The sequence below is a fragment of the Copadichromis virginalis genome, linkage group LG20, assembly GCF_057382275.1.
Source record: "Copadichromis virginalis isolate Kocher_CV1m ecotype Utaka linkage group LG20, C_Virginalis_male_GT1.1, whole genome shotgun sequence".
Classification (NCBI taxonomy): Eukaryota; Metazoa; Chordata; class Actinopteri; order Cichliformes; family Cichlidae; genus Copadichromis; species Copadichromis virginalis.
In genome coordinates, this window is record NC_140637.1 from 16,858,724 (window position 1) to 16,919,671 (window position 60,948).

Consider the following 60,948-nt stretch of genomic DNA (forward strand, 5'->3'; position numbering starts at 1 on the left):
CTGTTGCAGGGTCAGGACCTCTGTAAAGACATTTCTTCTTCCCTTCATAAATTCCCTGACAGTTTCTTGTGCTTTCACTGCCTGTTTGTTAAGCCTTGAGTGTTTTGCACAGGACCACAGTTGCTCTGTGTTTCAGATCGCGTAAAGGCCCACGACAGACTTTAATGCTCTCAACATTTTATCTGTTTTGAAAGGACAAAGGATGCAAACATGCACGGTGTAGTTATGTAGTTTAACAGGCTGCTTTTCCACTCTGTAGCCTTGTAAGACGACAGCAGGTGGCAGGTGTAGGAGGAGGAGAAAGTAAACGTGTTCCCCCTCTTCAGTCTTTCTGAACAGTTGAATTTGACTAAAGGATTAAGTGTCCAACATTAATCGTGGGCTAATCTTGTAGATTCAGGCAAGTGGTTTCTGAAAGTCAGTGCAGCTATAATTTAATCAGATAATGTCATCACAGTTTATAGAGCAAAATGGAAGGTTTACAGACAGTTTGCTTTCAGTTGATCACCTCCACACACACACACCGGGCTTTGTTTTTATGCTGAAATAAATCTTTTTCAATACAAAAGAAGAACCAAATGTTGCATTTGAAAGAAACTAAGTAAGTGCCTGATGGGCTATAAACTGTACACAGGATGTTTACGTGTTAAAGTCTGAGCTTATATAAATGCTGTGTTATTAGTTAAATGTCAGCGACGCATACTTTACATCCACTCTGCGTGTTCGCCTAAACATAAAAATGTCCCATTTGTACTATGAGTTGGTTTAATAATCTTCATCATTTTATTATCTTAGTGAAATATGCCACATAAAAAATTGCTTTTGCTCTCACTGTAACTACAGCCCTACTTCATAGTCGTAGTTAGTAGTTTGTGGGACAAAAGTATAAATATTTCATAGCAAGTAAATAATTTAACACCTGTGTATTCCTCTGTGATTCGCTACCAGCTCTGATCCAGTCTCTTCAAGACATCTTTTGTGGATGGAGAGCCCCTTAGCCTAAATGACACTTGGCCAAATAGCACTTAAGTACATACTCAATATTTTAACAGGGCCATGCAAGGAAGCTGTGGAGTGGTTGAGCAGTTTAAAGCAGAACAGGTGGATTGTTCTTGGTGTGGAGGCTCAAGCATGAAGCTCTTATTAGTGTCTGAAGAGCTTTCTGCTCAGATCTAGATCAGTTCACTCACAAGTGCTGTGAAACAAGTAGACAATTATTGTTATATGATTAGAATCTGTATGAAGAAGTATGCAGGTTTATGTATTTTAAAGAATGATGCAAATCCATGAATAGAGTAACAACAAAATAGCACTGACCCAGTATTTAATGTAAGAACCTTTTTAATTTGAAGTGCAATGAATGGCTTAAATACATTTGGGACTATCAGTAGTTTTCCTGAATTTATTTATGTTATGCTGTTTTCAAAGAGCACCAAATACTTTTATTTTGTCAAGAAAATGACGTTGACCTCCTTTGCCATCTCTGGTGTGGTGCACTGGGTTATTGCAATAGTGAAACAGATCTTTTCCTCTCACCTCATCTCAAACGTTAAGGATTTCTTGACATAACATTTGAATGCATTCAGTCAGTTATTATACCATGATCTTTTCTAAAGTCTAATCAAGTAATTTTTGTCATCTAAACTGCAGCAAGTGAAAGTAAAAAGTGAACAAAAAAGAGCAAATAAAGTCCAAGTAGTAAAATAAACTAAATAAAAGCCTCCAAACTGCACAAAGATACTCTACCACGATAATCCCTAACATTCTAATATAGACTTTATCACTGTTTAAGCGAAGTTATCTTGTGGTAGCTAATAATGCTGCATTCAGTGCATCAAGGCACTGATGTCAAACAACACCTTTTGTATGTCTTTGCAATGCTGGGAGCATCTGACAGGATGGCAAGATTTGACACCCCCAGGATGATGTTCATCAATGTGTATTGTTAATTTGCTTTTCTTTAATGCTGTGGTACTTATTGCACATGAATACCTCGTTAAATAGGCCAAAATTGGCTGTGGGCCAGTGGCACCCGTTGGTAACATTTTGTCTGGCCCAAAAGTGCGACAAGGACAAATGAAGCATCAGCAGTTCATGTCATATTTTAAATAAGGCCGGACAAAACTAGACTAAGGAGACATTTCTCTTCAGTTTCCATTTTCCATTTTAGCATACTAGCAGACTGAGCCTTCCTAACATTGAAAATGACAGTTACCAACAAAATCCATTGTTCTTTGAACACAACACTAAAAGCACTAACTTAATGTGTTTGAGTGCATTTTTCTTCTGTGGCCTTCAATCATACGCTAGCTGCCAAAATTGCCATTCATTATAAGTTTGAAAAACACGCCGCTATAAGTTAAACCTTCATGAATGTTAAAATGTTCAGTTTGTTGTTGTTTTTTGTGTTTGTGTTGATTCAGCTTGAAGAAACTGTATCAGTAGAAACACTCTTCAGCTGAAAAGGTCTGTGGTGCAAAGAAAGAAACTATTACTCAGACAATACTTGTAGGATTTGTTGACACTATGAAAATATTTCTAGATATATCCCAGCAAACAGGTTGGCAGATTGTTTTTTTTTATTATTATAGTTATTATTATAGTAAAGCTCCCGTCAGCTTTATTTTTTCTGCTCCAGTTCTAGTAATCAAATTTACCAAACGGTAACCTGAGCTCCGCCAGAATCAGCATTGAAATGGTCATTGAAAAAGCTCTGATTAATGCTCTGTTGATGAGAAAATTAACTTATATACACTTCATTATAAACCCGGCAGACCTCGAGGACCCAGACTTTTATGAAGCTGGGACCAGATGTCATCCAGCCACAGCCCCAATTAATCTTTGGGCCTTGTAACACGCCCCAAGAAACAAACAAAAAAAAAAAATACCCTGATTGGGTGTGGAGGGCAGAGACAGTGAGTAGAAAGCGAGGGTGAGAGATGCTATCCGGAGAGCAGCCGGCCCTGGCGAGTCTGCAGAGGGTGAGATAAGAGGTGGGCGGCTGCGGCAGAGCCTGGGTCTCAGAGTGGAGGCTGAGGTTATTCATTGCTCTGCCGTGAAAGCTTGAGAAGATTACCCAGAGCCTGGTTGGCAGTGATACAAGGGGGGACAGGCAGAGGGGGCCCCCCTCTCACCCCTTTGTTCCCCATCCATCTGCTTGAATCTCACAATGGCTCATCAGGACCAAGTAGGGTGGAGGGGTGGAGCAGCGGAGGCTTGCAGAATGGGAGGAAGTGAGCGGGTGGGGTGGGGCTGAAAGGAGGAGGGGGCAACCTGCAAGACATTGGGAGGTAATGCGAGGCGGCGTGAGGGAGAGTGCGGGTGAAAGGAGGGAGAGATAGCGCAGGACGAGGAATGAATCCTGGTGCTTGTTGAGATTGAATGAATGGTGCTGCAGCTGACAAGCTCTGACAGACTACATAGGGAAGGGCCGGGGAGGCGGGTGTTCATATTGTTATTTCCTGGGAGGTAATGGGCTGGCAGCTCCTCTTCACTCTGAATAATCAGTACTTTGGTTGGACTCAGACACCACTTCAAACCATGATAAATACACCTCTCAAAACCCTCGTCACCAAGAGGATAGCATTTGTCTCTAAATGCCTTGACCACCGTATTTATCTTGTTGAGGAATGATCAGATGATGAAGGGGGCTTTCTTCCATTACGCAGGTAATTATAGGTGTTTTTACAGAAGAAAAACATCAGCTCCACCTTTCTTTTACAGCAGGGGGCTTTACAGTTCATTGCACTGATGGTGGTGAGGAATGGTTTTAAGGCTGAAATAGATCCCGTTTAGGCTTTATTGTGGTCTGCGACTGCCAAGGAAATGTTTATGCACAAATACATGAACATGCGCTCAGCTGTTTGGTACTTTAAAATAGTTATTTGTTCAACATGGTAACAGTTTGCTATAATCTGCCACTGCACTTGATGATTCACTGCATGCATTTGAGAGAGCAGGACTGCTGCAGGCCTTTCTCAGGGAAAGGAGGGCAGTTTTTTTTTTTCATTCGAAGTGCAGCAGGATCTATTAATGGCTGTTCATCATGATGTAAGACTCACTGACTTGCTGAGATCCGGCACTCTTTTTCAGCCTTCATAACTAGCACAGTCTAACAGCATTTCTCCACCACAGAGACTATAAATCTCCTGCTAAATGCTGCAGATTTGGAGCTTGTGAATAATGTTTGACGAATTCAGTCTTAAAATAATTTATCTTTTCATACATCCCATCAAACCAGGTTAGATTTTCTCAACATGTTGTCCCAGTACCCCTCATGAAGGTCTGACGCTTGGGTCAACCCATCTTTTGATTGTCCTCAGTGTAACTAGTTCATGTGTGACTGTATGAATAGCTAGAGGCTATTACACTGCTGAATATGAATAGCAGACCAATTACTCTGGCCCAGATGGAGCTGCGTCCTCCTCGGAGAATGCTCTATCCTTGGCTAACACCCATGCACATGCACACACAAGTCCCCAGACCCTGCACTCTCTTGGTACTGAATTTAAAGGGACCTAAAAAAAAGGCTAATGAGGCACATAAATATGATTTTTAAACTTATATCAGTGTTGAAAACATTGTGGACCAAAAGTGTTTCTATTAATCAGTTAGCAGTGACAGATACACTCAACAAAATAGCCATTTTAATACATGCAAACCTCAGAGGAGAAAAGTACACAGTTTAAGCATTTCAGCTGACCAAAATTGAGTGAACGGATGTTGTAGATGAATCTCTCACCATCCCAGAGGAGCTTTTACTGGGACGCTCCCAAAAGAATCCAATCTCAAACCAAGCCAGTGTAGCTGGCGCTCGCACACACAGTGGACATATGGCCAATCTCCCATCGTCTGCTGTGCTATTTACGGCTCAGTAGTCTGTCATTTGTTTTGCCTTTTAGAAACCAGTATGACACCTGTTTGAATTCTCAATAAAAGGCTTTTTTATGTCTGGGAGAAGGCTGTTGTCACTTAATCTTTCTCTCTACATCACTGATGATTGGCACTGTGGTTTTCTCATGAGATTGACAGTAATGTGTTTGTTTTTGTTGATGGAAATTTGTGCTCACAATGACTGTCAAACCAGCCATCAAAACTTGAAGAATCAGAGAATTGTTGAAGCATCCATGTGCATCTGGACATGAATGAAAGGAGCACTTAATTTTCTCTTTACACACAAACAGCACATGTTCAGCGGCGCTATAAAGAACTGCTGACTGGCTGGAATAATCACCACTGCGTGGTCCATTATCTCATCTTTGTTCTATACTACACAATTAATGTTTAAAACCTGGGCTGGGTGAAGGGAATGGAAACTATAAATAACGGGAAGACCTAAACTACTTAAAATGAAAGGCACACATTTAATCAATAGTAGCACTATTAAGTTTAAACTGGACCTATTCTGCTCTATAATCGTTATGTATCTTATACTAGGCCTTTGTGCAGCTCTGCACACTGTCCACTGTCACTGAAACAAGGTGTTTCAGATCCCCTACCTTTAAGCCAATTTTCTTTTGATTGGCTTAGCTTCACAAACAGAAGGTCTGAGCAGGCAGAAGGTTGCTGTATCTCCTGTACTCACAGCCAGGGCTATGTGCCTCAGGTGACCAAATTAGTAATGTCCCCTCTCACTGACATCATACCAAGAGTATGAGTCCAAAAAACTGTTTGAGCTTTTGGCTCACAGGGATTATTTGTATTTACTCTGACCTCATTATTTTTAAACAGCCATGTTTAATAAGTGTATCCACTTCTATAACGTCATGTATATGACAGACAATAAACAAAAATTAAAGTTTACAGTGCTTATAGCTTCCTCAATGTCGAATAACCTCCACCTACCTCCAGCTTGACAGTTGCATCAGCAGATAGGGAGCAAGGCATGATCCAAAGTTTCATCAGAAAACATGCCTGGTTTAAATTTGGCTGACATTCCCTTCAAGATAGCTGAGAAATAATGACCACAACAAGGAAAATTTATTTTTAAAATCTTTTGGTGTCAAAAAATGACAAGCCTGCTCCTGATCTGATGCACCTTCTTCAGACTTGGACACAGTGGGCACTACCAATGAAGATTGATGGTGGTCTCTGGTTTGTCTCACCATTTTATTTCATCTCATCATCCTCAGTATGAACTCTGGGGTTTCTGAGGCCCGTACATTGTGCTCCTCTCAAGTTTAGACACATGAATGATGACTACACAGCTGCAAGTGGCTTTAATACATCTGCAAGTGTTGATCCCACTTGGCACCTGTTGCATGACAATGATGCACTTTATATGTGTGCAACGTGAACAGTCTAAGCTTTTTAATCAGCTAATTAATGAGAATGCACACTTTGGAGCCGCCTGTTAGTGGCAACAGCATGTTTCTTCTGCAGCTTTTATATGATGACAGCAGGTTGGTAAATGTGATTTAATATGTTTATTTCCAGGATGGTGCAGCGACAAATAATTAAATACACTGATAACAAACTTATGTTAAATATCTAATTATACTATTACAAGAACAGAAATGAAAGGTCTTTTAATAAACACATTTTAATATAAATGTATTTAACTGAACTTTTCTTGTGGGAAACTAAAAATGTAATTTGTATTTTTATTGCCACTGAGACATTAAGCTGTGTTGTGTTAGTGTTTTACTCCCAAAAGTGAAGCATTTTATTATACACAGATTCTAAACACACTACAACAGGTCTTAATTAGTACATTATTAATATGTACAACAGACAGCATTTTATATAAATAATTACAGTTGCTGTTCAGTCACTCTACATACTTAGGGCAATAGCCATTACTGCTCTGCCTTTTGTGTGTGTGTGTGTAGGTGTGTGTGTGTGTGTGTGTGTGTGTGTGTGTGTGTGTGTGTGTGTGTGTGTGTGTGTGTGTGTGTGTGTGTGTGTGTGTAAATATAATAAATAGCCACCTGTGGGGAATTTTAGCTCAGGTCAAAAACCTACAGGTTTTGTGCTAATTTGTGTTTTTTAGACTCAGCATATTTTAATCCCTGGAACCACGGAGGATTTAAACCTCCGTGTAGGGAAATAAAACATTTATTTTACGAGCCACTGAGTTCCTTGTTTTCCTTGAAGGTTTACCAACAGGAACAATATAAATCAGTACTGCTTAATGGGAAAATTTTAATTTTCACCAAGTTTATGAGCAGTTGTTTGTATCCTTGGAAGTGACTTATTTAAATAAAACATGAAGAAAATATAATTTAACAGTTTAAATGGATAAATAAAAGAAAGAGATGCTGTCATAGGAGGAGCTCTGCACACAATCTTTATGCTGACAGTCAGACAGTAAGTATTTGATTCACAGAGGACTGTGCTGTGTAATATTATCTCTGTAGCACTCACTGGGTTTGAGCAGAGGCTGAAGAAATGAATCATGTTTAACCTTACGCTTGCACACCCAATCAATAACAACAGTTTCACTTTTCTGTTTTTAATGATGCTTCCGTTCATTAATTTGTCAGAAAGTCTTCATTCTGGGATCAAAGGTTGTTTCTACAGGATAACAGATGTTTGCTTTGAGGTCTCTGGACCATAGGAGGCAAATGCACAAGGCCCAAGGGGGATTGTGTGTCCTGGTTGTGGAGTCATCTTTTGTAAATGTGCTGAAATGTCTTCCTCTTCCACTAGCTGTAAATGCAGGAGAGCAGGCGTGCTGCACCAAATGGAAGAAAGGAAAAGCAGTAAGGACAAAATTAACGATTTTTGTTAGGAGTAAGAACGGAAACATTAGTTTGAGCTAAAGAGTTATGTGGAAAAAATGTTGTATCTTGACTAGTAGCTAGATTGTGTATGTTTTGATCACTGTAACTACAAAGATTTGAGAGTTAACAGTGGTTATGCAAGACAGCACTGCACTTGTATGATCGCACTGACAATGGAAACATACGGATTTTTCAGGTTAGTGTCTAACCCAGGGGTGGGCAATCTCAGTCCACGAGGGCCGGTGTCCCTGCAGGTTTTAGATGTGTCCTCAAACCAACACAGCTGATTTAAATGGCTAAATTAGCTCCTCAACATGTCCTGAAATTCTCCAGAGGCCTGGTAACGAACTAATCATGTGATTCAGGTGTGTTGACCCAAAGTGAGATCTAAAACCTGCAGGGACACCGGCCCTCGTGGACTAAGATTGCCCACCCCTGGTCTAACCAGTTTACCAAAAAGGTTAAGCCAATTAGTACTACAGACAAATTACAAGCGAGGCTACTGAAAATAGAAATGCACGCTAAAACATTACATCTGAGGATTTTCTAATCTGACACCTTCATCAATTTAAAAAAAAGCTGTGTCTCAAAATGTCCATACTTACACGTTTTTGAGTGGGTAATGACATCTCCACTATCAAGTGCAGTTACATGACGTTCTCTGTGAGCACCTAGATAGTTTAGTTTAGTTTATTACGATCGCCATTAGCTGCAGTCAGAAGGTCGTGTGGAGCACTGCTTCTCACTCAGTGGTCACTATCTTGCACTATGTAGCGATCAGTTGCCATTGCTAGCTCTCTTGGATTTTGGTTGTCTATAGGTTCAAGTCATTTCCTGTTTTATTTTGCAATGCTTTGTACTTTCACTTCCTGTTACTGTTGGTTTTCCTTGCTTTTTGCCTAGTTTGTCGCACCTGTTTGCAATTACCCAGTCATTTATTTTACTGTTGTCTGCAAATAGCACTGCTTATTGTCATCTTATTTGTATGGTGGTGTATCTGTATTTCACACAGTACTTCACAATCCATTTAAGATGTACACTTTTGATACAACAGCTAGTCTCTGACATTGGTTAGAGCAATTCAGTTCACACCAAATGAGGCTAGTAGCAGCAGATACCAACAACATACTAATATCATTAATACCATCTTTGCAGACATGTAACATCCCTGATCCAAACTGACAGAGATATTCAGCTGATATCTAACTATCCGTATTTTAAAACAAATAGCATCCAACCATTTTTGCTCCACTGCCTTTACTGTGTTTAGCAGCAATATCTATGAACTTATTTCACACACTGATTATTATCCTGCAAAGTACACGAACAACTGCATGCTCCAAGTGCATACAAGTATATGCACTGACATATTTCATGGTTTCAGCATCTGACACTTGAAAGTTTGGAAAATAATGACAAATGACAATTACAGTTAGTTTCATCAGCTACAAGAAAAGTCCTGCATCTTTACAGTGTTTTTATAGTTGGTGTATTAGGTAAATTAACTTGCAATCAGTTTTCATTTAACATTAACCAGTACACCACAGCTAAAGCCACACTGTAAAGCTAAACCTAAAACAACAGAAACTAATGTGATCTGCAGAACTTTTATGGAGCCTGATAATGAGTAGAAAGATGCGTGCTGAGAAGAGCTTCCTGTCCTCCTCTGCATTTGGATGATCGTATGGCCACCAGCGCAGGAGACATACTGTAGCACTACAACCTGTTATGAAGGGCACCGGATGCAAAGCTCAGGTTTAGTGTCACCCTCAGGCCACAGAGTGCTGAGTCAGTCGCCAGTGACAAGGTCTCTTCGCCCTGCTTTCACCCTGACAGCTGAATTATTCATTAAAGGAAAGGAAAACACAGGGGACCCTGCTAATTTCTCAATGGAATTGTTGGCCGTCCTCACAGTAGGCTGTCCAATGAAAAGATGAGCTCTCAGGGCCAGTTCAAAATGATCTGTGACTATTTTACTCAATATATTTATGAAATGGACATCGCCGGCTATCCACACAATTAAAAGTGCTCTCAGTGACTCATTGACTTGTGGCAGAGCGGATGGATCTTGTGTTTGCTGAACTGATATGGCATTAGCTGCTTTCAAGGACACTGAATGGTGACGTGTGGGAGTCTGAACCAGCCCCTCGCAGATTTATTGAGTGCACTCACACCATGGGATACATCCAGCATCGGCTCCATTTTTTTTAAAGGTTGGGGACTTTGCCAGTTGTCGTCATCCAAGAGAGTGTGTCTATGTTGGTGTCCTTTCATAACTGGCGGTGAGCCACTGAGGCACGCAGAGGTTAACTTAGCATATGACATTCTCCCCAGCACTGAATCCCTATAATGAACAAAATCACATTAAAGTGGGAGCGTACAGAGAGGGGGCACCAGTATACATACGACAAATTACTGTTTTTCCATCTCTAACTATTCCACTTACACAGCAGCAGTGTAGGCAAAAGAAGGATCAATAATCTGCATGATATAATGAAGTAAATCATTAAACCCTCATTATTTGCAACAAAATGAGTAACACGTCCTTTGATACCAGTTAAAAGGCAATAATTTTATACACAATATGTTATATTTAATCAAATCTTACATTTTGCTTTGTCACAGCAGAGAGATAAAAGTGGGAAACCATACAGATCAAGGCAACAGCACAACACATGCTTCCTTTCTGGTATCAATCAATTATTCATAATTTTCTTATATATTATGTACATTAAATATGAACAGACCCAACCCAGAGCAACCCTGGATCAGGTTATGTATCTGAAAGGTTCGATATTTGCAAGGTCAGTGGTATCAAAAATCATGTTCCTGTGAGCTCTTTGGAGGCCGATGTTATTCAGTGTAATGCCTCTCAGAGTCACCCAGTAAAGAGAAGCTTTCAGGTCAGCGGTTTGCACATGGTGTGATTTCATATAGTCAGATGTGCAGTTGCACATGCACTTAATCAGAAGAGTTTAACATGTGCAGAAGAGATGAATATGTCCTGCATTCATCTTCCTCAAAAGCTACCTCGTCTCCTTCACGTGTCTGATCAGCTTCCAAAGATGGATATCTATGTATCTATAGATCTATATCTATGTTATTTTGTGCGCTTTATACCAAGAGTTTGCATTAAAAAAAATTAAATAAAAACTGTTCTGCAGATGCCCAGCTCAGCTTCAATGCTGCAATGCTTTTGGAAAAACCAGACACATACGTCCACATATATTAACATCAAGTAAGGTGGAGCAGTGTGAATGTAAAGAACAAAACCAGGCTGAATTGTTTATACAATGTAACTTTCTTTTGAAGGTTTAATCCCCCCTCTGAAAACCTGTTAAAATTTCTGTTTATTCTCATTCTTATTAGATGGAGCATTTTTATTCTGCGTTTATTTTTAATATCAGTCAATACCGAATATCAGAATCCATGCAGACTTTTAGCTTGTGTATTAATATTTATATTTTTATATTAATATTTTTTTAAATTAAACATTACTCCAAATGGCACTATAACACTTTCTAACGCTTTGGGTATTTTTAAATACTTTTTAAAATACAGTTTTAACAATGAAAACACTGGTGTGGGTGTTGCAAGGGAACTGGAATTCTTCAAATGTTGATGACCGAAGATGTGTTTACTCCAAACATGTCTGAGGTTACTTTCATAAATACAGCTTCTATGGAAAGGCTGCTTGCTTCCAATGCACATCCAAAATCTGGAAACACATAGTGCCACAGGTGAAATTTTTATGTTTGTAAAGTGTCTGTTTTGAGAATAGCGGCTCATCTTGGTAAATCTAATTTTTATTTAAACCATTGTTGAGGTGTGGATGTTATATTCTTTATCACCAAACATTATGATTGTTTAGCTGACTCAAACCAAGGACCTTTTGCACTGCTGTATCACAGTATAACGTCAAGTGTGGATGAATGAAATACAGATCATACATTTTTTCCATGTCAACTTCCTGGACTGCAAAAAAGATGTTACAAGTGCCATGGGATGCAAGAGCCCTGGCCTCAGAGAGATGCTCAGTGGGATTTCCAGAGTGGATATGAGTTGAAAACTCCTGCAGAGTTGTAAAATATAAGTTATGGGTGCTTGTTTTACCTTTCTAATATAGAAAACAACCATTCAAAATGTCACATATTTAAGGATAGCACAACTTTCTGTCATGATCATTTGTTCTGCTCCACTGCTTTCCTCACTGAATTTCAACTAAGTAAGGCACTCTGTGTAAAACACATACAGGTGTATTTAATGCTAAAGACATTCAGTGCCACCATCAAAAAGCTTTTCTAATGTTTTCAGAGAAGATATGGCGTTCACAAACAGTCATTTCATGCAAACTCAGCAGGAAATAAAAATCTGTTGTTAAAGCATGTTGAAAAGACTGAATCTTTTTGTCCTTTTTACCTCAGTTTTTTCTTCTATACTTCATGTATATCTTTACATCTGGTTATCGGGAAGATAAAAGCCTCAATATGCTAATTTTATTAGAATGTACAGATCTAAGTGCTTCCCCCTGGCTCTGCTTACACTAATTACACAGCGAGCATCTTGCCATGTATAGGCTTGTCACCCATTTCCACTTTAAATATCAGTTTCACGACCACAGAGAGAGTAAAAGAAATATACCTCTGAGAGCAAAGGTTCCAACAGAACCAAAACCACAAATCACATATTTTCTATAACCTCCTCCTCCAGAAACATGCATGCACACAGATAGATGCCGACCTGCACGCAGGCACTTGCAGCCACACATCCTCACAGCAACAGATGGACGGCCTTGAGGCAGAGCCTGGGAGACTTGTGTGAGGGGTAGAGCTGCCAATTGATTGCTAAGATCAGGTGCGCGTCTACACAAAGGCACCTCCTGCTCTTTTCAAGTATCAGGGTTTGCTAGCCTCAGGACAAATGGAGACACAAAACAACAGTGGCATCTGTGGCAGGTAATGATCCCCCTCACCAAAAATCTGGATAATGACATACCTCGACCATTTGTTGCAGTTAAAATCACTGTTGCTCATTCTGAACTCCACGTGTGTCCTCCAGCAACATGTGCCGGAGCTGTGAGAGCGGCTTGGTCGAGTTGCAGCCATACATCAGCAGTCAGCCAGTGCTGGAGCGGTGCCAGAGAGAGCAGAGCCGGATGAAACGATTTCAGCTTTTATCTGCTGCTGATCCAACCTGCATGCATAAATTGGGCTGCACACACTGCATAAGGTCAAAGGTGGATTAGAGCACACTGCATCAGCTAATGACCATATTACTGTTCTCGCAGTTGGTTGTGCACATTTTCTGTTGTGCTTCCCATAACCCCACAACATAGTTATATTGTTTTGTTCTGCAAAAGGTCACCACTTACTTTAAATTTCAAAGAGTAAATGCATTTTCATCCCCTCTAAATATGGATTTTTGCACAGATACCCCCAGTTTGAACTGACCTAGAGGAAATAAACTCAAACAGGCTTTTGAGTTAAAACAGTTTTTTGACTCAGATTAACTTAGATGACAAAGCAGAGTTAAGTTATAGGAAAATTTGGCATCTACATGTCATTAGGGGAAAGTTAGGAAAATTAGCTATTAAAACAAACTGTCCGTTTATTCTGTACAGCTGGGCAGTTTAACATAGAAGTCTATGGGGCTTGACCCACTTTATTAGGAGTAGATTATCAGTTAATTCACTGTCAATGAACAACCTGTTTTAGCTCCCATCCTCGCCGTTCAAACAAGCTTTCATGTGATTGGCTGCCCGTTGTGATGTCCTCCCGATTTGCATACAATGTGAGCCATCAGGGGTCAAAAGTGTCCCCACTTCATTTGACTGTTTTTTAAAGTATAAAGTATAAATTGTCAATCAATTCAGTGTTACACCTTAGTTTTACTTAAGACCAACACATTAACACAAAATTTACTCAACATTTTACATTTTAGGGCCACCAGACCTTCTTTACAAAAAATAAACCCTGTTTTTTAGCGAAAACAAATTGAGAAAATTAAATATTTAATTGTTTAGATAATTTTGACTATCTGAATAACTAGAGAGTGCTGTATGTTGAACTTTAGTGAGAATTTTTTTTTTCAAGCGTTTATAAATTTTTAATGGCAGCAAATAATCACACTGGTGGTCCTCAGGGGTCAAAAATGTCCCCACTTCATTTGACTGTTTTTTAAAGTAAAAAGTATAAATTGTCAATCAATTCAGTGTTACACCTTAGTTTTACTTAAGACCAACACATTAACACAAAATTTACTCAACATTTTACATTTTAGGGCCACCAGACCTTCTTTACAAAAATAAACCCTGTTTTTTTAGCGAAAACAAATTGAGAAAATTAAATATTTAATTGTTTAGATAATTTTGACTATCTGAATAACTAGAGAGTGCTGTATGTTGAACTTTAGTGAGAAAGTTTTTTTTCAAGCGTTTGAAAATTTTTAATGGCAGCAAATAATCACACTGGTGGTCCTCAGGGGTCAAAAATGTCCCCACTTCATTTGACTGTTTTTTTAAAGTAAAAAGTATAAATTGTCAATCAATTCAGTGTTACACCTTAGTTTTACTTAAGACCAACACATTAACACATAATTTACCCAACATTTTACATTTTAGGGCCACCAGACCTTGTTTACAAAAAATACACCCTGTTTTTTAGCGAAAATAAAACAAGAAAATTAAATATTTAATTAAATTAAATATTTTTTTAAAAAAAAATTTTTTTTAAATTCTCACTAAAGTTCAACATACAGAGTGCTGTATGTTGAACTTTAGTGAGAATTCTTTTTTTGAACCATTTATAAATTTTAAATGGCAGCACATAATCACACCTGTGGTCCTCAGGGCTCAAAAATGACCCAGTTTGCTTTGAAGCAACAAGTATAAAATATCATCCATCTCTGTGTTTCAAGGTTTTATTCAACTTTATTCCAACTCATTGCCTGACAGTTTTCTATATTTTGGCATGGTAGGAGGGCATGAGTCTGAGTGAAGGCAAACTTTCATGAGGACAAAGGCGTGTCCATATTTGACCCAAGTGCAGGAGGAAGCTCAGGTTTATTCCTCTGCACTGGTCCCATCATGGACAGCATTCTTTCTGCAGTTGCAGGCCAAGGGGCATATACAGTAAACAAGCTGTTACAGGTGATTGTTTTCTTTTGGAAACCTGCAATGTTAGGGACAACTCGTGTCCTGACTGCAGGACAGACGGTTTGCCATCGCACACGAGCATGTTCCATGTACAGCTGGACCTGCATCACATGCTGCCCATGTTTTTGTCTCAAAGTTCCCTGGTTTACTTGGATGTTCTGTTGGAGGGGACAGAGTCCTCTGAAGGGGACTTGGTGCTCATACAGTCACATCAGTACCAGGATCTTACATCACAGCAGGAGGAACACCCACTTGTGTTTCAAGTCAAGTCAACACCAACACACATCATACACCTCAAATGGGAGCACGTTTGTGTCATGAACGACGATCATCTATTGTGTCTTTATCAAGAAATTATGTCCTTTTTGTGCTTCTATGATTAATCTTGTGTCAGCATGAAAACTTCTCTACCAGACTCAGGATGTCATAAACTGGCCGTAGCGACTCTACTGGATGCACGGCAGTAAGAATCAACACACCCACATATGCCTACAGCTGCATTCGGTCCATTTTTCTTCCTCTCTTGTTGTCCCTCCTTGTTCATCATTGAGTTGGCTGTAGAGCAGGTCATCTGCTAATTGGATGGTTGTTGGTTCAATCTCTGTGTGCTCTAGTCTAGAGTTCTTACCAAGGTGTCCTTGGGCAAGTTACTGAACCCCAACTTGGTCTCTGATGCATCCATTGGCATGTGAACGTTAAAAAGCAGAATACAAGCAGAATACACTGTGTATAATGCTTTCAGTACTCGAGTAGAAAAGCCACTGAAGGAGTATGGGACCTGGCACATGTGCTTGGACTGTGGTAGATCATCTTTCTCTGAGGCACATGAGAGAGTCAGGCATCGTCTGTCACTGGGAAGGTTAGAAGACCAGATCAGTGTTTCCTCACGTTACTGCAAATATTCCTCTGTCTCAGCTGATTCCTCTTTCCTGCTTGATTCTTTGTCTTCATCATAATTGAAATGGATGATGTGTAGTCCTCTGACACATCTTCTATTTCAGTTTCACATTCTGAAAATTCAAGAAACTTCAAGAAGCCCAGTCACTTTCTCTCCAAGCTCCTCAGACTACCATGTCCTGGATGCCTGAGAACCTACTTGAACATAGTTCAGATTCTTCATCACTTTTCTTCACTTCATAGCCTTCTTCCACTTCTGCAGGTGGCTGATGTGCTTTTTCAGAGAAAGGGTAGCATGTGCTCTAAATATTGACAATATTTTCTATATCTTCTAACCCTGGATCTTCCTGAACATTGATTCTCCCTCCTCATTATACTAGAGGACAATATGTGCTTTGTCCTACTGGTCATTGCTTTGCACAACATGGTAAAAAAAAAGTATGCTCATCAAAGTATGCAAATCTCCAGTGCAATGGAGGCTTTTGAGGATACTTTCTGTGTATGTATTATTGTAGAGTCTACCTTACAATACGAAACACTTTGATGCGGCTGTTGTTGTGATTTGGCGCTGTATAAATAAAATTTCATTGAATATAGAGCACCTGCCTCCTCATTGTGCTGCCTGTTGTGGTTGTTATGACCAGTGCTTGACCCCACACATCAGTGATCCAAGATCAAAGATGTTTGAAAACAGTATGGTGTGAAAATACGGCTCTTTGCAACACTTTGTACTTTGGGGTCATTTTTGTCCACGAGGGCCAACAACGTTATAAAATTCAATAAAAACCACATAAATAAATCAAATTACTTGAAACTTATTCCAATCATTCATAGTATAGTAATGAATAACTTCTGTTATTTTCAGCCCATTTGATGAATAACAAATACATTTTTGATAGCAAAAGATTTCTTTAGAGGACAAAAATGACCCATGGACAACACAAGGGTAAACAGTAGGTGTAAACAGCAGGTGGGAGGGATTTATGTGCTCAGAGTCAGAGCTGTGTGCCTCAAATGACCATATTATGGATGCTGGTGCTCTGAGCTGAAGTTAAATATATATATATATAAAACTTTTTACAGTTTTTACAGCAGTCTGAATGCCGTTTGACTCACAGAGGTGAGTTGTACATGCATTGACCTTATCTATAATATTTTAAACAGTGTATATTAAACAGAAAATGAGGACGAGTATAATATGTCCAGTTTAATTTCTCATTGGAAAAGTTGCATATTCTTTACATCAGACTAAATAAATTCACAAATACTAGTTCCAGCAGTTAAGAACTCTTCAGATATTAAAATCAAGTCTCTCCAGCACTTAAATGACTCTGCTTGAGCGCACCAACACATTAGATATGAGCTGTTAAACTATAAATATCAGATGTTTTTGCACAAAATATTTTTGGCTCGTTTGAAGATAGCGTATCTGTACTTGAATGTACCTGAACAATGTGTAAAAGGAACAAGAATTGCAAGATTGGCTCAAATAAAGTGAGCTGAGCCTTTGAGAATTGTGATTTTCATTTGATGTTTGTGCCAAAGTAAATAAGAACAACTGTGCAGGAGTTATTTTAGCTGCAGAATCTGGCTGAAACAGGCAAATGGCTCGATAACAATCACACTGTTCCCAGATAACAATGCACATGCCAAACAACAACGCACATGCTGAATGACCAATCTCCACCTGACTGTGAGTGATCCCATGTCATGTTTCCCCACAGTGCCACTGTGGCACGGCTGGGATGAGCTCGCTACTACCCCTGGATTCAAACATCAACCAACAGGGTCTCCCCTTGATCCCTTCTCCTCTGCTTTTGCTTAGTAAACACGATAATAGCAGTGCTGTGTTCATGTGGGCTCCGTGTTAACACTGTGGCTGTCAAAGGCCATCATGCCCCTTCAAAGGATGATGGCTCTCTAAAGTGGGCTCTCTCGGTAGCAGCCATTTTCCACTTGACTGGCCCCACACACGAAGGGGGACTGGTAGCCCCTAGCAGCTGGGCTCGACTGGTCACTGGGGGTGGGGAGAAGGAGATGAATGGGTTGGATGTAAGGGGAGGGAGCTAATGGTAAGAAGAGGATGGTGTCTATATGCATCAAGAGGTGTTTTTAGTATTTTTGTCCCAAAATATACCCCTTACTTTACCCTCCAAAACACTCCTGAAAATGTGCTTACAACCCAGGTGTGTTTATGCACGTAGGATGACCTGCTCATTGTCAATTTCCATCAAATATCTGACTTACATTTGCAGTCACTGGCACTGGGATAAAGTGCTATTTTGCATGTCAGCTGAAATATTTTGTTGCTCGGCAAAAACCTGGCATATCGCTTGCACTCCTTAATGAGAAACAGACTGCCAGTATCTCATCAGGAACCGGGAACCAGAGCCCATTGAGATGTTATGATATGAATGATAATTCAGCGAGTGTGTTTGCTCGGCTATATGGGCTTTGTGTCAACACTCTGGGTCCAGCCAGGTCTCGCTCGGGACACAGAGAGCAGGATGCATTTTCATAAATCATTTCTTGACACCAAATCAAGGTTATGTGGTTGGCAGACTGTAGCCTGTAAATTGCCTTTGCATTGTCAATGCAAAGGCCCTCCGCTGGGATTTAAGTAGTTCACTAGCTATTTATGGCTGGAAAATTAAGATGACCTTTTCCCAAAATGTGATGATGGTGCTTTCAATACAAACTAATGCACAGAAGAGAAATGCCTTATCATATATGGGAAGTGTAAACCATTCATTTAAAAGCCGCATACACAGAGAATAGCCTGCTTTTGTTACTCATGCATGATGCACTGGCTCTGTACTACCCACAGTGTAGAGGTAATAATTAGCTCACTACAGCAGGGTAACAAGTTTGCACCCCCGTCCTGCTGTGCAGCACTGTAATTGGTCCCCTCATGTGGCACCGTCGGGCCCCAGAACAAAGGGTTCCCAGAGGGGGAATCTATGCTGACCTATGCTGAACCTTCCACAACAATGACAGGCAGGAAGCATTTACATATGCTGACAGACTTGTCTCTTCCTAGGGTGGAGTGCTAGGCACTTCATTAAAGCAACATCAATACCTGCTGATAGAAAACGAGGAGTGGGCCCGTGCGCATCACTGTCTGCTCTGAGACACTATAGTGAAATGACATAGGGCTGTCACATCCAATTTCAAATAAATGGACAGCATTTATTAAACAGAGTGTGTGTGGAAATTGATGGGGGAGAAGCTGTGAGTTGCTGTCAGAGCCGTGCTTGTCTGCATGCATCAGCAATTGGTTTGCCCACAAGCTGTTCACCTGAACGTCAGCTGCCAAAATCTGTCAGCCCCCGGGTGCACCCGAGCAAATTTCCACACTTTCTGAGCATTATTTTTGTTATTTTTGACCTAAAAAAGCAGTTTACGCTCTTTTTCTGCGGCCGTGCTTCTGCGTCGTGTTTCGTCACAGAAGCCTAACGCGCTTTTCAGTGAATGCTGAAGAGAAGCGCGTGCAAAGTCAGATACAGGTGACATATCTGTCGATTCAGCAGCCACGCTGCAAGAGTGCAGGTGGTTCCATCCATTCATTGCATCATGCTGCTGTGAATTCATTCTCTTATCCCGTTAAAGGAAGGGTAAATCCTCCTTCCATTTGACACGCTGCTCATTTAGTTGAGAGGCACAGTGGCTGGCTGGAGGGAGGAGAGCCAAGGGGGTGCTGTGGTCGTGGTAGCGGTGGTGTCGAGGAGGAGGGGGACTCTTTGGGAGGTGTCGACCTGAGCAGATGGACTTCTCAGTTGCGTAGTAAGTGGAGTCTTCACACGGCAGAGACTGCAGGATCTCACAGGACCGGGACACAGCATCCAGGTGGCCACAGCCCCTCCTGACCAGCTGGAGGAGCGATGGGACCATCTGACACTCGGAGGAAAATGATACACTTCTCTTTGCTGCTTTGTTTTGTCTTGACACAAAAGCCCAGAGCCAATCAGGGAATTTAGCTAATGAAGCGTAGAGAAAATCCTCTTGATTGCATACAAGCATTCAAGGTCACATTAGCAATGAGAGAACAGCGTTTGCACAGTCTTCAGGTGTACACTTCTACTTTGTAGTCATGCTCAGATTTTTTATTTCAAGACAAAAACAATAAATCTCATGTATTGTTTGACGTGATTAAGATTTCATACAAACCCGTCCTCTAAATCTGCATCAGCAACTGACTGCAGTGATTTCTGCACAGTTTACACGTACTGCAATGTAGATTCAGCAAATCCAAGTGAGAAAGTCCCATCTGTGCTTCTCCTCCACTGATCCTGGGCCCTGGAGGCTATGTAGGGCTAATTGTGGCCCCATTTTCCTTTCCTTATCTTTTTGTTTTTACTCAGTGTCGGGGTCAGGGAAGCTCCCAAGTGACCAGCGGCAGGAGCAACAGCCATCGGCCCCTGCTGAGCATCAGTAATTAGAGCCCTCCTCCACCGCCCTGGCTTTTCCCCCCAGACCCAGGCCAGGGAACCTCTCGCTTTCCTTCTGAAGGGCATGGGGGGCAGAGAGGAGGAACAGCTGCTGATGGGAAACCACTCTGCGGTTCCCATCGATGACCAGCATCCGTCCATACTCCTCAGAGGATTTGCACCAGCATCTTTAGGATAGGAATGATGGGATCATTCTATGTCTGCTTTCTCATGGCTGCTAATCTTGCCTCTAAACACTAGTTGATGTTTATCAATGAAAGGGCATCGCTGTACATGAAAGGCAGCTTTGCACGACTCACACATTCATCATATGTATAATAGCAAGGGGACAATAAAATTTGCTAGACCTCTATTGAAAATATCCTTTGTGATGGTAATATTTTTTCCTTTAATTAAAAATAACAGTGTTGGACTAACCACCTCCCTCAAATTCTCCCCATAACATGCGTAAATTGAGTCCTTGGATCCAGAAGGATATCTGGGCCTGGATTAGTGGATTAGTGATATTTTTAAAGACATTGCCGAATTCCTCTCATTTTAGTTTGGTATATTTGTGAGATGGTGCAAAATGACAAATTTTGCCCTATATCACAATGATTTTTTAAAATCCCTGAAAAAATTCCTGGACTAAGATATGGATCCAGGGTTAGTTAGACAAGTTAGTCAAGCCATGCACAACAATCCCGACTAACACCCTGAACCAATTAACTGATACTTGTTCATTTTTAGGGGTGCAAATTATTTCAGTAGTGGAGATAGCACCAACATATCATTGCAAAAACACCCACCACCAGTGGATCACTTCAATTGAAAATCCTACTTAATACCTAAATTAAAAATAGCCTCAGTGACTCATATATTATTATGTATCATAATACTGATGCAACAGTGTGTAAGCAGTGTTTTTCTGTTTTAGAAAGTGGATCCAAGTGATCTTATCTTATTAAATGTTTAGATACATTAGATCCTACCCTGCTGTAGAGGTCAGGCCCTGCTGCTGGGGAAGAACATAAATATGAGGGAAAGTAAGATAATTAACTAGAGAGGAAGGAAGGAAGTGATTCTGCAACACAAATATGTATTCAGCTTTAAACATTTTGTTCTGTTATCTAAATAAAACCATCTGAAAAGCTATGAGGGGAAGCCATTTGACTTTGAGCTGACCTTACTCACGATAAAGTGTTTTTCAACAGGTGGGTGGAAATCATGGTTCAGTCATTCGTCATATTTTGAATGCTAGTCACGTGTTTATACTTTCACATGTCTATTGGTAACTTGTAAGTAAATGTAATAGAATAAAAAGTACGGTATTTTTCTCTCATGTCGTTTAGTGCAAGTCTAAAGTAGGATAAAATGAAAATATGTAAATATTAGTGCCCAAAATAACCACAACTGTTTCATATTTTCTGCAAGACTTCCATTGTTTACAATGACCAGAACTGCATTGGTCCTGGCCAGAACAGCCTGCTGATTATTTCAAGCTGTCACTAGTAGTGTGGTTCTATAAATAGACGTCCATGTCCTGTCAGTGTGTCCATCATCTCCACAGATAATAAAATGCATCAACCACCTGTTTTTATGAGATTTTCATTTTATACATGGGTGATTTAAAAAGCAAAACATCCCGCATAATAGCTGCATAAATATGAGCTTTCAATCTGTTTAACCCCTTTTATTGTTTCGAGCACCCAGTAAACTGTATTTCACGTCGAAGGATTTGTGGTCACTCGGTGTCTGCAGATTGTGAACCGACATGTCTTAAAAGAATGCTTGTGCCATCTAGTGGCCAAATATTGTAACAAGTGTAAGTCCAAACGTGTTTTAATAAACACAACATTGCAAAGTAAATATCATTTGAGCAACAAAAAAAAATGCAAAATTTAAACCAGTCGTATGTCTGGAAAAAGGTAGAAGCTGAATTCACCTCTGAAGCTCATTGACAAGCACGTCGGTTTTACCAGCTCAAAGAAAAAATGTAAAAATGACATGTTGTGATGTTTTGAAGGATTAGAGTCATGTGAGGGGAAAAATAAGTTTTCGCAGGACTCCCTGAAGGGCTAAGCACACCTTTACTGCTACCCCAGGAATTAAGATGATGTGAAGCAGCCAGGTGCTGCTAATCAAATGCAGCAAGTGTGACCACCTCTATAAAAGCTAACGTTTGGGCAGTTTGCTGGTCTGGAGCATTCAGGTGTGTGTTAGCACAATGCCACTATCTTCCCAGCAAGGGATGTCCTAGTAAATTTACCCCAAGGTCAGACGGCAATGCCCAACGACTGCAAAAACCTCAAGAGCTACATCTCAGACCTTACAGGCCTCAGTTAGTATGTTAAATGTTAACGTTCATGACGATAAAAAATTAGAAAACGACTGAACAAGTATGGCCAGTTTGGAAGGCTGCCAGAAGAAAGTCTCTTGTCTCTAAAATGAACATGGCAGCACAGCTTAAGGTTGCCAAGTTGCAATAAATCACAAGACTTCTGAAACAATGTCTTTTGGTCAGACAAGATCATAGTGAAGATGGTTAGCCACAGTGCACAGCGCCACATTTGACGGAAATCACATTTACCACATAAGCACAAACACCTCATTCCAGCTGTCAGCACGGTGGTGGAGGGGTGATTATATGGGTTTGTTTTGAGGCCACAGGACTTAGGAACCTTGCACTCACTGAGTCAACCAGGAATTCCTCTGTACACCAAAATATTCTAGAGCCAAATGCAAAGCCACCTGGCCGACAGTTAAAGTTTGTCCAAAAATGGGTCGTGCAACAGGACAATGATCCCAAGCACAGCAGCAAATCTACAAGAGTAGAAGAAAGAATGAAAGAATCATGGTGTTGCAATGACCCAGTCAAAGTCCAGACTTCAACCTGATTGAAATACTGTGTATTTATGAGCTGTGCATAAATGAATGCCTGCAAACCTCAATGAACTAAAGCAAGGCAGTAAAGGAGAGTGGGCCACAGCGGTGTGAGAGAGCAATAAAGTCATATAGAAAACAATAACTTCAAGTTATTGCAGCTAAAGGTGGTCATACAAACAACTGAATCATAGAGTGTATTTTGTTTTTCACAGGACTGCATAACCACTTGTGTGTTAATTTGTGCCTTGATTAAAAACAAGATGCAGCATGTTTGTTAGTGAGGGAGTGACATGCCAGAAACAGTTCTGGCTTCACTTTTTGTTTATAGTCATGAGAGCGCCTTTCATCTACATCTCTTGCAAAAAAAGATTAAATTAATCTAACAAAGTCTGCAGCTCGTCATCAGTCATAGAGGGCACTCGGTGTTGCAGAAGTCTCCTGACTTGAAGAACTGGTAAATGTTAACCAGCGGGAACATAATGACGGAGCCCACTAGTGAACCCATCTGTGTCGCAGCTCCACACCAGACCAAAGCGTTGTGGCTCCGGTCTCTCAGGATGACACCCACCATGACTTTGACATAAGACAATGTCCCAGTAAAGAAGAGCCATGAGAGCACCTGGTGAGAGTAAAACAAGAACACAGACTCAGCAGCTCATTTGGATGTTAATCATTATTTTAACAGTGTTTGTGACTAAAAAATAGACTCTGATTTCACACTGAGTAATGATGTTGCCTCATCATAAGTTATGAGTGAGCAGAGTTCAACGCTCAGGATGTTTATGAAGGAGGTTTTGTACTTTTGTACAAAGAACATGCTTGCGTTTCACTCACAATTATCGCCTCTCCCACTGCAGACCCATGAAGCAAGGGACAGGGACTCATAGCTGCCATGGCCATGTTATAGCTGCCAAATCCTGTCCCCACCACCGCCAGAAGGCCGAGAAAGACCAGCGACCTGGGCGCAAAAGACGTCTGTTATCAGCAGCAGTTAGTTAATTTCTCTGAATCCAAAGGCAACTTGTCTTTCAAGTGAATAATTCAATGGACCTTGTGCCCAAGCAAATATTTGAGTGACAGTGGGGGAAAAAACTTGTTAATAACAATCAGGTACCTGTAAATACACTAAAGTAGAGTTTGCTTGCTGTATGGTAAACACTTCTTTTCCAAAGAGCTTACAAAAATCATGATGGGGATAAAATCTACACTCCTCTGTAGAAAATGTAAGATTTGGGGAATCCAAATTAGATGAAAAAAGTGTCTTTGTCTTCAATGCTAAGGTGCTGTAGTATCATACCCAGTAAACATGCTTAATCAGCCTTTTGTAACTGTAATCGTCACAACAACCTTTATGCTCTTAGATGTGACTAAAGATTGAGACTACAATAAGGAAAGTGTTTACTGACGTCATAGATTAGAGGAGCAGTAGGTTCATTTTACAATCTGACCTACTTTTTGCAGGTGCTGTGGTAAGCACTGCTGCCTCACAGTGAGACGCTCCTGGGTTTGAGTCTGCCAGCCAGCTTTCTTTCTTTGTGGAGTTTGCATGTTCCCCCCAGCTCTGCGTGGGTACTTCTTCCCATAATCCAAAAACATGTGCGTGCATGTTAGGCTAACTTTTGATTGTAAATTGGGTGTGAATGAGCATGAATGGTCATCTGTCTCTCTGTGACAACCCTGCAAATGACTGGCAAACTGTCCAGGGTGTACCCTGCTTCTACCCCTATGACAACTGGGATAGGCTTTGCTCTTCCCAGGACCCTAAATTAGATGGCCATTCTTCAGTGTCCATTATATACTTTCCAGTGTCTATTGCAGATCAAGCTGTGGACCCATAACCTGCAGGCCAGGGGACCAGCGTTTATGAGTTATGAGTTATGTTCAGTAAATGCATCTGTAAACTATTTACCAACATAGCAAATTGATTCACGTGTTTTTGATTTGGTACAGATTTTACCCTGAACAGAGGAAGTCAAAACTGCTTCGGTGTTCATCGGGACACTTCACTTTTCGTTTCATACAGACTTACAATAATAAAACATTATTACCTGTTTTGGATGAACATTGCAAGAGTACAGGCCACTGGGTTGGCCACTGATGCCAGAGCTGCAGAGAGGTGATAGGCCAGGTTCCCGTATGGCATACAGGAGTATGTTTGCACAGAGGGAAGCAGGCCGTTGGTTGCAGAATTAACCCACACCACCAGAAAGTAAATGAAGGTCAGCTGGTACACGGAAGGTTTTTCCACCAGATGTCTGCCCTGGGCAACCGCCTCGCCATTGTTTTTTACGCTTCCTCCATCAAGATCAGCCCCTGAGTTATACAGATAGGATCTGACAGACACTACTGTATCCTGCACAAGGTTCTCAGTGGACAGCTCGTATGTCCGAGGGAGTCTGTTCAGTGCAACAAAAGCAGCCAGGCTTATGCACATCATGGCTGCTAGGATGAAGAAAAACACCTCGGTGGAGAAGTTTGGGGGAAGATACTCCGTATGTAATGATCCTGTGTGGTTTCCTGCAGTCTCAGAAGAGTTGACGCATTTGGCCATACCCACACCCTGAGCTAGAGCAACTACACCAGGAATGAAACCACTTAGCCCCTCTCCAATATAATAAGTGGTAATATATTTTGCTGGAAGCTGCATCATAAAAGGTAAGAAGGTAACTGAAGAAGTGCAGTCCACCAGAGAAAGGAAGAAAGTTATGATAAAGAAGGCTGTGCTACGTGATGCCCCTATAAAAATCGTGGTCCTGTCCCAGAAGAAGGCAAGCAGGATGCAGGACAGGACACCGATGGAGAGGATGGAGTAAATGACAATATACTCTTTAAGACACCCTGGGTACAGTTTGTGCATCAGGGTGACCAGCAGAGGTCCCACGTTAGCAAACTGGATAATTACTGTGAGGTAGGAGGGTAGATCCCAGCCTTCAGGGAGTGCGTTGACAATGAGCGGCAGCTCCACCCACAGTCCGTTCACAGCCACCCAGGAGCCAATGCCAAAGGCGCAGGCCAGAAAGTGGACGAGCAGAGCCATACTGCAGGTGGATCAGTGTGAAAAAGTCTGTGGAAATAAATTAATAAGGATGCATCAGTATGTAAGAAAAGTGCTGTGTAATGCTGTTGTGTCTGGGTGTTCCCAAACTCAGAGTAAATACCAGGGGTCTCAAACTCGCGGCCTGTATATTGATGTGAAGAAATATAATGCAGTTTGGCCCTTGAAGTTACTTTTTTTTGTTAGGAAGGATTTGTTTGTTGTTGAGTGCAATGTTAATAATAAAATTATTTAATATGAAGGCAATATGAGCAGAGAGTACAAACATGTTGAGGGATTGACTGTGCTAGTTCAGTGAGAGTTATTTGTAAACAATTTTCACTAGCAGTCAAAAACGAATGTGTCCACTTATGTCTGCATTTTTATTTTGTTAAACACGAACAAAATTATAGCAGAAGTGCTGCCACGTGTCTGAGCAGAAAGAGAGTACCAATGTGTTTATTTGGTAGTTCAATGAAGGGCTTGAGTTAGTTAAGTATGAGGAAAAAACTCCATTCACATTTGTTGTTCTGTCTTGTTATACAATATTTGACATTTTAAAAAACAAAGAGAAAAAACACTAAATTTTCTGAAATATTTGTGGGTGTTTTCTTGTTTGTTTGTTGTTTGTACTACCGGTACTTTAATAATAATAATAATAATAATAATAATAATAATAGTCGGCATTCTTTTGAAACAAAAGAAATTCTTTTCAAAAAAAATTATAACTACTCCCTTCTGGTTTTATGCCTCTGCCAGCAAGGGAAGTTGAGGTCTAAACTTGACCTTTGACCTTTTACATATAAAATGCCATCACAGTCTAAGAGCTATGGCCAAAAACATGTTTTGTGAGGTCACAGCGACCTTGATCATTGACCACTAACATCTGATAAGCTCATTCTTAAGTTAAGATAAATGTCATGTGAAGAAATTCATTCAAGTTCTTCGAGATATTGAGTTCATGATAACGGTACCAACAGACAGAGATCTCAAACAGAAACCTGTTCCTTTGTACAGCAACTGCTGGCAATATAAGTAAACTAGAAGCTAAGTAATGTGACAAGCAGTACCTGTGGTCCCGCTGTCTACCACACTGTCAGTCATGCTTTCCTCACCTGTATAGACTTTCATGCCTGAGATGTCTTTTATTGTTGTAGCCAGTAAAGCTGAAGCAACTCATCGTTACTTTGTAGTTAATTTGCTGAAATGGATCGTATTTTATATTTCTGATGCTATATTTTGTTTCTTTATTTCTTCTCATAACATAATAAATGTAGACTCATGTTACAAATGTAAATCAGCATAAAACAGAAATACTTTTATCCCACTGATACCTGCGATACAGTGTAGTGGTAGTTAGTCATTACCCAAAATAAATAACAACCTTTTCAGCATTAAGAAGGGTTCACACCTGCAGTGGCTGGTACAATTTTCACATTACTTTCAGACATTGTCGAGGAATTCAACAAACCATATGTGCCTGCCCATCTCTTCCTCTTCACATTTTCACTCTGTCTTTGTGCATGCGTGTGGCTTTCAAACTAATCTCATGATGAAATAAGTCAGAAGGCAGTCTTGTGATAAACAGAATTTGAAGAAGCTGACACTGAGGTTGCTGACAAACACAGTCTTATACTGTACTTTAAGTGGTGTGGTCAGTTGAGATAATGAGGTTAAAAGAAAAACAGAAATTACAGTGTTTGCACGCACTCAGTACTGAGCTCTCGAGTAAATGCACTTCCTTTTAGATACAAAAATGTACTTACAAGTTGTTTTAATCCTCGGAGGCGCTGAATAGGACTTGCTGTCATCTTACAAAAAGATTACTGACTGGTCTTGCATAAGCACATGCTGGTGGGACTCGTGTGGCTGCTGTGTAGGTCAGAGTCCACTCCTGCACCAATGATCAGCTCCACCAGATAACAGGGGGTAGTGTCTTCCTTTATTAAGGTCAAGTTAGTCTTTAGCACTTTGAGGAGCTCGCACAGACAGCTAAAAGAATAAGACAATAAAAAAATAAAAGTAATAATTGTTTTTGACTGTTCAAACGCAGCTACAGGGGGGAGTTTAACATCTGAAAGTTAAAGGGAAGATACCAAAGTGCCAAAAAAGAATCACAATTCAGCCTTCAGCATAATTAAAAAGAGACACATAGTTGTATTTTTTAGATTGAGTGAATTTAAACTTCCAGGATTACCTTTATATCTAGAGTGAATGCAAACAAGCCTCCAAAAACCTGCTTAGAAATTACAAGACATTTTTGTTCGATATATTCATGAGGAAGTCTCAAGAAAGAACTCCTAATATCTAATCCGTCTTGTTTTACATGCCAATTTGCCAAAATATAGACAAGCTCAAAAGCAAGGCTCATATTAATTGACAATACCAACCTGTAGCCCAAAGTGAAACACTAGATGAGGTTTATGGGGTCTTATATTTCCAATACCAACTCTACAGAAACATATTTCCCCCCTCAGGGTCACATAACTGTTAAATATCACACTGAACTGATGAAATCGAATTAAGTCAGGTTAGATTAATACTACATTGCCCTCTACTGGTCACAAGTGTCAAATAAATCGGTTTGCCACCGAGCTTTGACAAATCAGTCCTTTGAAAAACACTGGTACCAAATTACTGTGGAAAAGTAGCCACTTCATTGTGTCTATTTGGTATTAAAACATCATGGTCCTCCTGTAAAACAGAGCCAAAATACCTTGTTCTGGTAAACTGAGCTTAACTCACTAATGCTACAGTCACATTAGGGAAAACTGGACTGGAGTCCTGACTGGAGTCTGCAGCATGACCAAACTTTTTATGACTATATAAAATGAGCGTACACACTCAACCTCCAGGTCACCGGTTTTGTTGTTGAAACTGATTGCACTCAGTTGCTGACAGCAGAAAACATTCAATGCAATCACTAATTTTTCCTATTTACAAAAAGGCTGCTTTCCATTTTCACACTACGTGACTGAGCCGTAACACATCACAGTGTCACTAAATCAAATCTGTATTTATTTAGTGACACTATGCAACTGTTTCAGATACTGTCACATGGATCCAGTTTTCATTATAATCAGTAGGTTTTTAATGTTTACAGTGGAAGGGTGGCAGATTAAAATTTATTGTAACCAACTGAGAATCTGGACACATTTATTCATCTATTTTTAAGACATCAAAACTATTAAATAACACATTTCTTGCTGTCCAAACAAAGCAAGAAATATAAATTAAACTGGTGATATTTTTTTAAACATCCAAAATTTTTGATGTTTGCACAATAACTTCAGCTAAATGAAAAGCAATAACAGAAAGTAGTATTGCTAAGGGAAAAACTTGAATCATGTTTGCATTATCTCTGCATTAATTTATTTAAATGTATTAATTTATGGGATTTTTTTTTTTTTTTGCCCTCAATACTTAAGAGCAAATTTGTGTTTACTCTGTTTTTATTAATCTGCAGCTGTTTTATTTTAAACATGATGATTTTTTGCATGTTTAGTGGTCATCAAATGAGGTTAGAGAGTGAGTATGCAAACATTACCTGTATAATATACAACTGATCGTGTTGTGCCTGTCAGAGGGTCCAGTTGGATATCTTTACAAAGTGCCAAACTGCAGTAGCTGCTTATTCCTTTTTTAAAAATAAAATGCACTCCTGGTCATGGAGAGATTACAACACAAACAGTAAATGCTGTTTGTGTTGCTTAGCTGCAAGCAGTGCCTGTAGACTCGCTGAAACACATGGTTAAAGTCTTTCTTCAGACATCTCAGGCTGCTCTTCTTGTAAATGTAACACCCACATTTGAAATAAGCGGGCATTCAGAGGGGTGGACAATTTCATATAAAGGCTATCATGCTGGCTTTACTAGCTCAGGCCACTGATGTCACAGAGGTCTGCATGTGGTCCAGGAAATAAAGTGTAGAGCTGAAGATGGCACTACAGATCAGTAGCATCATTCATTTCAAAGTTACATTAATGTCAAGACTAAATTTTATAATAATAAATGACATAATTGTCATGGTTTTTTTAATTATTTATTAAAAGATAATGTTTTTGAAATATCATTACAGTCTCTCTAATAGTAGAGCTTCCTGATGGAGTAACGGGGAAAAGATGCTGGGATTAACAACGCTAGTAGGAGTCATCCCTTGCTGAACAAGGATGAATATTTATAAAATTAAATTTATTCAGTTGAATCAACCAAAATATATCAATATACTGTGCTGCTGATGGACTGTCTTATTTGGTAAACAGTATCTTTTTGGGAAGTGCTGACATTTCAGCTGGATTGATACAATGATGATAATATTAGCAGTAAGAATAATACTATTCATAATAGAGCACTGTGTTAATTTGCTATGTATAAAGCAAAGTAAAAGATGTAACTAGCTTTACATTTTGTAAGAAAATACAGGATAAAAAGGGTTTAAAAATGATAAAATAACATACAAATCAATCAAGAAAATAAGGCTATAAATAAGGCAACAGAGTCTGTGATAGAAAAGATAAAAAAAGGCATCCTGAGGCTGGTTTTTACAGAAACCTGAAATCAACCATAAACATGGGCAGGACCCTTAAAAGCAGTTAATAAGCATTTGAATTACGCACAGGAGGAACTGTGGCCAGGGGCTAAGAGATGACTGATGTGATGACGTGTGCTGGCTCTGTCAAAACTTGTACTGACATACGTATGTTTCACTTCCTGTTAGTGTTTTATAACCGGCTCAGACCTGTTTGGATGCCTGAGAGCACCACCAACACTGACTCATTTGACTTCTCATTACAGAAGAGGATTTCATTAATAATAGCCTAATGATGATGATGTTTCCCTGTGTTTTCCCAGTGTCTCCATGAAACAGCACAAACAGTGTTCCACAACGAGTTCTCATCAAACAAAATTAGGCTTTTAGTTTGCATAGTCTGCCCAGACAAACAGGTGCTTGTTTTTTCTCCTTCTCCTTTCTCACAGCTCATGTGTGTCAGTTCTGCTTTCTGTTTTAATTTTACTCGACACTTAAATCTTTTTAGATCTGCTTTTGCTATTTTCATCCCATCTTTAAAACCACAACAGGTTCTCATGCGTGTGGAGTTTTACAGTTTTTGGTAAGCCTAAAAACAGACTGAAGTATCTGTGACTACAGAAAAGCACTCCTCTTGTATCAGCAGCATTTATTTCTATCAGACTTTTCAAAATAAATGCTTTTCAAAGGGCAGTTTTTTTTAACATCACAGGAATCACAAAACTGTATGATACATGCCGTAGCAGATATTAATAAATATAGAGCTTAGTATTTTGGCATTGCCTGATAGTTTTTAAAACCTATAATACTGACTATATATTCACCAGCCACTTGATTAGGTACACCTTTCTCATTATGGGTTGGACCCCCTTTTGCCTGCATAACTGCCTTAATCCTTCGTGGCACAGATTCATCAAGGTCCTGGAAACAATCATCAGACATTTTGGTCCATATTGACTTGAGAGCGTCACACAGCTGCTGCACATTTGTCAGCTGCGCATCTATGACGCAAATCTCCTGTTCCACTACCTCCCAGAGGTGCTCTATTGGACTGACATCTGGTGACTGTGGAGGCTATTTGAGAACAGTAAACTGAATGTTAGGTTAAAGAAACCAGTTTGGCATCATTGGAGATTTTTGAAATGATGTGTTATCCTGCTAGAAGCAGAAGATGGTCACACTGCAGTTATAAAGGGACGAACGTGCTCAGCCGCAGCCTGTGGGGTTTAAATGATGCTCACTTGGTACTAAGGGGCCAAAAGTGGTACAAGAAAATATTTCCGACACTATTACACCAGCAGCCTGAACTGTTGATATAACATCTATGTCCAGTTTAGGGCAGTCTGTGCAAATTGTAGCTTCATTTTATGTTCTTAACTGGCAGGAGTGACACTCGTCTTCAACGTGCGAGTTCAGGGATTTTCTTCTGCACAGCCCAGTTGGTTATTTGAGTTACTGTTTCCTCCTTATCAGCTCAAAGCAGTTTGGCCACTTAAACAAGGTATTTTCTTAAGAGAACTGTAGAAACTGTAGCTCACTGGATATTTTCTTATTTTCAGAACATCCCATTTAATCTGTGGAGATGGTTGTGTGTGAAAATCCCAGTAGTTTCTGAACAGTTTTTTTAATACTCGGATCAGCCCTTCTGACACCAACAAACATTCTGATGTTTTGTGTGAACTTCACCAGGTCACACACATGACCCACATGCTTAAAAGCATTGAGTACTATGTGGTAGATGTATAAAAGGCCAAAAATGTATTTAATATCATACAAAGCTTTTTTTTTTTTTTGTCCCTTTTTGCCTTTTTCAAGCGTGTTTATTTAGTATTTATTTATTTATTGTCATTGTCAAGAACAATGAAATTGCGTTTGGGGCTTCCATACAACCCAAAAAAAAAGAAGAAAATAATAAATACCCCTTAAAACCCAAGTGTACATATTTAACCCAGTGTGACTCCAATGCAATAAGACAATCCTTAGCAATAATGTTCGTAGAAATTCAGACAAAGACCTGAGAAACATGACAAAATACAACAATGCAACCCATTCAATATTATTGTACTGTGAGATATGATATCAGATATGATAGTTATCTATTTAAGAAAGAGGGGGGGGGGGGGGGCAGGAGGGGGAAGAGAATAAAGATATGATGCACCAATGCAGACCAGTTCATTGCTATTAAGAAGTTGGATATGGTTATTGTCCGTGAGAGGGGGGCAGAGAGTTCAGGAGCCTCACAGCCTGTGGATACAGGCTGTTGGCCAGTCTGGATGTTCTGGCCTGTATAGACCTGTACCTTCTCCCTGAGGGCAGCAGATGGAAAAGGTGGCGCGCAGGGTGATGTTGGTCCCGCAGGATACTGTGCACCCTCCTCAGACAGCGAGTGGGGAAGATATTACTGATCTCTGGCAGACTTGTTCCAATAATTCTGCCAGCTTCTTTCACCACCCGCTGGAGTGCTTGCTGATCGGCCTTGGTGCAGCTGGGGAACCACACTAGAAATCCATACGTCAGAACGCTGCTGATGGCACAGTTGTAGAAGTTCAACATCAGAGATCTGGGAATGTGTGCGCTCCGCAGTCTCCTCAGGTAGTAGAGGCGCTGTTGGGCCTTCCGTACAACTGAGGTGATATGGTTGCCCCAGGACAGGTCCTCGGTCACAGTTACCCCCAAGAATTTAAAACTGCTCACCCTCTCCACCGCCTCACTGCCAATGAAGAGAGGCAGATGGTTGTTATGACCCCTCTTCCGGAAATCTACAATGATCTCCTTGGTCTTTTTGGTGTTTAAGACCAAGTTATTGTCGTGGCACCATGACTCTAGTTGTTGCACCTCTGTCCTATAGTTTGTCTCATCATTGTTGGATATAAGTCCGAGCACTGTAGTGTCATCTGCAAACTTAACAATGAGATTGGACGTGCAGGAGGAAATACAGTCATGGGTGAAGAGAGTGTATAGCAGAGGGCTCAGAACACACCCCTGAGGGGCACCGGTGTTGACCACAAGGGTGGAAGAGGTGTTCTTACCCACTCTGACACTCTGTCTACGGTTAGTGAGGAAGTCCACAATCCAGTTGCACAGAGAGGAGTTAAGTCCCAGTTGGTGGAGTTTGGGACGGAGTTTGTATGGCCGGATGGTATTAAAAGCCGAGCTGTAGTCTACAAAGAGGAGCCGTGCATAGGTGTTCCTGTGTTCCAAGTGCTTCAGTAATGTGTGCAGCACTGTGGCGATCGCATCCTCGGTTGACCGGTTCTCCCTGTATGCAAACTGGTGCGAGTCCAGGGATGGTGGAAAAGCAGCTCTGATGTGTTTAATGACCAGTTTATCACTTGTAACTAATGCAGAAAGCACACTCTGTAGAAGTAGAGTCAGGTTTTACTTAACTCTAAGACGTGCTAAAATATTCTAAGCTGAGAACAAAAAAAAACTCTTGTAAGTTTAACAAAGTGAGAGAACAATGGTGTTTTCGAGGAAGTTATCATTTCCAGTCACACATCTTTAAAGGTGTTAGTGGCTTGATTTTTTTTAGCCTGTAACCAGGCTACAGTCTGTTGTTGTAGAGTCAGCTCAGCCTTTATGCAAACTGACAGCCAGACCACATTTTGGAGATGTTAGAGAAACAAATTTAATGTACTTTGAATCATTTCTCTGGGAATAAATTCTCAGTGGACAGAATCTGTAGCAAATGACGTCAATCCATCCTGGAGCTCAGCAGCTGTGGGGAGCTGTGGTGGCTTTCTGCTTTTTGTTTGTTTGTTTTATTCATTTTGATTATTTTTGGCTTATAGCTCCAGTTAACCAAACACAACCAACATCAGCAGATGGCATGGTACCCCAAATCATCACAGGCTGCAGAAACTTCACACTGGACTTCAAGCACCTCGGATCCTGTAACTCTGCACTCTCCCTCCAGACTTTAGGACCTGATTTTATAAATCAGAAGCATCTGTCCAGTTCATTTTTCTCCGTAGTCCAGGCGAGATGCTTCTGCCATTGTCCCTGGTTCTGGAGTAGTTTTAGATTAGAAATGCGACAGATGTAGTTTCTTTCCTGAAGACATCTGTGCATGGTGGTTCTTGGGGGACATACAGAGCCTCAGTTTATTTCTTGTGAAGCTCCTTCTTGAACTCTTCTCGAGCCTGCAGTCATCAGTCTTTTCCCCAGTCAACTTTCCCTTAATATGCTTTAATACACTATTTTACAAACAGCCGGCCTTTTCAGCAGTGACCTTCGGTGGCTTAAGGGTGTCAATGGTCATCATCCAGACATCTGTCAAATCAGCATAGTCACTCATCATAGTGGTTTCATGTACTAGTCTGCAGTATTTATACTGTATAAATAATAATTTATTCAAACTACTCATTTACTGGATTTCTAATTTTCATGAGCGACAAGCTATGATCAAAATTAAGATAAAAAAGGTTTGACCTATTGCACATGAAATTGCAAAAGAATAACTTATTATAATATTTAGTCATTTTTGAGAGGCACTAGTACACTGTATTTGAACAGGGACTGAAGCTTTCTACACTGAGTGTCTTGCTTAGTAAGGCCCTTTAGGATTAGCCAAAATTAGAACAAATGGTCCGTTTGGACAACCCCATTTATTTAATCTTGATTAATTAAATTGAACATTTTTGGTTGACAGCGCATTTTATTATTCAGGTTTCTAATTATTTCAATTACCATAAAGGTGCCAAAACAACATGAGATGTTACTTCATGCTTATCAAGGTATATTAAATATAATTGCAATGCAAGACTTGTGTATCTGTGTAAATATGGCCTGAGGGGGGAAATTTCCTGTTAAATGAATTACATGTCTACATATCTTCTACCACAACTGCTAAGGTGATTAAAGAACATTTAAACAGCATTGTCACTCTTCCTGTAAACTTGCATGACTTCATACTCACATGCCCCGCCCTGTATAGTTAGATCGAGCATCACAACCATGTGACAAGCATGAATTTGGATTTATGAAAGAGAAAGAGCAAGACACATTCACATTAGATAGTTGCTCTTTTTTATACAGGCTCAAAAGAGGTAGCTTGTTTCCTTTATATTTTTAGAGCATGGTTTAACTGCAGACCTACAGTACATATGCTTAAGATCAGGTATAGTAGCATGAATATGCATTGCTCACTTTGGACCCTTCTTAGACAGAATTTCTTTTAACAGTCATGTGCACCCACTTATTGAGATCCAGTCAATTCTTTATAAGCTCGTGTGAACACGGGCTTAATAAAATATCTCATCATGAAAAAATAAATAAATAAAAATAAAAATTTAATGTGTTTTGGATAAGAGGTTTCAGACGTACACCCTGATGGAGAACTATCCTCGAAGAACCCATGCATCGATGTGAAGATATGTATACAAAAAAAGTCAACACACAACGAGATACACTCAATATTATTTATGTTATTGTACAATCTGCATTTTTAAACAAATAATAATAATAAAAAAAAAAGATTAGTAAGATGTACAGTATTCGAATGATCGTATCTGGTGTGGACTGACTCGAGTCCACCCAGAGCTCCAGTGATAGGAGAGGACAGAGGGCTGGAATGACTTATGACGGCTTAATAAGTGGTGTGTGTGTGTGTGTGTGTGTGTGTGTGTGTGTGTGTGTGTGTGTGTGTGTGTGTGTGTGTGTGTGTGTACAGCAGTGTCTGTGTGTACGTCTGCATGTATCTGCTTGTATTCATAAGTTTTCTGTTGTGTGTGCATTCAGCCAAGGTGTTGATAGGAGGTGGAATGTCACATGGTGGGGGATGGGATAAAGGGATGAAAGCAAAACAGAGAGAGGAACAAGTGGGAAACAAAAAGAAAACATGGAGTCAAAAGTAGCAGGGGCTCAGTTGGTGTAGATCTGCCCTTCAGGTGGCTGAGGAAGCTTCATGTTTTCCTTGCAGGTCATGAGCCGTCGAAGCTCCAGCAGCACCATCCGGATACTGTAGGAGTTCTGCCACTTGGCCAGCGCAGACACTGCATGCATGTCAACCTGCAGGGTGGAGATGGATGCAGTTAGACATTGTAATTATCCCCCATCTTGGATTTACCTTTTTAAAGCACCAAAATGTTTTTAAAAATTATTTATTTTTTAATAACTGTATTTCATTGTTCAGATCCATTATACCGGTATTCATATTTATTTTAATAGAAACTGATTTACTGCTGCTTTAACCTGCAATGTGTTTAAGTCACGCTTCACACATTAACCTTGGGCATACAATTAGAGAAAAAAAAAGCAGAGTAACAGATGAATGAGCACTGACACGCTTGACCAAGTGAAATGAGTGCAACCACCCACAAAGAAGCGAGGAAGTCATGTTATTTACGTGCAAAAAAGGGGACCTTTGTATCTATTCCATTTCCAAATAGACTAGTGTCGCTTCGCATGATCCATAGCTCACAGCGATCCTTAATGAATTACCTTGGTACAGCATCTCAGTTTATCCACAGACTGAAACAAGCAATTTTATCCTTTGCCCCCAGCGTTTTGCCACGTAAAATAAAAGGTTTGAGTAGCAGGTGGGTGTTTAAAGGTAGAGCAGTGTGCCTGAGATGACCATATTAGACAATTAATCTCTTATAATATTATATTGCATTAAAAGTAAAAAAATAAAATAAAAATAAAAAAGTCTGAAAGTATAATGTGTGTATAATGTGTGTGTATGTGTTAGTCCCCATAGGGAAATAGTTCCTCTACATTTAACCCATTCACCCAGTGAAGCAGTGGGCAGCCACCAATACAGCGCCCGGGGAGCAGTGTGTAGGGACGGTACCTTGCTCAGGGGTACCTCAGGGTAGCCGTTCAGTGGAGTTGAACCCCCGACCTTCTGATCATGGGGTCACCACTCTACCTACTGTCCCTAAGTGGGTTTTTAAATAAGAATGAAGGCTGAACTGGCCCTCGTCTTTCTTCCTAACTTGCATGGTGCTCATGTAAGTTAGGAAAAAAGATCCCACATATTACCAATTTTTTGAGATCTTTAAAAAAAAAAAAAAAAAAAAAAAAAAAAAAAAAACTCTTGGAAAATCCTAAAACATCTGAATAAAGATCGAGATGTACATTATGTAAATCATCTATTATCGTCTTTTTCCATGGAACCAATGGCCGTCTTCTAAACAAGATGATATGAACTCATAACCAGACAACTGCAGAGCTGGACCTTTTGGGACTTTTAAGGAGTAAATAAAATCTTATATTGATATTTCAGCCAATATTCAACCAGTAAGTGAGAGTATTAAACAATAAGATGATACGAAACATATATCCTGACATATCAGTGATAGGCCAGTTTAAGCTAGTTGATCAGTTGTTTATCTGACTCCACAGAGCAGATATGATGCTCCTTCCACAGAGTGCATCCAAAATGAGCCAATCAAGCTTAAGAATAATGATAAATAATTCACATACCACACCGTTGGAGGTGTGCACGCCATTCAAGTTTATCTTTGTCACAAATCTGACAAAAGGTGGTGATTCTGGGTATCCTGGCCCGCATTCAACCTTCAGATTGTACATCCTGTTTTCATAGCTTGTCTGTTGATCAAAGGAAGTTAGGGAGAGGTGAGAAGACAGCACACCGAACTTTGAAGAACAAAAAAAAAAAAAAAAAAAAAAGTACACAATGTTCACTGTGTGCAACAACATCATGTGAAAACTAAGGCAGGAAATACCCTTGTAGGGTTTTTTTTCTCCTGACTCACAAAGGCCCTGGGGAGAGTTTAAAGAGTCTGCGGTACCTTGTTTTTACACAAATCTGTGCCTTTTGCTTTAATCTAATCAACAAAATGTCTGCTATAATTAACATAACTGCTAATTTTATTACAATTTTTGGCTCTGGCCAAAACATTTGGTGGCATGCCAGAATTTTTTTATGCTCCCTGCATACAGGCTGTAACTGTGACAGCACTGCTGCAGTTTTACCCAGTCACACAGTAAATGAATACACTGTAGATGAAGACAAACTGGCTGACCCAGCTGCAATCTAACATACGGTAATGTCCATGGTCCTGTGAAAGAGGTCCTCAAAGGACTGTAGTCAATAATTTAAAAACAGCATTTTCAATAACAGTCTCATATAGGTCATTTCAACTTTACAGCTTAGCACTGAGCAGTGCTAAGTATTTATAAATACCTATAAATAAAAATTAACTAAAAAGATACTGGGACATCTGTCAGCAGTCAAAAACAACATTATGCTGCAAACTTATGCGATATTTGGTCTTTAGTCAGGAGTTTAATTGTGCTTCTGCTTCACATTTATTCTGTTTTAATTCAAAAACATTCATTCGAAGCACTGCAAAGTAGTGTTAGTGCCTCGATGTTTTCCTCTTCTTCACATGGACGACCTGATTTGCTCCCCAACATCATGCCATGCACAAATCAAACCTGACACCTTTGGTTTAAGTAACTTAATCTTTTGGCTTGGTCAACACTCCCCTGCTCCTGCAAAGTCCTCATCCAGGTGTTAAAAATGGCACCACTAACCCTTGGGGGGCCAAGGATCACCCCTCTCCATCGTGTTAAGGTCATGTCCTCATCATCCTCCAAGCCCCAGCTCACCGTTCCATCTCCCACACCTTTCTGACCTTCCTCCAGCTCTTCCAGGAGCCGGAAATTGCGAGGAACTTTAACGCCTGTTTGTGGGCAAACACACAGCCATTCAGTCATGCAAACTTCCAGAGCCACAGGTAGATTTACGAAGCTAAATAAAACTGCCAGCAGTGTGCCAGACAAAATGACTTGCAGTTATGAAGTTATGACTCAATAAGACAGAAAAAATAAGGGACGCCTCAGCTGCGCAGCCTACGTGAGCCTTTTGATAAGAGCAGGTGTTATTTTCACGTCCTGTGAGACTTGAGCATCTGGCTCCGGCGGTGCCGCATCACTTGGCCTCCGCAGTGAGATACGACGAGGCTGCACCCTTAACAGAGCCATCCAAACGAACCCAGTCACACTGCCAGCTGCTGCAGCATTTCAGCTCAGCTCAGCTCACCGGCGTCTCCAGAGAAGCTCAGCGCAGGTCATGTTTCCCTCATGAGCTCTCGGAAAACGTACAGTCACTGTTTACGTTTAACAGCCGGGCAGGAAGACCGTCTTACTGCGGGATTCACCCGCATTTCTTGATGACATTTAAGTAACGCTACACACCCGGTTTGCAACACATCGCGCCTGTAAATAATCTGATGTCGCAAACAGGCTGTCATTTTCCGGTGGGGTGGCGGTGCTGTGGTTTGACAACAGGATGCTGTAATTTAAGCAGCATCCTAAATCAAACTATTAAATTAAAATGTATAAATGAATACACAAATGCATAAGCAAGATGCAATGCCTCATATTTGCTGATGGCTGGCGAGTAACGGCTCCACGCCCATAAAACAGCACTGAAGTGAGACCTGCTGTCCTTTTATCTAACTTAAGATAGCTTAGCTGCTAGCATCGCTTCCTATTCATTCTCCTCAGCTTTGTTTTAGCTTCTATGTAATAACACAACATAGCACAGCGCCTCAATGCGGAATCCATCTAATCATAAAACCTAACAGGTACGCGGTAAAAATTCACTGACAACACTGTTCAAAAATAGCTTTTCGCAGTGATTAAATACGTCTCAACCGTTTTACCTGATCCGGCGGCGACCGCCATCTTGTCGCTACACAGCGGGAGCGAGCACGCACTTTTACCATTGTAGCCAGCGGTGCGTGCGCGAGCAAGAAGACAGCAGCGGCGCTTCCTTTGTTGCTCTAAGCAAACTGATTAGCTATGTGGCTGCATAAAACGGAACTGTTATAATAATAATAATCATTATTACTATTGTTGTTGTTGTCGTCAGAGTAGCACATTAACTTAGAGATAATCTAACCTGGCATACTTTCCAAGGCAGGTCACTATATTAAACGATTTAATTCTGTCAGAGCATCAAAAAAAACTGTGCTTATTTTAATAGTCATTTCATTAAATAGAGATATTATTAACTGCCCTTTTGCTCCAGGGGTTTTTTAATCCACCAGTTCCAAAGGCAAGAGTGTTTGTCCAGAATTCTGCCTTTATGGTATATCTTTCAATCATCTTTCTTCAAATGTAGCATGTAATTCTCTACTAGTTCTATTCACATTGCATGATAAATCAGTATACATGTAATTTAGGTCAGAGTTTTGTGCTTCTGCAGAAATTGTGGAAATCCAGCATGACTGAGGAGGAGGATGGGCCTATAAGAGGTCATTCATCAGCATGTGCATCTACTTTTAGGTAGGTATGTATAGGTATTGTGCATGTGCATCTACATCTACTGATTTGAAACCATTTTACAGCACCCTCAGCGTCATGGGGAATGAAAAATGAAGGTATTTCTGAAGGCAAAGGCCACAATTAAAATAACAAAGATGGGGGAGTGTCAATATATTAGAAGAAAAAGATCGCTGTGAGAGATTAAAACATGAAACCCTTAATTAGCAAGGATAGATTAAAGCATGCCAAGTTTGATTAGGTCATTCACTGACTGACTGCAGGCTTATTACATAGCAAGTAAGCTGTGGAGTCTGGTGTCAAAAGGTTGACCTAAGCTTGCAAATTAAAAGGAAGAGGTGTTCTTGACTCAGAAACAATATTTATCTGTGTGAAAACGCCTTGTGATCTCAAGAGGTTAGAGCAGAGTGGCCAGTTTGCTTTGAGCTGATAGGAAACTAAGTCAAACAACCGCTTTATACAACCAACGCACAACACGTCAACAGGTGCCACTCCTGTCAGCTAAGAACAGGAAACTGTGGCTACAATTCACACGGGCTCGCCAAAACTGGAAAACAGAAGAATGGAAAAAGAATTTGCCTGATCTAGTGTCTTGATTTTCTCCTGTCACATTCAAACGGCCGGGTCAGAATTTGGTAGAAACAGCTTTCAAGCATGAAAGCATGGATCCATTCTGCCTTGTCTCAACACTTCAGGCTTGTGACGGTGATGTAATGGTGTGACGAATATTTTCTTGGTACCCTTTGGACCCTTTAGAGCCAAATGAGCATCTTTAAAATACCACAGTCTGCCTCATTATTGTTGCTGACCATGTCCTTCCCTTCATGACCACATTGTATCCATTATCTGATGTCGGTTTTCCAGCAAGATAAAGCACAAAGCTCACAATATCTGAAACTGGTTTCTTGAACATGACAGTGAGCTCACTGTTCTCAAATGGCTTCCACAGACACCAGATCTCACAGAGAGTACCTTTGGGATGTGGTGGAACATCATGGATATGCGGCCAACAAACCAACAGCAACTGTGTGACACTGTTATGTCAGTATCAGCTGTTACGGAAATCTGAAACAAAACAAGTTGTCTCTGTGAGATTTTAATTTGCCTTGGCAAAGGTCTCAGAAAACAGTACAGAGTACAGCAGCTCTCCAGTGCCATCACATTCCCCCCTTTTGATCATTTATTGATTCACAGGGCAGCACGGTGGTTAGCACTGTTGCCTCACAGCAAGAAGGTCCTGAGTTTGACTCCACAGGAGCCTGTCTGTGTGGAGTTTGAATGCAGTTGGGTTAACTGATGATTCTAAATTGTCCATAGGTGTGAGTGTGAATGGTGTCTGTCTCTCTGTGTTAGCTCTGCGATACACTGGCGACCTGTCCAGGGTGTACCCTGTCATCAATTAACCCAGCCCTACTAACTGACATGACAGCATCACACAGTTGCTGTAGGTTTGTTGGGTGCACATTGTGAGATTACTATACTATCTTATGCCACCTTTTACTTCTAATCAAAGAATTGTTGAATCATTATACGGCTATAGGCCACATTATTCCTTGGATTAAAGATTGTGAAATCATTACACCGTTTTATGATGCATTATACTGCTGAGTTATAAGAAATGCTGTTTGTGTCGAATCATGGCCTTCCTTTTCTGATTACAAAGAGAACAGAATATATTGTAGAGGTTTTCTGCCCCATCTCATCAGGAGGAGCTAAAACAGGAAGCCAAGGCCGTCACTTAGGTGCTGTAAGAGAGAAAGATGGTAAATGGTAAATGGCCTGTATTTGTATAGCACTTTACTTAGTCCCTAAGGACCCCAAAGCGCTTTACAGAACATTCAGTCATTCACACACACTGGTGATGGCAAGCCACATTGTAGCCACAGCTGCCTTGGGTCGCACTAACAGAGGCGTGAATGTGAATGCTTAGTGCGGAGGGGGGCCGGAGCTATAAGAATGTGAGAAATGGTCAGACACTTCTGGCGGACACCCTCCTGTCCGGATGTTTGTAATGCTCAAAGTGTGTATGGAATAAAGAGAATTGTTTTGATGAGATTGTTGAGATTGTGTTGTTCTTCCTTCAGCCCAAAGATCAAAGAACTGGGATATCCAATGATATCCATGATATCCCACCACAACCCAAAGGTTCTCTCTGTGAGATCTGGTGTCTGTGGAAGCCATTTGAGAACAGTGAGCTCACTGTCATGTTCAAGAAACCAGTTTCAGATATTGTGAGCTTTGTGCTTTATCTTGCTGGAAAACCGACATCAGATGATGGATACAATGTGGTCATGAAGGGAAGGACATGGTCAGCAACGATAATGAGGCAGACTGTGGCATTTTAAAGATGCTCATTTGGCTCTAAAGGGTCCAAAGGGTACCAAGAAAATATTCGTCACACCATTAGATAAACATCACAAGCCTGAAGTGTTGAGACAAGGCAGAATGGATCCATGCTTTCATGCTTGAAAGCTGTTTCTACCAAATTCTGACACGTGACAGCAGAAAATCAAGACACTAGATCAGGCAAATTCTTTTTCCATTCTTCTGTTTTCCAATTTTGGTGAGCCCGTGTGAATTGTAGTCACAGTTTCCTGATCTTAACAGACAGTAGTGGCACCTGGGTTATTTTCTGTTGTGCGTTGGTTGTATAAAACGATTGTTTGACTTAGTTTCCTACCAGCTCAAACCAGTCTGGCCACTCTCCTCTAACCTCTGAGATAACAGGGCATTTTCACACAGAAAATTGCAGCTCTGCAAAGATATTCTCTCTTTTTCAGATCGTTCTCCGTGACCTCTTGAGATGGTTGTGCAGGAAAACCCCAGCAGATCAGCAGTTTCTGAAATACTCAGCCTGTCAGGCATCAACATTTAAATCACCTTTCTTTTCCATTCTGGTGCTTGGTTTGAACTTCAGCAGGCCGTTTTGACCATGTCTACACACTTAAATAGATTTGTCTTTGTACCATGTGATTGGTTAACATTTGCATTAACAAGCAGCAGAACAGGTGTGCCTAATGAAATGACTGCTGAATGCTTTTGTTATTGTAGAATCTCCTCAATATGGTGTAGTCGAACTGAGTGCAGAATAATTTGTCTGTTCTGCTTGAACAGGATTAATTGAATAAGTGAATTTAAAGTGTTTGTTTTGCTTGGAATAAACAGAAGCCTGGAATGTAACATGACAGCTGCGTCTGTGAGAAGTGCATCGATTAGCAGTAAATGTGTCGAGGGCCAGGCTCCAGGTACAGACAGGGTCATTAATTATTAATACGCTTTTCATTGTGGATGTTTTAACCACTGACGCAAGTACCTGTAGCAGCGGCAGAAGACCATCAGATGCTGCCGATTATTGTACCTTTTTTGCAAAAAGTTATGGTGAGAAAGTCTTTACTTAGGCAAATATAAACACAATCAAGCAGTTGATTTAACCCTTTAATGCTAAGTGTATCATGTTTGATATGTGAGTTTTTGCAAGTTTTAGAGACTTTATTGGTGTGATTTTTTCCCCATGTAAAAAATAAATAAATTGCACTATACATTTTGAAAGAATGCATTGCAAAAAGATTTGCTAATATAACTCAAATTAAAACTGTATATACAAATTAGCTTTTTAAAATTTCATCACAAGGTTAAAAAATAGAATTATTATGTATGAGAAGGTGGTGTTCTGTGTACTTGTGCACGTGGGCGATCGTGGCTCAAGAGTTGGCAGTTTGTCTTGTAATCGGAAGGTTGCTGGTTCGAGCCCCGGCTCCGACAGTCTCGGTCGTTGTGTCCTTGGGCAAGACACTTCACCTGTTGCCTAATGGTGGTGGTCAGAGGGCCCGGTGGCGCCAGTGTCCGGCAGCCTCGCCTCTGTCAGTGCGCCCCAGGGTGGCTGTGGCTACAATGTAGCTTGCCATCATCAGTGTGTGAATGTGTGTGTGAATGGGTGGATGACTGAATGTGTAAAGCGCTTTGGGGTCCTTAGGGACTAGTAAAGCGCTATACAAATACAGGCCATTTACCCTGTGAAATCGTCACAAGTTCCTAAAACAGATTAAATAATACACTTTTTTCCCAGCCTTAAACTAAATAAAAATAATAATGATAACAGAAAGAAAAACACAGAAATATGTTTATTAGTTTATTTATAAATACAGTATATTATTTACACTGTAAGTCCTCCAACTGGAAGACAACAAAAAGGCATCAAGGCATTAATCTGATATCTAAAACTCCATCCCCACCACCGGTGTACATAACCAACAACAACAACATCCACATGGACCTTACCTCAGAAGAAGCAAGAGTCAAATCATGAGCAATTTAAAGTCAGTCAATGAACTCTTTTCCCACATTGTTGGCAAGAGGATAAGGCGATTCAATAAAGTCCGAGGACCATTACAGGAGAGATTCCGACTGCCCATCTCACTTACTAACATCTTCATTTGCTCTCACTAAATTTTTCAGGTGCGAAAAAAAAAAATACTTAATTGACCACATACTGTCGCAAAACACCGTTCAAATCCACTGCTGAAAGTTCACTGTCTCTAAGCGGAAAATCCAAATACAGCTCGATCACAAATTCTACCTCAATAACAAGTGGCCAAGTTAACTGTACTGATTTATGGTAACAATAGATCCCAGAAAGCATCTACGATAATGTGACTACTCTGGATTTTAAAAAAAATCTGATGTATATGACTTTTACTTCTGAAATAATGGCCTTAACTTCACAAAAAAAGGAATTTGTTTTTCACAATTACTTTAATTCATCTAACCACAATCCTGAGATCATCTGGAGAGTAAGAAGAAAGCTTATGCATGTTAGAGCCACACTCACAACCATGTTATTCACCATGAAAGCCGTACACACCAACAGATGTCCAGTCTTTCTCCAAGAAAAGATTATTATGGTTTGGGTTCCTTCTGAGCTCATCATACATATTTAAAATAAAGTTGTCAGTTTCCAAATGAATGACAGCATGTCATATCTATCATTTCCACCCTCTATCCTTATTTTTTTCTATTCTGCTGATTTATAAAAGCACAAAGCATCCTTTAAACTGCCATTACCTTTATAAGATCACAAAAAGCAACTTGCTGAAGCACTGAAACATCCAGCAAAGCCAACGCCAAGATTCCCACTTGGAAAGTTGTCTGCAAAGGCTCTAACGCGTTCACTCACCGCAGTGTAACAGTGCACAAACATTTTGCCTAATACTGACCAAGAAGAACTACAGGAGTAGAACTCAAGCGGGCCTTAAACTTTAATGCAGTCACACCATCCATCTACCAGCAAAATGACACTACCAAGCGCACACAGAACTGCTTCTCACAATACTCTACAAGCACGATGCAGTCTGCAGTGTACTCCTGCTGCTGACCTATGGTAAATAATCCTATATAATCAAGTATGAAGGATTCTAAAAGTGGAATATCACGTAACATAAAGCAGAACTTTGGCTGCAAACGTAACTGTAATGATCATTAATCTGTCTACTTTAAGCTTAACAAGTAAGCCTTTAACCCAGTCAACCTAAGAAGGTTACCTTCTCCCATTTCCGCCTGAAAAACTTTGCCAGGATTTCCTTGGAATGAAGATAACACTTTGGTGGTTCAGACATGGGACCATTTGGTCAAAGTTTGGGGTCATTTCTTAAAAGCAGTACGATTAGTTTCCTCTGGAGCGAGCGCAATCCTCCCCATTCATGACTGCTTTTGCACAAACTCAAAGGAAAGCTGGTGACCCAGTGCATTGCTTGCACAAGCCGACATGCTATATGCATGCATGCATTCTTTCGTCTGTGTGACATCTTAATTAGAAAAAAGAAAAATTGTCATGCAATTTCTTAAGTAGCTAAATTTTTAAACTCCTGTTCTTCTGATTTAGCAAATATGTGTAAACTATAGAAAAAGAAAGGCATTTGAACCTAATCAGATGAGTTAAGACATATAATTAAGGGCCTCTTATTACAATGCATAGTTAATTGCTGTACAATACATTTACAAATCAATGACTGAAACATTAAAACTTTCAACCAATTAATCTCATCTAGACGTTTTAAAGGAAACTCCAAGATCGTCACCCTTCAGTGAAGCCCTTGAAACAATCACCGAGCCTGCTCGTCAGTTACCGAGAAGGTACACGGTGGCAACGTTGGTCAGCGGGAATGTTATGCTCTGAACCTGACAGTCTCCTTCCACGATACAAGCAATAGCGAGAAGCACGGAGTGAAAACGGTATCACATAAAGCTGACACGTAACATTGGAGTGTCTGCGTCTCACCATGCGAGATACAAACCCCAGAATGACAGAACAATGCAACATCACAACAAAAAGAGCTGCAGCTGAACCAAAAACAAACAGAAGTACTGCATATGCGGCGTGTAAGGCAGCTTGACAAAAAACTGCATGTGCCTCTTTCCTGAAAACTGGTTTGTTTGCATGGAGGGCACATGATCGTCTGATTTTAGGGCCAGACTAACCCAGCAGATACAACAACCGAATTTATTTCTATTTGCCCCAAATTTATAATGACCTAACATCAGTGATGACTGCAGTTTTGTAAATTTTTACAAGCCTTTCAAATCAAATGGTTTTGCTTGAAAATGACTTTTTCAATGGTTGGATCACATGCAAAGATCCACAAATGAAATTGAAAATACCACTATGATCCGACAGGAGCAGTTAGCTTTTCTTTTGATTTTTTTTAGGGGAGGGTTTCTTTTCCTTTAGCATCTCGTGGTAACATCTCCTCTTTGTTAGGAAAGTATAAAAGATGGACGCAGCTCCTAGGACATGAAGCCAACATGGAAGTGCTTTAAATATACGTTCTTTTTAATGGCCTCCAAGAAATGCTTTTATGGATCTGATCATATTAGATAAAATATTAAATACATTTTGCTCATTCTAAGTTTCAGAAAGGATAATAATCCATTAGCTGACCATTTGTGATTGACAAGTCGTCAACCAACAAGTCTGCAGTTCACTGACTTCTGGGTGACCTCACTGTGGCTACGTCCATCTTTTACACCGTCTATGTTTCTCAGTATTTTTGGAGTCATTTTTGGGGGGGTTGACACGCCCCAGATTAAACAATTAAATATGGCTGTGTTTTAGAAACTGTTTATATTAATCATCCTTGAACGCATCTTTACCTCGCTTTTAAAGAGTGTCAAAAGTGGGCTGAGCTGAACCCAAATGTGCAAGTATACAATAAATGTAACAGTAATATTTATCAATTTGATCTTTAGATATCAAAATTGGTAAAGCTTCCAAAAAGTCCTATATCACTGCAGCCTGACTACGCACCGTGACCTAAATAAAATTCAAGCCTAAAATCACTTGCACATCAAGTAGATCCTTGATAAAGTGGAGATGCAGAAACAGATCCACAGAAAATAAAGCTGAGCTAAATATAATGTGATTCATCATCACTTCAAATTAACAGCTGTGGCTCTGGAGAAGCAAAGAGTTTAACCTTTCAAGTATTTTTTTTGTTGAGTTTGATTTTTTTTTTTTTTATGTGGAGAAAATATTTGATTTCCTTAGAAAGTGATTTCAAATGTATATGATCGCTCTTCCTTAGCAAAACCCCTAAAAAGTGATGGGCTGTGTTAAATATATAAAGTTTCAAGGATATATTGCATTTATTTTTAAATATTATCTGTGTGAGAGTGATGAAAAATTCCACCAACAAAGCCCTCCTTTTGAAAAAAAGAAAAACAATGTGCAATAGTTAAAGCTATGGCATCAGAAAGTGTTAGATTGTAAGTCCATAGGAAGAAAAACTAAGTGTGGGGGGAAAAAAGGGATGAGAAGCCTGGACGGACCCAGTGTTGTCTGAGGTAGGGTGCAGTTAGCCCGCTGTGTTACTTGACTTTCTGAGCCCATTTCAGATCGTCCGACCTCGGCTTCTCTCCTGTCACACCCTGGATGAGATCCTCCAAGTATCTCCAGAAACCCAGCTTCTCCAAAGGGTAGTTCAGCCAACCTGGAGAATTAAAAAACAAACATTAACTCTCAAATCATCTTTAATTACATCCCTTATTCTGTCTGTCTTTCTTAAGTCAGACCAACTCACTCAGTGCATAACACTGAGCGAAGCACTCTTAATGAAGATGTAGGGTCAAAACCCATCTTTCAACAGAAATAAACACACAATGGAAAACTATAAAACCTGCCCTAACCTTCTTTCTTTGAAACATATTCTTATTTTTTTTAACTCTGATAAGCTCTGGAAATCTGTAATAATATAACCCTTTCCACTAACTAACCATATCCGATATTTCTACTACTGAGAATCCCTCAGCTACTCTGTGACTTTGCTTTTGCGATCAACCGCCAATGTCTCCGGGCTGCACGTGCAGCCGGATATCCTATACCTGCATCAAAACTTCCTGTTAATGACCGGGCTCTGGGTAACCAGTGGTTTCTAAATTGAATTTAGGTCAATAAGTTCCTTTTTTGTTCTCCACTCAGACAGTTTATAAACATGTTACTAAAGCTTGCTCAGACTACAGGCGGGCTGCAATCAAAAAAAGCCTCTCTTTTGCCCACAGGTTCCGAAGATACCTTAAATCAGGCATTACAGCAAGGTGAAATAATCACTCACTTTTAAGACCCAAGTGTGGAACAAAAAAAGATTATTAACTTAATTATTAACCCAGCCTGTTTAAATACAGAACTTTAGGACAATTTTTAATTACACACTTAGTATGGGCTTAAATACAGAGTACTGATCTTATTTTGAGCAGTTGGCAGATAAATGTACATGTATTTACACACAATCTAACTGCGCAAGGAGCAGTTTTCATGACAAACACATTGTCAGTAAGTCAGCACAGGTGCAGCTTCATTGTTGGGAGGTTTTGTAAAGCACTACAACCCAAAGTCAGTCATGCAAGCCTGGACATGAAGCACCCTCTTTGCAACCGTTTTCGCCCTGCAACAGCCAGCAACCTTTACCAGCTGGTCAGGGAATACACGTTTCCTTAGCGCACAGCAGTTGCCAAAGGGTCAACAACCAGTCTCTGGGCCTGTATGACTAAGCCCTAATGTAGCAAATCTTCCATGTGAACATGCAAACATAGTAGAAGTGGGTAGACAGAGTTTGGTTGGGTAGTGTGAGAAAAGGTCTGGGTAATCCTGACGAAATAATACTACAAACCCGTAGTGATGCAGAAGTAGGTCTCGTGAGGAGAGACATGATGGATGCGGTGGTGCTTGCGGGGAAGGATGATGTGGCAGTCCTGCAGGAACACAACCCAACGAGGCAGCCCGAAGTATGTGTGAGACCACTTGTGAATCTGGTTGGTAAGAGTCACAAAGATGGCCAGTGCATACAGGTAGCAGTACAGGGGGTAGATATGGTAAATCTCCGCTGCAGGTAAAAGAAGACAAACATGGTAGTTTGTTTGCTGTTGCCTTCCTGCCCTTTTCTTAAAGAAACCGTTTTATTTTTTTTATCAGATTAGAGCATTGTCACGGTGGAGATAATGCTTTGTTGATACGAAACTCACCAGGTGAGAAGGTGAGAAAGTTATAGGCCATGTTTGCTAGAGGGACTATGGTCAGCATGCAGTTGTCACCGTTGGTCTCAATGAAGTCGTGACGGGTGATGGCTGTGGGGTCGATGTGGTGCTCTCTGAATGGACGTATAAAGGCCTGCATATATGTGGCAAATTAAGGAAAATGCTCCCTTTGAAAAATGACTATTTGGAGGTAAATGATGGGAAATCATACCTTTCCAAAGATGGGTAGATCTACCGATCCCCACGTATCAGCCCCCCAGTGAACAAATCCTGATGCAAAGTCTGCAGTGAGGATACCCGCCACTGAAAAGAAGAAAAAAAGAGAAGCTTGTTAAACGAGACAGCAAATAATAACACATAAGAAGACTACATCGTTTTTTAAAATTTAGTACTTACCAATGCCCAGCAGGATGGACCATATATGTCCCTGATGGAAATTGGCAAGGAGGTAAATGAGGTTGAAGGCCATGAGAGAGAAGCAGAGGATGACACTGATCCATTCTTGACATCTTTTGCCTTAAAGAACAAGAAACAGGAGCTTTTTAGTGACAAATTCAATCACTTGTGCAGCATTTTCAGTGCAGATATTCCAGTGATGTTCAAAGGTTAGGAAACGACTCTGCGTGTTTGTCTGATGTGGCAGCATTCCTCTGTTCTTTGACAATAATGAGCAGCAGGGCCTGAAATACCTGTCCACATGTTACAGCACAAAGACTGTAATTTAGTGACCTAGAAACAAAACAGCAAAAAAGCAGCAAACACAGTGTTAAACCACAAGACTAGATCTTAGTAAAAGGAGTGGGTGAATAGGACTTATTCCTTTTAAAAAAAACTCAGTAGTTTAGTGCTTATCCCACAGATTTTAATATTTGTCAAAGGGGAAATTTTGAGCATGCGCTAACTCATTTTGAACCAACTCACATTTTTGAAGCATTTCGATTTATTCATTAAAAAATATAACACTAGTTTGTTGCATTAACCCTCATTAACGTGTGACCTCATTGTTACTGGCTGTTTTATATTTACATCAGCTTACGCTCCAATAAATCTGTCCCGAACAAATGTATGTTCCATTAAACTGTGGTGCTTATTTTTTTCTGTCATGCCCCACTTGTGAAACCATAACGATTTTACCAAAACATTAAAAACAATTAGAATGATCTGATGATAATTTAGCCCACAAAACATTTGATTAATTCAGCTTTCAGCAGATCTTGTCTGCCGTGGCCCTATCATCCACCAGTCGGATGCACACCCCAGAGACACTATAAGCATGAGATTTAATGCACACAACAAATGAACAGAAATCCACGGGCGAATTCAGCAACACTAAAGATGGTGGTTATCTCACCCCCTCTGCCACCAAAGAGTCACTCAACAGCCGAAGCAGGAAACATGAGCCAGCTGTGTTATTGACCAGACACACAGCTGAACATGGCAGCTTATCTACCCGCTCCATCATAGTCTGTGGTTTTATCACTTTCCTTGCCTAACGTGAATTTGCATTGCTTTTGGTCAGAAATGTTAGTCAGTGATATTGGTGCTCTTTGCTGAGCTGTTAAGAAAGCCCTAACGTTGAGAAACATTCATCAGTTTTGTTCTGCTTAAGTCAAATTTTTGTGGCTCCAGACATGCACTGGGTATTCCAGAACATCATTATGTTTCCAGTAACATATCTCATTCCTGCCAGGTCCCCAAGGTGTTCCCAATGCAGATGACATAGTGAATTCTGGTTCTATCCCGGGATCTCTTCCCAGAGGAACGTACCTAGAAAACCTCCAAGGGAAGGCACCTAGGAAACGATGCCTGACCCACCTCAGCTGGCTCTTTCAGGGGAGCAGCTGCTCTGCTCCCAACTCCCTTCACATGTCTCCTCACCCTCTCTCTAAGGCCTGATTTAGACTTTTGCCTAACCGACATTACCTATGTTAAGTGTTTGCCAGCATTTGTGTTGGTGCATTATGTGTTAATAATGTATCCAGTGCCAGTTGCCAGATACAAATAAAATGATGAGACGTTCTTCCCTCCTGCGGACATCAGCCTTTGTTTTGGTCAGTTTCGTCAAATCTCCTTCCAGGAATTTGCTGACATTTGTGAGTCCGAATACTGATACTATGATTATTATTCCTCATATTCTCTCACTGAAGGTCCAAAACCTGCCATGAAAAAGTATCCTAAAACAAACAGGAGCAATCAACAGCACCCAATAACCATGCATTAGCCTCTACTTTTGGGGCATTTTTTAAGACTTTAAAGACTTCCTGGGTGTTTTTAATGCAGTGTTTCCAGTTTGGCCCACTTAAGATCAAACGGGGGCTGCATGTGGCCCAGGAACTAAAATAAGTTTCTAATCAGTCACATGCAAAACCTAGTTTCAGTTGCCATTGTGAAAATGCATTTTTATGATGGGCGTGAAACACCACTGAGTGTTTTGACAGGGTGACCGATGGAGCTCTCCAAACAATTCAGAGCATGAGTTTTTGGTTGTGTTTGCAGCCCGTGTGTGCTGACTTGGCAACCAACAACAGCACAGATACGAAAGGTCACAGCAGCTCCGTGACCAGACGAGGTTTCTGAGCCTAAAGCAGAGGCAGTGTATTCTTCTATAACCTCTCTCCCTGATGCTCGAAATGTCAAAGCAGCACAGCCACTCGAAAACAAATTCAGCCACTCTGACATAATTTCCTCTTGTGTCACGACAGCACCGTGGCTGTAATACACCCATACTGCCGACGACTGCTCGGTGTCATTTAAGTGGAGCAGTTAAATACAATCTGCTTCTTTTCGTTTAGTAGTTTTAGCAGTTTGTTTCTTGGTGACTGAATAAAGACCGTCGTTATGTCACACCGCCACTCGGTGAACATGCCCATTAGACGGAGCTGCAGCGGAGAGGATCGACTCACCTGGCGAGTACAAATTAGCCAGTTCTCGGGCACCGGCGTGTTGTGGACCCCATCTGGCCGCTCCCCGGCCCGGTCCCTGTGGCTCAAGGCTCTGTGTTTCCCCTCCACACTCGTTCTCGTTAACCATACTCGCCATTTCTTTCCGCTATGGGCCCGGCCCCTTCAATCTCTCTACTCACCACCAGGAACCAACAGAATCACCAACTTCTCAGCCCACAGACAGCGCAATGTTTTCAGCCAATGAGGTGCAAGCCGTTGAACGCAGCTACCAATCAACAGCCAGTTGGCTGCTTGGTTACTTCACAGGCAGCCAAGTGACCAATAGGGAAGGGGGCTGCGAGGGGCGCGATCGAATTTCCTGACCCCACCCGTGCTGTCTAGAGCCCGCTCTGCTCGTGCCCGCGGTAGTCCAGAATGAGCAGGAAACGCAAATTTAGTGCAGTAAACAGTAACCTTCACTAAGGCCAATAATGTTTTAAGGCGCTGATACAATTTACAGCTATTCCTTAAAAAAAAATCGTACATTTCTTTCTACTTTGAGTAGGTCACCGCACTGTGTGCCACTTTACGGTACAGTATATGACATTTTCATTTCAGCCATGAAGCTTGCAGCCACGGAGACCACAAGAAAAAAGTACTTATTTGTTTTATTTTGTTTTACACACGCTTAAGTTCCTGTGTTAATATAAATACGCTTCTAAATCAAATATTCATTACTAGTAGAGGCTTATTAATGGGTATCGTCAAGGGAGTCTATCTTGTCGTAAATCCTTAACTAACCAATCAGCAACATTGACAGAATGCTAGAATTTTATCTGCAAATTATACTCTCCTGTAAGAAAAAAATGAACTTTTATTTCAATGCGAACGCACTATCGATACCGTTTAGTGAAAACTGAAATTATATGTGGCATTTTCTGTCTTAGAAGTATTTGTAAATGCCTTTACTTCCAGTCACCCTCAACACTATCTTGAGCGCCCTCTCCTGGTGTTCTACGTGAGTTGCAGTCAATATCTGTGCAATGGAATTAACGGGAAGCGGAGTTTTTAGACAACTTTCTTTATGAACAACCACACAGTGATATAAGGCACTAAGAATATTTATGTACAAAACCAGTGTACAAAAAAAAAGAAACTAGACACTCAAACGGTGCATTAAACTTAAAATAACCAGCCATGTTTATGCATGGTTTAAATTAAAAATTGAATGCAAGTATTTGTGAATAAAAGACATCCCTAATGATACCACAATCCAGATAATTGAATCCAATTTAGGATTGATTGATAATAATTTCAAATTTAATTTAAGTCATTGTTAAATGTGGGCATTGAAGCAGCCTGGACTGCAGCCAGCTTCACACGTTGTTCTAGAAATTAAATGAATAAAAATAGAATCATGAGGTCCACACTTTCAATAACTTTTGTAAACCAGAGTTCACATCCAAATAAAATTTCAGCTTTATGTATTCATTAGTTGGGTAAATCTCATTTAGGAGAGGAAGTGAAACATATTTCTCTGCAACACCTGAGCTTCCTCATGATATAATTCCTTTTTACTGGGTTATGATACATTTTGTCTAATAAAATATTTCTGATAACTTTGTTTGTGCACCTGCTATCACAAAAGTCAATTATTGTCAGTCTGGGAGAAGTCCTAGAGTACACAGTGTCTTCTTTAATCATTGATCTCAGAGGGACCCAGATGGCTCTTGTCAATGTTTTATAACTCTTAGCAGTGCATACTAACTTGAATTTTTTTCAGTACACCTCAGGCTGTAATAGATTACCGTTCTAATCCATAAAATGAGCTACATCCGTACACAGATATCGTACCAAGTCTAATGCATCTGGAGTTCCACACAGATGTGTTGTGTGGACAAAAGGTATGGCTATAGATTCATTTCCAGTAGAGAATGACCTGCTGATAGAAATCTGTGAGTTTAACTGATAAAGAACTGCAAACAAAGTCTGTTTGAGCCCCTTTTCCAAAAATCACACTGGGAATAACGTTCAAAAGTATAGTGTCTGTTCAGAATGAAGGTTCTAAACCATCTCAGTTTGAAGTACTATTCGTATTATTAAAAAAAATGGCATTAGCCCCAACATCTTTATAATTTTTAACCATATCACATGTTACATTTATGCCTCCAATGGTGTAGTGGTTAACACGTTTGCTTAGCAAGAAAATTTGGCTGGCTCAATTAAAGCCAGACACAGCCATCCATTTTGGAGTGTGTGTCCATAAGCACATCTGTTGTAATAAATAAATAAATAAGCATTAAAAACCTATGCCAAATCAAACACGTGGTGCTATGTGGAAACGGAGTAGCTGAAAGCTGCTTTTATTGCTTTGCTATGTCCCTCTGCGGCAATCAGTTTAAAATGAATATTTTGAACTGGTTTATATTTCTTATACCAACACAAATATTCCTATTTTCAGTTCCTATCTCATCTGTATAATTCCATAACATTTCACTTCCTTTTAAATGTGTATTACATATTGACTGCAGGGGGGACTCATGCAGAGCCAGTATCTCACATTTATTTATATTCAGCTAGAGACCTGAGGCTTTGGGGAAGTGGTTGATCACATGGAAGGTAAAAGGGAGTTAATGAGTTCATTTTTCAGATAGAGGGTTGTGTCATCTCTCTTTTTTTGACACATCGTGAAATTTTAAACCAAAACCTTCATGACTCAGTTGGTTTTAACAGGTCATAAAAACTTCACACCTATAGAACATTTTATGGATCAGTTAGTGGTTTTAGATCCACAGAATAAGATAAATTCAACTGGGGTTCCTCAAGGGTCTGTCCTCAGTCCTTTATTCCTTAACCTTTACATGGTTCTGCTTGTTACTATCATAAGGAATCATAATATATCCTGCCATTCCTACACAGATGATGTACATTTGTACTCAGCATTTTCCTCTGATGATCTTACCTGCACTGATGACATTAACTGCTGGATGCCTCCAAACCTTTTAGAACAGAAACAAAACAGAAACTTTGTTGTTGATCCAAAAAGTCAGAGACAGAAAAATGTGGTCATATTTGTCATCCCTTTCTCTGAAATACAGCGTGAAAAACAGCAATGTTACCATTTTGGACAGTGTTCTCAGTTTTGATGATCATGTTGATATTCTATTATCACATCATGCACTGTAGATCTATGTGTTTGTTTTTTTGTCTTGTATGTTAGGCACTCTGACAAATCTGACCTTTTGTCATCTGTTTTTTCATCACGTTTAAGCCTTCACTGCAACTATGTGTAATCACAGACATCAACTTGGCAACCATTATCAACAAAAGTGTTAAGCTGCTAAATCCTTCAGGTATTCCTTTGTTGACCCCAAATCTTGAGCAAGTGCCACATCACTGCTGAAAACAGGAACAGGTGTTACAGTGATATCTGTCACCTGTGATGCTTCAGCTGCGTATAAAGTTGCCAGTATATGCTCAGGTAAGGTGTCTTAACGGTTCATTGGTTATTTAAAAAATAACGTGACACATTATAAGATTTAAAACAACATGTGGCAGGTAATCCCTCTGATCCCCAAAGAGGAAAAATTAAAACCTAGAGATGGTTGTTTGGGAAATCCCAGTAGATCAGTAGTTTCTGAAATATTCAGACCAGCCACATTCAAAGTCATTTTAAAACACCTTTCTTCCACATTCTGATGCTCAGTTTGGACTTCAACAGGTCATCTCGACCATGTCTACATGCATAAATGCACTGACTGATTAGATGTGTGCGTTAACGAGCGGTTGAACAGGTGTACCTAATAAAGCGGTCAGTGAGTGTGTATTCTGCTACAAATAGGTCAGTGTATGCACAAACAGTCTCTGGGGGCCAAAAGCTCATACTTCAGACAGTTCTTCTTACTCTTGATGACGTCAGTGCCAGGGGAAATCCTTATATGGTCTTCGCAGTGGGCGCAACAACCTCACCCCTGATATTCAAATATTTACCAGGAACAGCCAATCAGAAGAAAGTTGGATTAAGTCGAGCGAGAAGGAAGCTAAACAGCTTGTTTCAGACAGTGGGCGAAGGGAGGCTTCTCTAGTAGCAGTCCAAACATGAAAATACAAAGCTGGGAATTAGTATAACAGGTTCCCTTTAATCAGAAAAACAGACACAAGTGAGATTTGTACGGCAAATGCGCCCAGTTTCCGCCATGTGATTGGCAGATTAAATATTTTTCCTAGCTGTAGAAGAAGTGTACCTAATAATGTGGGGAAACGGTGATAGAAGGTTTTGAAAAAGAGGCACCAAAAGTGTTTCACAAATTAGTAACAGCTCAGCTGTGGGTGTGTGTAAGAGTCTGTCCCTTTACATAAATCTCATTTTAGTAAACTTGAAACAAGCGGATAGTTCTTTTAAATGTAAAAAAGAGAAAATGTGTATACGTTATTATTCAGTGATTTAACAGCTCAGGTCTACTTGAAATCAGATTGGATGTTGGCCAGGAACTCAAAACCTCGGTTTTGAGTCAGTTATAATGACTCTTGTCACCAGCAGGTGGCAGTAAGACTTAATCCATAACTATGTCTCTTAACTTCGCCGCTTAACTTCGCTGTTCACGCTGCATCTCGGGTTTCTTACAAGTCGCCCCCACCACACACACCCACCACCACCACCATCTCCGGTTCTCCATCAAAGGACCTTTTTTGGGAATTCTTTCCTTATCGGAATTGCATGTCTAAGAAAACAGATAGTGCTGACTGTAAATCCAATTCAGAGGCCACGTGTGACTGGTAACACTGGGATGTTGGGCTTTATTCTAGATTGTATGTTCTGGGAGAATTGTTATCTTTGCGCAGTGAGCCTGGGTTCAGACGTGGAGCCACTGGACTGTCATAGGTAGACATAGACCAGATTCACTAAATTTCTCATTACACCCACCTTGACCCTGATACAGTGCTGGAAGAGATGTATCATCTTATAGGGGTCTACCACAGAACAGCATACTGGTTTAATCTAGTCAGCTCAAAGGAAACAGCTGTCAGGGGCTGCGCTCATGAGTATCGTTGTTATGAGACGATTACGCACGAAGTTAGAAAATGGTAAACATGCCGAGTGGAATTTTTCCATTATTGTCGAGTTGATGAGATCTGACTGTAGAGGGCGTGATGGGACCCGATGTCAGAACTGGTTTAAAATAATTACTAACATATGGTTTTGTTTTCGTTATTGCGCTCTTGGTTAAGTACTCACCGTTGTGCGATAATATTTTCACTTTTATTTTGCTTTTTAAGTTAAGTTTCGTTTTTTTTTAAATCATACAAATGATTGCATTTCCTATCTTGACACTCCTGTTGTAGCCAAGTGCTACAATACCACCAAACAAACAGGGAAGGGGGAGAAAGACAGAAAAAACCGCTTAAGTGCTTAAACTTGCTTTTTATTGTGTTCAAGCGCAGTTCAGTGTGCCAAAGATCCTCGAAGAACAGCACAGGTTGTCCACTTGCCTTGCGCGTCACATACCTGAGCTCCGCCCCTCGCAAGAAAAAATAAAACCCCTCGAGACAGGAAGAACCTGTCAATTCCTCTCACTCCCAGAGCACAAGTTCTTCAAAGTAGTTTACTGCATGTTGTCACGGGGGCTATAGACTCACCACATTCAGACGCATCTCACAGCTCAACCCAAAACACACAGGGCGTCTCACCTCAGCCCTCCATGCTTCTGCAATCCGGCGGGTGTTAAGATCCATGGAAGTGGCCGGCTTCTACGAGGAGGGCAGCTTTGCTATCCACAGTAGAGACAGCGTTATCAGCCCCATCGGCGGCGGCTCATATTGGAGGCTCGGTGACTCGATGACGGAGCTGGGCATTGAAGAGCGGGAGAGAGCGATAGACTTCAGTGTTTACCTGGACTCAGCTTTGCACTACCCGCAGCTGGCGGCGCAGACGCAGCAGCAGCAGGGGGACGTTTTCACAGATTTCTTGGCAGAGAACAAGAGAAGAGTTGCAGCTTTGCAGAACTACAAGAACTACTCGCTACTGAACGAGCTGGAGACGAGCCAGTGCGACAACCTGAGGGACCCCAGGGAGCCCTACGCGCTAGGTTACCCGGAGCTGCAGGAAACCCGCGTGGATAGCGTGCTGAGCCCTGAACTCGGGAGCCGCTACAGACCTGCTGCTGCTGTTGCCGCCGACAGAGAAGACAGTCAGGAAGACGCAAAGATGGAGAACGGCTCGTCTGCTTTTGACATGAGGTCCTACATTCATTACCAGTCCACTAGTGGCAGTCTCGGAAACATCTCCACTGCGTCCTCGACTTGTTCCAGCCCGCCCGGCACACCTGCTCCGTCAGGTAAAAGCAGGTCACCATCGCACAGCGGCAAAATGTCAAGCGGGAAGGCAAAGAAACGTCTGGACAAGGACAGTGAAGAGTACAGGGTGAGGCGGGAGAGGAACAACCTCGCCGTGAGGAAGAGCAGGGACAAAGCCAAAATGCGCAACTTGGAGACTCAACACAAAGTGCTGGAACTGGCCGCTGAGAACGATCGTTTACAAAAGCGAGTGGAGCAGCTGTCCAGAGAGCTGGCCACCCTGCGCAACCTGCTCTCTGCCACCGGACAGTGTTAAAACACACACACACACATTCACACACCGGAGACTCTGCACGGATCTCCGTGCTGTTGTCTGATCATCGGTGGACTTTAAAGGGAATCCACTGTGCTGAAAACGGTACGCTTCACAGGTGAAGACGGCGACCACCAGTTTACAAGGACACTTTGAATGGGACTGAAGGAGTGGGTGCATGTATTGCGCAATCATTCACGACTCTTCACATGTCACCTTAGCTTTATTCTCAGATGTGATTTTTGTTTTCTTTTTGTGTGTGTGTATGCAGTATTTCTGTGCAGGTTTTACGTACATGCGAGTGAATTTCTACATTTTTTGTGTGTATTTGGAGCAGTGGTTGTCAAGGGAAGAGTTGTGCTGCAGTGAAATGATGCAACTCTTTGTAATAGTATTGGCAATGAATGAAATAAGTCTAATTATTTAATATTGAAAGGTGAAATGCTTTAATTGTACTTGATATTTTATTGAATTAAACAGATTTATACTTTGTTTAAACAATTTCACTTGTAAATCTTCTTTTTTTGTCCCTTTGAGGCAGGTGAAGGCTCAGACAGACAGAAAGGGGCGTTTGCTTGTCTAATGCTTACACTCATCATAGACTGACTGTGTAATACCACATATTTCTCTTACAACATATTGCAGATAAGAAACTGGCTCAGCGACAAAGCATATTCCTAATCTTTTAATTGAGGCCTGCGTACTGAAATACACCCCAAAAGAAACATGGAGCGGGAATTTGACGTTTCTTCTTGGAGATGGAGGACATAAAAAAAAAGAAACATTACATTATATGTACAGTATTTGCTCATGTGGTGTATTCATGAAGCAGAAAATGGCACCCAGCGGTTTGATCAGAAGGTAAATAGAGAAAAATTGACAAATAAAATAGAAAGATGATTTTTCTTCCTGAAAATTAAGAAAAAAAAAAGCTCTTTGAGTAAATCTGAAAGCTGTAGTGCTTCTGTTTACTTAATGATTGGCAGAAAAGTTCTCATATCCTGAAATACATCCAGGCAATTTATGATG

At 40.6% G+C, this 60,948-nt stretch overlaps 4 protein-coding genes across 4 annotated transcripts; 1 reads left to right on the forward strand and 3 right to left on the reverse strand.

Annotated features, from left to right (window-relative positions):
* Positions 1-22,027: 22,027 nt before the first annotated feature.
* Positions 22,028-27,976, reverse strand: slc52a3-1 (solute carrier family 52 member 3-1). Its single transcript, XM_085444364.1, has 4 exons — positions 27,888-27,976; positions 25,136-26,151; positions 23,922-24,045; positions 22,028-23,706 (listed from the first exon to the last, which is right to left on the reverse strand). Exons 2-4 carry the CDS (start codon positions 26,122-26,124, stop codon positions 23,494-23,496), a joined length of 1,326 nt encoding a protein of 441 aa, XP_085300490.1. The 5' UTR covers positions 26,125-26,151; positions 27,888-27,976; the 3' UTR covers positions 22,028-23,493.
* Positions 27,977-36,054: 8,078 nt separating this feature from the next.
* LOC146684532 (ubiquitin-conjugating enzyme E2 variant 1-like) lies at positions 36,055-40,360 on the reverse strand. The gene is made up of 4 exons (XM_085443974.1): positions 40,287-40,360; positions 39,154-39,302; positions 38,077-38,202; positions 36,055-36,657 (listed from the first exon to the last, which is right to left on the reverse strand). Exons 1-4 carry the CDS (start codon positions 40,306-40,308, stop codon positions 36,511-36,513), a joined length of 444 nt encoding a protein of 147 aa, XP_085300100.1. The 5' UTR covers positions 40,309-40,360; the 3' UTR covers positions 36,055-36,510.
* A 4,650-nt stretch (positions 40,361-45,010) lies between these two features.
* peds1b (plasmanylethanolamine desaturase 1b) lies at positions 45,011-53,645 on the reverse strand. Its single transcript, XM_085443963.1, has 6 exons — positions 53,334-53,645; positions 50,827-50,946; positions 50,642-50,733; positions 50,419-50,563; positions 50,067-50,279; positions 45,011-48,890 (listed from the first exon to the last, which is right to left on the reverse strand). The coding sequence occupies exons 1-6, from the start codon at positions 53,467-53,469 to the stop codon at positions 48,769-48,771; spliced, it is 828 nt and encodes a 275-aa protein (XP_085300089.1). The 5' UTR covers positions 53,470-53,645; the 3' UTR covers positions 45,011-48,768.
* A 5,215-nt stretch (positions 53,646-58,860) lies between these two features.
* Positions 58,861-60,420, forward strand: cebpb (CCAAT enhancer binding protein beta). The gene has a single exon (XM_085444081.1). The coding sequence runs from the start codon at positions 59,044-59,046 to the stop codon at positions 59,920-59,922; it is 879 nt and encodes a 292-aa protein (XP_085300207.1). The 5' UTR covers positions 58,861-59,043; the 3' UTR covers positions 59,923-60,420.
* Positions 60,421-60,948: the final 528 nt, after the last annotated feature.

Bases quoted from the DNA above. Each gene is read 5' to 3' on its own strand.
- slc52a3-1 (XM_085444364.1), bottom strand. From the start codon at position 26,124: ATGGCTCTGCTCGTCCACTTTCTGGCCTGCGCCTTTGGCATTGGCTCC. The intron at 24,046-25,135 runs GTAATAATGTTT...TTTTGCGCCCAG, and splicing joins GCAATGTTCATCCAAAACAG to GTCGCTGGTCTTTCTCGGCC. The intron at 23,707-23,921 runs GTGAGTGAAACG...TACTCTCACCAG, and splicing joins CAGTGGGAGAGGCGATAATT to GTGCTCTCATGGCTCTTCTT.
- LOC146684532 (XM_085443974.1), bottom strand. From the start codon at position 40,308: ATGGCGGTCGCCGCCGGATCAG. The intron at 38,203-39,153 runs GTTAGTGGTGCC...TTTGATCAACAG, and splicing joins TGATCCTTGGCCCCCCAAGG to ACAAGCTATGAAAACAGGAT. The intron at 36,658-38,076 runs GTATGTGAATTA...TCCACCCTGCAG, and splicing joins TGCACACCTCCAACGGTGTG to GTTGACATGCATGCAGTGTC.
- peds1b (XM_085443963.1), bottom strand. From the start codon at position 53,469: ATGGCGAGTATGGTTAACGAGAACGAGTGTGGAGGGGAAACACAGAGC. The intron at 50,280-50,418 runs GTGAGTTTCGTA...TTTTACCTGCAG, and splicing joins CTTTCTCACCTTCTCACCTG to CGGAGATTTACCATATCTAC. The intron at 48,891-50,066 runs GTTTGTAGTATT...TTAATTCTCCAG, and splicing joins CTACTTCTGCATCACTACGG to GTTGGCTGAACTACCCTTTG.
- cebpb (XM_085444081.1), top strand. From the start codon at position 59,044: ATGGAAGTGGCCGGCTTCTACGAGGAGGGCAGCTTTGCTATCCACAGT.